The sequence below is a fragment of the Cupressus sempervirens genome, chromosome 3 (assembly GCF_028749045.1).
Source record: "Cupressus sempervirens isolate cs-2001-9-10 chromosome 3, ASM2874904v1, whole genome shotgun sequence".
NCBI lineage: Eukaryota > Viridiplantae > Streptophyta > Pinopsida > Cupressales > Cupressaceae > Cupressus > Cupressus sempervirens.
In genome coordinates, this window is record NC_143120.1 from 499645654 (window position 1) to 499717742 (window position 72089).

The 72089-nt window shown below is 33.3% G+C and overlaps 1 pseudogene; it reads left to right on the top strand.

Annotated features, from left to right (window-relative positions):
• The first annotated feature begins 10689 nt into the window (after positions 1–10689).
• Positions 10690–21436, top strand: LOC149567366 (uncharacterized; annotated as a pseudogene).
• The last annotated feature ends 50653 nt before the right edge of the window (positions 21437–72089 follow it).

Sequence of the window (72089 nt, forward strand, 5' to 3'; positions counted from 1 at the left end):
TAGAGAAAATTATATTTATTTGGGCACTAGGACCTTTACATGTGTGCACCTTCACATGTGCACACCTCTACAACCTTGCATTTTTTGAAGTATTTTATGAAGGCCCAAATTTTCACCTCCACATATGTACACGTGCACAACTCTACAGCTTCATAGGTGTGACAATTTAAGACAACTTATAGTTGTACTACTAAGTTTCTAAATTTGTCATTTTTCTGCACTAAAACCACATTTTTGAGCTCTATAGTGGTTTGTTGGTAGATATCAATGGAAGAGGTCAAGTTTTTATGTTGGAAGGCTCCTAATCTCTAGCTACCACTCAAAGATGTCTCCTTTCTATCTTCGTCTTCTCTTTATAGTCCCATGCACTATTTAATTAATAAAAATAAGAGTGTAGGCCTACTTCAAGCCATATTAGGGGTTAGTTTATATATGTTTAGCTTTATTTTATTATTTTTAGTATACTCTTTGCATGGGAAAAACCTTAGCTCCAAAAATTACATAAAGGAGAGGGTTCACTATATATATACGAATAAAACACATATTTAAGGCCAACATTTTATGCAATAAAGTATGTTATTGGTGCTCTCATTCTATTTGTAGTGATTTTTGGGAATGTGTGCTCTCTTTGTGAATTAATAGTTCATTAATAATGAAGGATCTAATAGTCTTATTTTTGTGGAGTGCATGTGCAATTTTAGTTTTTGGATTTTGTCACAATTAATTGCATATCACCTCTATAGTGATAAATTGAATAAAGGAATTTCTACACATATGTTCATATAAATTTTTCTCCTTTTTGTACACTTATGTGGATACATCAATTGATGATTTAAGGTAAATTATACTATCTTACAAATTATGTTGATGATTGCATTAGAGATATTATGATTATGTTGCTCCTTTTTTTGTTGGTTTCTACCATCCCCTTTGAAGATTTCATTTGCTAACACATTGTCCTTGTGGCTTATGTCCATTTAGATTTCATTTTCAATAGTTTTCTTATCTTCTTCTTATCTTATGTCTTTGTAATTTTATTTTCACAAGAATTTAGTTAAGTTAAAAATGCATATTATTTTAGACATTTGCATGCAATATAAAATTTAGAAAATATAAAAAATATTATTTTCTACTAAATATTTTCTAAGTGTCAGAGTTACAAATTAGAATTCAACAAAGGCCTATGTTGGCCAAATTTTCCCTCCCACCAAAATCACCACATTTGAAATTAAAGGATAAAGATTCACTCCCCATTTTATATTCAATGTCATGGAAATAAGATATTGTAAGGTTGAGAGCTGAAAATCAAGGGCCTACGATGCTACAAAAGTTTGTAAGATTGCACGAGGAAAGGTGAAGTGTTGCAATGTTATAGTGGTCGTAAGATCAAGGAGCCCAAATTGTAAAGGTGAGATGCTATGACCGGGATGCCCACCATTAGATCATAAGATTGTAATAGTAAAGGCCATCATAATATTGTAAGACACGGTTTTAAGTCCTAAGATGATATGTGATCAAGAGATTGTGGGGCAATTTTCAAAGGTTTATGATAATACGCCAGACTCATGGGATTAGGAGACCATAGCATTGAGAGAAAGGAAAAGGAGTGTTACGATGCTATGAAGTGGAGATGCTCTATAGGATCATGCAAGGAAAGAGATCAAGCTTTGATGTTATGCCAAAAATAACCAAAGAGGATTTTGTAAGATTGTAAGGCCAAAGATGAAGATGTAAGATCTTATGAAGTTATCAAATCTCATAAGGTCATAAAGGGAATTTTTATTGGTTTTGATCTTATGCTTGAGAAACATGTGGGGTTGGCTATTCTAAAAGGGTTTCATATCTTACCATTGATCTTCCATAGATCAACAGATGGCACTTCACCACATTGTGAAAGTATCTAAAAGTTAAGGAATGTGGTAATGCACATACTTGATGTATGGACAAGTGGAGCCACTAGGGTTTTAAAATGGTGCTAGTTATATACTAGGTCATGTTGAGTAGTCTATGGGACATGATGTGGTGGGTCAGTGTTAGATAGGTTGGCAAAGAACCATGTTTCTTTTGGTTGTTCCACTGGCAAGATTGATGATTTTTTTGGGACCATCAGATGGTGGGAGATCAACAACTCTCTCTATGTTTCTATAGGAAGTTTCTCAACCTTTAGTCATAGTAAAATAGTGAAGATTCACCATGCATCCCAATGGGCCCAGTTTGGAAGATGCAGTTAGGTTAACGTCATAGTTAAATCAACAATATTACAAGTCATCACAGATAAGTTGGAAAGTTGGTGCAGTTAGTAGGTTATGTGGTCAATCATGTGGATACTTTGTTAGGGTGGTAAAATGAAATAAGATTATTGGCCCATGTGGCCCATCTTGGTTGCAAAATTTAGTTGACCTATTGACTTTGCTGATTTGTCAAGCTAACTATAAAGAAGAAATGTTTTAAATCGAGGTAGTTAGGTATTGGTGGGCACTCTTAATCGAGGTAGTTAGAAATTCTAGTGGATTGGAGAAGTTGGTCAGCTGAATTACCACTGCTTTCTCCCTAGTTAAAGAAAATAACTATTGAAGCCTAATTAGATATAAACAAGTACAAAAAATTCAATATTATTCATAGTAAATGAATGCATCCCAACACCTATTGATGAAAAAAAAGAGGTTTGGAATCAAAGCACAAGGATACTAAAGAATTTAGGAAGGAGAGAAATGAATTATTTGAGGATATTTCAATACAACTCCCAATAGTTTAGAAAAGGGGGTGGTCTGTAGAATAAAATCCAAGTGCAAATAACTTTTCAAGTCTTTTTCTATCATAACACATTGTTTGGCATACACAAGTTACATATGGGACATTTTCATGACCCTAAAAAGATCAAGATTCACTAGTAGTGAACAATATGACACCATTTTATGTTATTTAGATATGGAAGAAATAATTAGATACACATGAAGGTACCATTTTACCCTTCATTGGGTCATACCACTTCTCAATTGAGTTAGTATTACGACCTACATATCCCTTAAAGGGGAGACCTTTCATCTTTGAAAACATGCTACTAGGGAATCCAAATTTTTATGATCAGATTCACACTTGGTAGAATGAGGTCATAATTAGTATTCATTCTTATTTATTTTTAATTAATAAGAAGTCACAACATATTAAGAAAAAACTCAATATTTTGAATTGGATATGTTTCAAAAGTGTACTCTAAGAAAAATAAATTGTAAAAAATTATCTTGCAGCCATAAATAAATGATTACTAGAGTAATGAGTCTATATAAATAACACACAGATAAAAAATAAGGATAGTGGAAATAAGGAAAAATGTAAAATATTTGACTCAATCCATGGATGAAGTAAACCAAGAGGCAGTACCATAATTTGACTAAATTATCAATAAGGATAGGCATGAGATCAAAGAAGAGATAGATAACATCTTGCTAAGCATTCTTCAATATGTAAAAAATGAAGATAATGGCATATTATATAAGGAGATTATAAAAGAATATCTCAAATAGGAAACTTTCAAACTCAACATAGATACAACATTAAGCCTAGATAGGTTCCCTACAAGTTTTTTTCCACATTTATAGGAAATACTTGGATACAACCTTCACAATGTAGTTGAAGATTCAAGATGAAAACTATATTTCTATGCTCAATTAACTATACATTCCTATCCTATTTCCCAAAAGAAAGAGGTGTAGAATATGATAAATTTTAGACTCATTTATCTTTGTTATATAGTATAATATCATAAGCAAGATATTATGTAGTAGATTGATAGATATCCTCTAAAAGGTCATATTAGAAAGGTAGAGTGGATTATCTCCAAGAAGATGTTTCATTAAAGGCATAATAATAGCTCATGAGGAAATTTAATACTTTAGTGAAGGTGAGGATGAAAATCATGATTGTGAAACTTAATATTCTTGAGGCTTATGATTTGGTAGATAGGGATTTCCTATCTAGTAGAATGGAAAGGTTTGGATTAAACAATAGGTGATTAGTATAGATCAAAGTTTGTATTTCTAGACCTAATTTCTTGATACTAGTTAATGATATATCACATGGTTTCTTCTATTTAACAAGTTGAATATGTCATATAGACCCACTCCCCCTTTTCTTTTTATAATCATGGTAGAAGCATAAATCATTTAAGGGAGGTACAAAGATGAAAAGGAATTTTTGTCAATCTAGAAACCAACTTTATCACTAATGAGAAATTTATTGATGAAATCATGCTCTTTAGAGAAGATAGAAATACAAAATTAGGACCATACACTCCCTCTAGGATAGTGATTACAAGGCATCAAGCAGAGCCATCAATTAGAGAACATCAAAGGTCTTTTCATAATCATCCACCTATTGTGAGGTTTTTGTACCATCACCCCATTGCAAATGGGACCCCCCTTTTTTGTTCTTAGTCTAAGGGATAGAGCAATTTTGGCAACAATTCAAAAAAAATTGTAAGCCTTCCAAGAGTTGAGTTGAAAAGAAAAATTAGGGAAACTCAAACTAAGTATCAAAAATGGGAAAATGGGCAAAATCTGACTATATACAAAAATTTTGAAATTTGATAAAATTTAGCTTAGAAATTTTTTATTTTAAAATTGAGCAAAAATACATGTACTTTCCTAAGTGCATGGTGATCTTCACTATACATGTACTTGTGCAAGTACATAGTGGTGTACACTTCACTTTACATGTACATGCCAAAGTGCATGATGACTACTGTACATTGCATGCACTGGCCTAAGTCACCCTTGATTTCCACCATGGTTTTGCCTAAGTCCCTAGTTGTTTCCATTTTTTGTTTGATAGTTTTGTCCAAGTCCCTAGTAGTTTCCACTTTTTGTTTGATGGTTTTGCCTAAGTGCCTAGTGGTTTTCACTTTTTGTTTAATGGTTTTTCCTAAGTTTGTAGTAGTTTCCACTCCATAATTAACAAGAGATCTCAATTTTAGAACCACCTACCTCTCCCTAAGTTTGATGAAATGCTTTGAAATTTTAAAATTTATTGAGAGATCATGAAACATGATCAAATCTCAAAGATTTGAATAACACCAAAAAGATAATACAAAAAAAATGAGGAGAGAGAAAGTGACAAAAATCAAAAGGAAAAAAATTACAAAAAATTGATTTTAAATTGAGATGAGATCAAAATTTGCCTTGACTTTGCAAATAGTGGGTTTTAAATTAAGATGAGACTTAAATTTGCATCGAATTTGCAAATTGTGGGTTTTGCATTATGTGGAGATTAAATTTACCTTGACTTTGTAAAATATGGATTGATTTTTTAAATGAATTAATTAATTCATCTATTTTTGTATTGTAATTTTCCAAATGGCATATGTTTTAACAAATGGGAAGGGAGGGAAAAATAATTTCCAATTGGCATATGTTTTAACAAATTAATTTCTTTACTGAGATGGCAAGCATTGGTAAGGAAGGGGGAAATGATTTTCAAAATTCAAACTCTAAACAAGGTAGGATTTCTCTGGAATATCAAAATTAGGCCCCTAGCTTGGGGCACGGGTCACCGAAGGAGGATGATTAGAGACCTTTAGGCACATGAGACCATGTGGAGAAAGATGATGGGGACCCAGATGCTCCACCCAAGGTGTCATACAAGATTCCATCAGTTCCCAAGGTGGGTCTAATTGGCTCCACTAAATGGTCATTTCTTTTTGGGGTCAAGCCTACAAGTAAGTTCTCCTTCCATCCATAAAGATTCTCCCCAAGGTTAATATTATGCCATTACCATTTTGAACAAGCTTTTGGATCATACCATTGCATCAATGGCTTTGACTTTGGTTGTAAATTCTTAGGGTTAAGGCCAAATATAGATATTGTGAGATCTTTCATTAAGAAGAAATGGGCCCTCAAAGGTCAAGTCTCTATCATGACAATGGCTAAGGGTTTTTTGTCTTTTGATTTCTCTTGTATGGAAGACCTCTCAAACATTCTATCTGAGGGACCATAGGTTGTAGGTTGTTCCACTCTATTTCTTTAAAAGTGATCCTCTAAGATGAATCTAAATGACTATTTATTTGTGCAAGCCCCTATTTGGGTAAGGCTTCCAAAGCTCCCCTTAGAATTTTGGAATGAAGATGTTTTTGTGGAAGTAGACAGTTCCTCTGAGGAGCTCCTTTCAATAGATCCAATTACATCCATGAAAAGACATCTTGCATACACTTGTATCTACATAGGGGTAAGGGAAGGTGTGGATATGCTAGAAATAGTGGCATTCTACTCAAAATTGGGAGTGCATATTCAAAAATTGATTGATGAGCTTGTTCCTTTTGCATGTTTCCTTTGCTTTAAATCAAGGCATAAGGAAAACCAATGTCCCAGAGCTAAGGTAGAAAGGAAAAAAAGTAAGACTACTGGTACTTCAGTAAAAGGGAAGAAAATGGTTTGGAAACATAAAATGACCAATACATCATAGAACCAGGATGGGACTGAGGAATAAAACAATGTCCTCAACCAGGAAAGAGATCAGAGCAATGAAGGAGGAAAATGATCAAAGGTGTCAAAAAATAAGGACCATGACATCAAGCCCCAAGCCATAGAAAAGGAAAGTAAGGATTCATTGAATGAGAAAGAGTAGGAGGTCAATACACTAGGGGACCCTTGAGAGGAGATCAAGTTGGTAGAAGAATCTTTGGCCCCTAGTAGAGAACCATGTGGATTACCAATGGACTTTGATCACAAACTTAGTGAAGGAAACAAAGGAGAAGAGGTAAGCCATGTAGGGAAGGAGAAGGAGAGTGAGGTTCAAAGTCAAAGGCTTCCTTTAGAACCCCCTTTGGCTTCTTAGATGAATCCTCTAGCTTCCAATGCCTTGAGGAAGACTTTTTGAGACCTAATCAATAACTCTTCCCTAGATCAGATCTCAAAATTAGAGGAATGGACTAATAGTTGCTCTGAAGACAACAAAGGTAAGGGGACTATGGTTAAAAAGAAGAAAAATCAAAATTGAGATCATCTTCCATTGTCTCCAATGATGACTAGAAGAAGATGTTGGGTTAAAACCTAAGTCTCCAAGAAGAAAAGTTTGAGTCAGGCATTGCAAAACAAGGCCAAAAAGAACTTGGCAGATGGGAGCCAAAGAACCATCAAGGAATACTCTGAAAAAAAGAAATAAAGATCATATCTTGGAATATAAGGGGCCTAAATGGTGCCCACAAATAGGAGATAGTCCAGAATATGATCAGAGATCAAAAAATTGATTTTTTACTAATTCAAGAAACAAAGATGAGAAAAGACATGGTAGGAAAATTATCTTTCAGTTGCAAATGAGTAGTGAAGCCACAGATTTGAAAGGAGCTGCATGGGGGTTCATACACTTTACAATAAAAAGGCTTTCCGAATCTCCACTATTCTTAATGAAGGTAATGCTCTCTTTTGTAAGGTTTCCCATGTACATAGTGGTGACTCCTCATTTATTCTAAATGTGTATGATCCTAATACTAAAAGGGAAAGAAGGATGTTTTGGGCCAAGATTCTTAATGCAATTCACAATAGTAACATAAATAAAGGTGTTATTATGGTGGATTTCAATAGCCCCCTTTTAGATGAAGAAAAATCAAGGGGGGCTAGCCTTGGATCAAGAAAGAAAATTAGACCTCTCTAATTTCATTAACAATCTAGCCTTCATGGATGTTGATCTTTTGGGGGGATGAGTCACTTGGTCAAATAGGAGAACTGGTTGGGATTGCATCTAGGTTCATCTAGACAAAGCCCTCATTTCCCCAAACTAGATGCAAACCCACATGTGTATACTTTCTCTTCTTCCCAAAGTTGGGTCAGACCACTCACCCATCTCACTTTCATTCAATCCTCTAATGGTTAAAAAGAATTTCCCTTTCTATTTTGAGAAGATGTGGACTTCCCATATGGATTTGGAAGCTAAGATCTCCTCTTGGTGGAGCATAGAAGTGGAAGGTACTGCAATGTTTAGGAAAGCTCAAAAATTGAAAAATGTGAAAAGAAACATCAAAGTCTAGAACAAGATGGATTTTGGGCATATCTTTTAGGAGAAGAATGAGAAGATAGACCAACTCTAAAAAGTCTAGGAAAGGGTACAATAGGAAGGATACAATGATCAGATTAGGAGTAAAGAAAGGTCTATCCTATCTGACCTCCATAATATCATTAGTAGGGAAGAGTACTTTTGGAAGAAAAGATCTAGAGTCAACTGGCTCAAAGAGAGGGATCGGAATGCTAGGTTTTTCCATCTCTCCACCTTAAAACACCATGTACACAATAGGATTTCAAGTATAAAGAGGGGGTAGGCATCTTTGACAAAGGAAAATGAGATTGCAGATGAAGTAGTGCATTTATTTATTTTACTTCTCTCTAAGGATTCTTCATTGTCACTTAAAGATCAAGAGGATATTTTGACTTCAATCCCCTTACTGCTATAGGATCATCATAATTCTATGCTAAAGGCTATTCTCTCTTCACATGAAATTTTCCAAGCTCTACTATCTCTCCCTACTAATAAAGCTCCAAGGTCAGATGGTTTCCCAACTTTCTTCTTCCAAAAATATTGGGAGGTGGTCAAAGAGGATGCGGTGATGGTAGTACAAGAATTTTTTGGGGCTAGGAACCTTTTGAAGGAGCTTAATGCTACTTTTTTTGGTGTTAATCCTAAAAACCTTGGGGGCTGATTTGATGGACAAGTTTAGACCCATAAGCCTATGCAATTATTTCCATAAAATCATTTCAAAAGTTTTGACCACTAGAATTCTCAATGTTCTCCATTTGATTATTTCTCCATAGCAAACTAGCTTTATCCCAAGGAGATAGATTCTAGACTCAATAATGATGGTTCATCAAGTGATTCACTCTTTGGAAGCTGGGAAGAGGGAAGGATTCTTGCTCAAGTTGGACCTATCTAAAGTCTATGATAGGGTGGACTAGGACTTCTTGAAAGCTATTATCCAAGCTTTTGGATTTGATGCACAAGTTTGTAAATTAATTTTTCATCTTGTTTCCACCCCCTCTCTAGCTATTTTAATCAATGGTGCTCCCTCAAATTTCTTTTTCCCCTCAAGAGGGCTTAGACAAGGTGATCCATTATCCTATGTTCTATTCATTATTATGATAGAGTGTATTATGAGGTTAATCCTGAGGAAAAGATAGGATGGGAGCTTGCATGGTATTAAGACATCATCTAGATAGATTAATTTCACCCATCAACAATTTTTGGATGACACAATTCTGGGTAGGGAAGCCATGGTTCAAGAGGATACGGTGTTAAAATGTCTATTGGATACTTACATGAGGGGTTTAGGATAGGCTATAAATTGGGAAAAAAACTCAGTCATTTTTGTAAACACCCCAATTGAGCAACAAAGAAAGATAGCTTGCATCCTGGGATGTGGTGTGGGGTCTCTTCTAGCTAGCTACCTTGGAATGCCATTAGGGTTAAAACTGCTGAAATCTTTCTAGAATGGAATTATTGATAGATTTATCAAGAAGCTAGCAGGATGGAAAGGAGCTACTCTTAGTCAAGTAGGTAAATTTACTTTGGTGAGATCAACTCTTCAAAACCTCCCAACTTATACCCTTAGCCTTTTTAGGATCCTGATTAAACATGTTGATAGAATGGAGAAAATCTAGAGGGACTTTTTGTGGACAAGGGTTGAAGAAAACAAGAGATATCATTTAGTGGCATGGGACAATGTTTTATTTCCTAAAAGCTATGGTGGTCTAGGCATTAGAAAAATCAAACACCTCAACAATGCTCTACTAGCAAAGCAGATATGGTGCATTTTTCAAAATTTTGAAGAGTGGCATGATATCATGGTGGAAAAATATTTGAGAAGGCATTCCCTCAGCTTCATATTTAGTGAAGCTAATCTTCCACATGGATCTTTTATCTAGAATGGGATCCTTAAGGAAAAACCTTTCGCTAAATCAAAGGTAAAGTGGAAAGTAGGCAATGGGAAAAGTACCTTATTCTAGCAGAATGACTAGTTAAGCTAGGGACCCCTCATAGATCACCCTAACTATAAGAGATGGGTTGATTATGTATAAGAAGATTTAGCCTAAGAGTTAGTGACTATAGAGCTTATCAAGGATGGAAAGACCTATCCCTCATTTCCTAGGATCTTAAACCACTGATGACTATCCTGAATGCCATGATCCTTAATAACAAGAGGGATGAAATTATACGGGGAGAAAATTCTAAAGGGTTATATTCAGTTGCATCAAGCTATTTCTCGCTATGGAATAGAATGGAGAAACCTATCTGGGCAAAGGCTTGGATGACTGGCCTCACTCCAAAAATCAATATATTCTTCTAGTTGCTTCTTCAAGAAAAAAAATCACCTTAGATAACCTAATTAAGAGGGGTCATATTATCCCAAATAGATGCAACCTATACAAGAATGATTTGGAGTCAACCAACCACCTTTTTATTCATTGCTCCTACTCCTTAGAGGTATGGGATCTTATGACCAAAGGCTATGGAGTTAGTTGGTGTAAACCGAGCAATATCCAAGAATTCTTTGGACAATGGACTAACATGTACAAAGGAATGAAGACATAGATGATATGCTCCTAGTCCCTTCCACATTTCTATTGGGGAATATGGAAAGAGAGGAACAATCATATTTTTAGAGATAGCGAAGCCCCTAATTTTGTTATCATAGATAAAATTACTACCACCATGAAGGAGAACTTTTTCATTACAAACAGGGGAGACATTGAAGAAGGAGGAAACAACATAGAAAATAAAAAGGACAGGGAGAGGAAAAGACAGGAAGCTATGTGGCTTATTCCCCCTAAAGAATGGCATAAAGCCAATTTTGATGGGGCAGCCAAAGGGAATCTTGGCCCTGTTAACTATGGAGGAATTATCAAAAATGGTCATGGAAAGGGAGTTGTGACTTTTTCTTATCCCTTAGGGGTTCAGATGAATCACTTTACAGAGGCTAGTACAGCTTGTCATATTGTTAAACTAGCTCTGGCTATTGGAATTGAGAGCCTTTGGTTGGAGGGAGACTCTTTAAATATAATAAATTATTTTAAAGGTTGCTCTAAGCCCTCCTAGACCATTGAAAATGTGATGGAGGAGATTTGATCAAACTTGGGAAAATTCAAAAGGGTCCACATCAGCCATATGTATAGAGAGGCCAACTCAGCTGTGGACTAGTTTACAAATGAGGCAATAGTCAAAAACAAGGTGACAACATGGCACAATGGAGATATCTTTTGAGTGGCCATGAAAGATATTATAATGTTGGAACATACCCATGGAAGTACAAAGGAAATCTTACATTAATTGTGGAAATATATGTAATAGTGCAAGTACGACAAGATGTTAATGAAATCATGGGAAGGTAATAACTCTCCATTATTTTGTGTACTTATGGCACATTTTATGGGTCACTTTGCCTATCCCCATTAAAATTTCCAAAGGTAATAAAGATTTAGGGATACAAAAATTGTAGGAAGTTGAAGTCTATGAGTGCATGATTTATGAACAAGACTTCAAGATGGTTGGGGAGAGGAGTAAGAAGGAGCTGACCGGGGAGGCAAAAAAATGGAGGAAAAGAATGAAGGTCTAGAACAAGTTAGAGAAGGGTGGTATAGTGAGGTACATTGAGAAACTCCATGACTTTTATAAGAAGATCACCAAGCTCATGGTGAATAACTAGAAGGATAGGCGTGTAAAAATTGATAGGGTTTCTCATCAAATCAATGTGGAAATGATAGCTCAGATCATGGAGATACCTATGGAGGGGATAAATTTTTATAGGGATAATAAAATGTCTACTAATGTAGTTAAATATTTTTTGAAGAATGAGGAAGAAGGGAAGCAACTAGTGAATGTTGAGACATACTACAAAATGGAGTTGATTAAAAAGTTGTGGAGGTATGTTTTAAGGGTAGTTATTGAATATTTTTCCTTGGACACTAGGTTTGATAGGGTCAAAACACACCACTTTGTTTTGTTAAATCATTTTAGGCATGGCACAAAAATTTCCTTTCCTTTTTACCTATTTACTTCGATGGGTAAGGGCATTGAGGGTTTTAAGAAGAAACCCAGTCCAAACCCAACCCTACATGAGGGTTTGCTCCTATTGGTCTATGAATATCTTAAGGCTCAAATGAGGGGGAAATATTTAGGCCACTCTAGGGATGATTCAAAGGCCACTAGGAGCTTGAACTATTCTAACTCTAAGGAAGTTCAAAGTCTAAGCTCAAAAGATGAGGATAACACCTCCTCAAAAGGTAAGAAGCCTAAGAGAGGGGAGAAAATTCCTCCTCCAACTAGAACTATTCCTAGTAGAAAGAGCCTTGGGGGTTTAACCCTCAATCTAGTGAAATAGGAGGAAGAGGAGTATAATGAAGAGGAAGAGGAAATGGATTCGAAGGAAGTGAAGAAGGGGGAAGATAGTGAGAAGACAAGGGAAGAAATTTCTATTTAGTCAGGAAACCCCAAAAAGAGAAAGGCCATGAAAGAGCTACAACTAGAAGAGAGAAAAGATTAGACCCCTAAGGCTTCAAACCCTTCCCTTCTCTCTCTCCATCTTTGGAGATTAAGGAAATTGTGGTGGAAGATAGTGGGGAGATAATTATGAAAGATAGAAGGAGGTGATGGAGAAACTTCAACACTCAAATGACAAAGATGGGGATTGTTAGGGAGAAATTGAACTTGCAAGTCATGGTAGACATAGAAGGAAAAGCCCATTTTGATAAACTCATAGATCCTTTTGTGGTTGCAATTTCAATTAATGCAAGAGAAATAGGGCTCAATTTTCTCAATAATGCCAAAAATAGTATGATAGATAATCTTTTCTCTATCAAGTGGTTGTTCCATGAGATTGAGGTGCTCAAGGAGAAAAGGAGACAAGAGGAAGGCCACAAGATGAGCAGTGACTAGGGTCATCTTTCTAGCCAGGAGGATCATCTCTCAAAGGTTGAGAAAAGGGTGCAAAAGATGCAGATATCAAACCAAAACTTGGCTAATCAGGTGATTGCTACCCTAAACATTCTAAATGAGAACATCCATAATCTAGGTGAATCATTGAAAAATGTAGGAATTGGTGGGGATAAGGAAGAAAAGGCCAGCTTGAACCTCAGGTGGACTGAGGGGGATATGAAAGAGACTAGGGGCCAGGTGGAACAAACTAATGATCTGAACTAGGAATGTGTGGGCGTGGAGATCCAGAGCACCAATGAGGAAGTAGAAAATTTTTAGGATCCAGATAGTGAGAAATAATTGCTAGTGGTCTTATTTTTTGCTTCATACTATCTTTAGTTTAGATTTTCTAGCTTTTGTCTCCTAGTTGTGGGCTTATCTTTTGTTATGGTTTTTGTCTCCTGGCCACAGGACTAACTTTTTTTATGGCTTTTTATAGGCAGTTGCATAGGGTCTAGGCTTTATTTAAAATTACTATTTCAAATATTATGTAAAAACTCTCAGGTTTTAAGATCCCTGTAAAACCTATTTTTCTTAATCAAAAAATAAATGGGAAATTAAAATAATGAAAAAATAAATCATAGATGCTAATATAATAAATATTTTTAAATCAAATTTGTGTTCCCCCATTAAATTATTTTCATTGGAAATTAAGTGGCAAGTTTGCAATGATTTTCTAAGTCTTACTACAATTATTATTTAAAATCCTACAACAATTTACAAGGGGTGGTTTCACTAGTAGATTTTTGGCAAATAAATGACTACGTGACTAGAACTTTTAGTCACAAGACTAAAAAAATTTAGTCACGTGACTAAAAGTGATCAAATTCTAGTAATATTTTGTTATTCATAAGTATAAATGATTAAATAAATGGCTAATTTGGTCATCAAGTAAAATCACAAGGTGAGACAAAGATAAGTGACTAAATAAATGATCAAATAAATGACTAAACAATTGATCACTTATAATTAGTTACTCAAAAAAATGACTAAATGAATGATAGATGATTTTTTTTACCATATTAATATATTCTTTAACTTTTTTTTATAACTTTTAATACATTCTTTAGCTCTTTTTTATAACTTTTATTGCCAAACTATGGAGTTTTTGACCTATCAATACATCAATATGAATTAACTTACTCAAATTTCCTTTCAACTAATATTGAACTACAAATAAACTCAAAATTATCCCAATTTGCACTCAAACTTTACAAAATCTAACTATGAACTCCTTAAAATTTAATTATACAATTAAAAATTTAGGTAAGAATTATTTAGTTATAATAGAACATTTCATCTTACTACAATAAAATGGTCTATATCTTATATTAAATAATCTATATCAGTATTAATTTAAAATATACATGGGAACATGAGCATATTATATTGGATCTAAAGATGAGGAAAGAAAATGTCGTCCTTGGTCTAAGAAAATTGCTCAAAATTTGAAAAACTCCCTCCATGCAAAATAAATGTTAAAAGAACTTAAAGTGCAAGAAACCTTCTAGTCACATATACAAAAATCACTCGTGATTATTTTTTTTGATAAATTTCAACAACTGATTATTGTTATTTACAAAATTATGACCATGCAAAATATCTCCTTTGCTTCTATTATATTATATTGTTATTATTATGTTTACAATATTTAATAGCTAGTGGATTTCAATATTTAATAAATATTGAATATGTAAAAGAATGATGCAATAATATTAATACAATAAGTTTCGCATTTAACTTACATTTATTAAATAATATAAACATTTTAAACTCATATATTGTCTCATCTTGCCTAGAATATATATTGAATATGCATTAAGTTATTATATAATATGACATTTATTAATTGAATTACAATCGTTGATATACTATATATGTTTTCATTGAATAATATTATGAAATTAAAAAAATATTTAGTATTAATTTGTGCATATGAGTTGTTTGACCAAATATCTTAGTAAAGGTTCAAAATTTAATATTATTTATTAATTTATTTATATTCTTGAAATATTTAATGCAAAACTAAAATTTCTAATAACAACACTTTCTAATTTCAAAATATAATTTGATTATAAATTATAAATTTAATTCTAATTAAAATTTTGTAATAACAACTTTTCTAATTGTAAAACAAATATTTTGATTATAATTCCTAATAATGTAATAAATTTTCTAATAGTGAATAAATATTTTAGGCAAGAGCCTACAATACAATAGTAACTTGTGAGCTTCTCATCTGGGAGGTCCTAGGTTCAAATTCGCTTCACATGTAAAAAAATAAAAATAAAAAAATAAAAAAATAAAAAATAAAAAAATAAAAATTAAAAAAATAAAAAAATAAAAATTGTAATAAATTTTTAAAATTAACATAAAATTTTATACTATTATGAAATGTTTGTGTTGTCTCTTAATAAAATTTTTTTGGGCAAGCTTGTTAATAAGATCAATATTAATAATATCAAAATATGCCAAGATTCATTATTATTATTTATTTAGTTTATGTTGAGTTGAACCCAAGACCTCTTGGATAAGAGGCGCACAATTTACCTTTGTATTGTAGACTCTTGCCTATATCAAAGTATAAAATTAAGTAATATCAGTAAGAATTTTTAATAAATTTACTATAATAAAATAAAACAATAATACCAATAGGTTATTTCTTGTGAGAACTTCTCCAATCACACCCCCTTCTCCTTCCCCTTCAACACAAATTCTATGAAAAAGGAAGAATGTCACTAGTTTAATCCCATTTTATATGCTTCATTTTGTAAAATTTGTGACAAGCCCTAATTTCCATCTGATCGCAAGAGGTACCTAGTCAGGAGAACCACACCAGCAAATGATTCAAACCCTTGGTGCAAAATCTATGGAGCTTTATAAGATTTACATGGTTTAGGATATCGATTGTCATCATTTTCGGGTAAAATTCCTTCATGCCTTTCCTTAAGATGCTTTGGCTCTTCTTCATAGTCACTTTGGTGTCATCTGTTAGGGTACCTAATAAACCATGTCAATGCCTTCATATTCGACCTTGTGCCTAAAATCATCGATGGCCTTTCAGAGTTTTGCGCAGGTGAAGTTCTATTCTTAGGGAACCAGAAAATGAGGTATTTTATTCTCAGAGGAAATGATAATTTGACCTCAAGATTTTACTTTCTTATGTGTTGCTACATTTGGTCTAAACTTTGAATGCCATTTTATGCAGTTTATCAACTCAATTGGTCAGGAGCCCAGGAATCGAAAGAAGGACCTCCTCATCTACAAATTTGTAATTTGGAGTTGGTGCCTTCATTGATGGTAGACAATAGATCCTTTTCCTGTACCAAAGTACAATGGTGTAATAAACATGAAGGAGATGAATATTTCCCCTACTTATCCCAAAATAATGGTAAGCATCTAACTTTTATTCTATTTTCTTTGCCTAGATATTTATGTATTCCCATTTCCTAAATTACTCTTCCTGTATAATAATTGATACCCTATGTCAAAATGGAGAACACAATAAGAAAAATTAGGAATGGAAAATACTAGAGAGTCTGAGAAAGAGAAAGCATAATTTTTTTATAATATAGTTTTAGACAAAAATAAAGAATTTCCTAGAATTTTTTATTTAAACCCAAATTTATCATCACTTGAGATTTACAAAGAACATAGAAAACCCCATAGAGTTGCATAACCTATTTCCCCTGCATTTTTAGTGACATCAACATAGGGGACGATTGTGTCCATATTAATTAAACATTTTCTCTATGCTGAACAATTTTGGTCATCATGGGGTCAGGGAAGAGAAAAGTCAAGAAATGATGCAAAACCTATTTGGGGAATCAGATAAAGAAGTAAACTCTGATCAAGAAGATGTTCAGCAATTTGCATGCCTATCTAATGAAGAAGGAGAATGGGAATTTGAGAGTGAAGGCCAAGCATAAATTGAAGGAGAAGGTGAACCTGAATCTAAAAGTGAAGGAGAAAGAGAAGATAGTGAGCCTGAAAAAAAGAAGTGAAGGAGAAAGGAATAGAAACTCACCAGAAAGAGATATTAGTGGCCAAAGAATGGAGAGTGATGGAAAATAAGTAGAAAGTGATGTAGAAGAATGTGAAAGAAGGGAAGCAACAAGTTGGAGACATATAGTTAGTGCAAGTGTAGTAAAGGGTCTGGAGAGCATATGGTCTTAGAGGATTAGGATAAAGAAGTTGAACAAGTCATAGAACCAAGTTAGGAAGGTGACAAACACAATATTTTACCTTCGACAACAAATATGCATGATGTTATTGGTGATTTCAATAAGGAAGAGCCATAGGAATATACCGGTTAGAATAGCTTGAAGCAAAGTGTAGGTAGGGATGTTCTAGAAGAGGAAGGAAGAGTGCAAAGGGAAATGCAATCAAATATAAAATATGTGATGAATAGGAGCAATATGAATCTGAAGAAGAGCAACCATTTGATCAAAGATAAAGGAGAAGCCAGTAGGTCAAATTTTGGATTTGGAGATTCCACTTGTAGCACCACCAAGTCTTCCAGAGAAGATGAATATCATGCGAGTGGCAAACATAATTAATGGGTATTGAACCAACACCATTTTATCCGAAGACATTTGTTGAAGACAAAGTCTTCTTTACAAATGAATATGGAGCTTAGAAATCTCTTAGATTGGAAGATAATCTAGTGTAATGGAGGGAGGTCTAAAATTGTAATGGTACCATCTCTTTTGAAAGAAATGCCCACTTTCTCAGGTGGTCAGATGGAGGTATGCAATTGCTTATTGGAAATGAAGTTGTTAGACATATCTATTCAAACTGAAAGACATGATAAGTTTTCCATTTGTGCTAGAACAAAATGCATAGATTTCATTTTCTTTAGTCTTGCTAATGTTCCTTCCTTTATAGTTTCCTTATTGTTTTCCATCTTTAACCTTTTGAGTTGTGTCAACCTTCCCAAATCATTTAGTCAAAGCCTATTTCTTACAATGTTATTTGTATTTAGTCTCATCCATGTATCTATTGAGCCAACTGCACTAAAGTATTCATGATAGTTTAGCTTAGAGATAGTACAAGGTAAAGACAATAATTAGTTACAATATAAAATATCTAAAATTTTGAACTCTATCTTATCCTTGCATTTTCTAAGATAACTGCAGTAAATAATTTCTAAGACTTCAACTTTAATATTGTATAAGGTAAACAAAAATTATTTAAAATGTCGAATATCCAAATTTTCCTTCATTGGTTCTCTTTGTAAAAAACCACATGGATTTACTGGATTATCACACCAATAGCAGATCATTATTCCTGCATAGTTATCTCCTCGGTAGGGATGGATAGATGGAAGAGGTAGAGGAGTTCATTAAAATCTATTAGCTCCTTCTTTTAGAGAAATTTTGTATTTTTTTCAGTTCTGAGTCCCTCAAGATCTATGGATACTTAAAGACTTTCAATACTTTTTTTCCAAATCTTGTTTATTTCCTATTAGGTTCAAGTTTTTTCATGTGGTTGGCCTCAATTTATAGCTGGTAGCTAATGCTTGTTCTCTAGGCAATAATATCTTGCTGCTTCTATGTGAATGATTGAGGTTTATAAGTTGGTGAATGTCATGCTTTATCCATTAAGAGAAACTTAAAAAATAATTTAGCCATGTTCTTTCACTATTGCTAATTTATAGCCTCAATGTGGCATATATTGTCATTTTTATTAAGTGTAGGCTACTATATATTCAAGGCATATTGATAGGATGATTCTATGCATTATGTTTATTGACATATTACTAGTCTGCAGTCACTTTTTCTTAGAACATGAAATTGATGAATATGGTAGTCCCACATGAGTACTAAGATGGTCATGAATCAATTTTCTACAGATAAATAGTTTCATTTATATTTGGCAAGTTTCACCTATAACTTAATTAAAGCTATTAGTCACCATATGGTGCTCCAAATTTTGCAATAACTGGCTGGTAGAGATCTAATTGGAATATGGATCACACTCCATGGTGCCCATTCGGTCAAATGATGGGTCATCTGAATGGTCATATGCTCTCATTTTGGCTATGACTTGTACCACTTCTAGATTCCCCCAAGTAACAACGAGCAGATATAGGGGCCTCTAAATGTGTTGGGCACATTTGTCAAGTTGTTGGCTATCAATGATATTTTGATGTATCTAGAGAAATCATTAGCTTGAAATTTTTGTAGATCTCTTCTTTCTCGAGTCAAGAAACTCTCCTCTTCTAGAAAATTATCACTCTAAATTGTGTAGCACATCATGTACCTTAAAGCATGCCACAAACCACATGCCTATTCAAATCTATCCAAATTGGTTCACTGAGACAACAGTTGACTAACAGATTTACATATATATATATATATGTAATTTGGAGTGGATTATTCCCTACCACCAGCCCTTCTCAAGTCCATAACATGATCATATATTGAGTGTACAAGATTTAGACTTGCATGAAGTTAGCTAGGTAGATAAAGTACTATTGCAAGGAAATGTAAATGTAAGTCTTTCCAAATAAAAACCAAGGTCTGACAAAACTAGAACTCTGGGAGTATTTCATATGATCATATCTAGTAGAACCTGAGATTTCCTTGTTGAAGAGAAAATATAATATACCTAGTATATTATATTTTGTGTTTGTGGAATACTAACCCCTCATGAACAACTAGTTTTCTAATATTTGAATTGCTTGAGTTGGAAAATAGTTGACATTAGGAAGGACTTTAATGCATGCCTTCTTTCAAGAGGTTAAAATTTTTAATGCTATTTCTTTGGTCATCCAAGTTATGGTTTTGTAGGGATGTTAATGTGTTCATCAAGTTTAGAGCTGTTTAATAAAGGCAATGCTTCTCGAGCTTTAAATGGGTCACTTTACTTTTGGTATCATTTAATTACACATTTATACAAAGATTTCTCTTGTAGAGTCTTTTTATGCTACCACATGTTGTTATTTATTATTCTTGTTGAAGCACCTAGTTTTGAGCTATGTTTATTAGGTTCATTGTAAAAACTTGACAATTCAAAGGGCCATCAATTCTGAATGTTCTAACATGGCTTTGATGAACAAAAATGAAGGAAGCACACCCAAAATCAGCCACACCAGAGCACCTCTAAATATTTATTTCCTCCCACACTAAAAATCCCAAATGAGTATGGTAGTTGGGATTAGTATCTAATAGAGTTGAAACTTTCTCGCAGTCACTGTGATTTCTAACAAAGTTTGCCATTTCTTTATTAGATCTAAAATGGAACATGTAAGTGGAGACATTGGATATTTTTCCTAGATTTACCAAATGAGTATATGTAGTGCTCTTGTCCTATCCATTTTACCTATAATATAATCTTTAACTACTGTTTACCTCATATTCTAAACATCTTCTCTTGTACTATCTAGACTTTTTAGACCAAGAGATACATTGTATTAATCTGATTCACACCTCAAAGAATCTTGCTTCACCTCAAATATTAAACATGCTCGACTATAATTTTTGTCCATTTGTCCAAATGTGAGAAGAAGAAAAAATTTAAAAGGGCATAAAATGATATATGTAAATCACTATTTTATTAATGGATTCATAGCCATATATTGACCCTGTTGTATCTTTTTGTAAATAGGTGCAGTCATATCTACCATTTTAATTATTCATTTAATTAATAGGGGTGTACTTTTGCATGATTCCATGCTATTTTTAGACCTCTATTGTGCCAACTTAAATATGTCTTGAGGTTGATTGTGAAAAGAGGTCGGGTAAGCTTTATGCATTCATAATAGATATAGGAAAGTATACGATTACTGATTTGAGATGTTTTCCATATGAAATGATTAATGTTATGATAAGTAGGTCCAATTCATTATAACAAATATTTCATTGGCATGATGTGAAATTGATTTCTTTTAAATTTATATGGCTTGCATTATATTCTGTTGATACTAAAAAACATCCAAGCATCTAGTACTCCAAAATCATTTGAGTTTATCAAAGTGGGTGATGAGGGAAAGAAAAGACCCCCATCATAGGGCTATACTTTGATATTGATAGCCACTCTCTTATAACCTCCACGTTTTCTATACAGAAATGGGATATTATGATTAGTTGGCAACACCAATTTTAGGAGATGGGGAGTGAGGAAACAAAAATAATAATTATCTTGAATTAAAGGCAAAGGAAGAATGGTAATACAAAGAGAATCTTCCTCAATGATAATCAGTCACAAAAATAAAGTATTCAACATAAGACTAGCAACAGAAGTTGAATCTCGTATAAGACAGTTCATGCATTATGTTGGAGTTCAAAATTGTTGCTAAAAGATGATTGTAGCCTTGAAATGTTTGCCCAAACTATTTCCTACACCTTGGAAGCCATATTCACAAAGTTATTGATGATTTTTTAACACTAGCAGGCTGAAAAACAGCTCAGATTTGCTAATTACGGGCTGCATTTTTTCAGTTTTAAATGAAAGGCCAATGCAATTACCAGAGAGGTATTATTAGTCATCTAAATTGTGAGCTAAGAAATTTATTTCACATAGTTATTAAATTAAATTCAATCTTATTTGAAATATTAGCAAGCCTTTTATTTTTCAAATCAACATTTGTCGAATTGGTTTTCAGCAATTATAATTTAAGAGAATGAACAAACAAAAAGCCACAACTATAATATTGTAGATGCACAATTTAAGGCATGCACAAGAAGAAAATGCATGTAGTCTGTGATTTTTCTTGACCAAAGACTTATGCTTGCTGCTAAAAACTACACTCAATCTTATGACTAAGAATTATGATTAGTGGATTTTCATAAAAATCCAATCTATAAAGTCTTCTTTATGGCTACAAGGTTTGACCCTTGGGGTATTGATTAGTTTTCAATCACTCTTGAGATACAACGAAGGAAATGATGATTAATGTCAATAATAGAAACCTCTAATATAGCACACAATATCTTGTAGGGTTTCACTTGGCTAGATGCTCATTGATGTTGATGAAGTTTTTTAGTCCCAGGCTTCAATTTTGATAAGATTCATTTGAATTAGATTTTATCAGAAGAGTTCAACAGGAATTTGAAGAAGTTGTCAAAAATGCAAAGATAGAAATGCAGAGATTGAAGTCACCACTTCATCATTCAAAGTTTTGGTTGTTTCTTTAATATGGAGAAAAAATAATAAAGCTCTAAGTCTAATTAGAATTGATTACAAATTAACGATTGGTATTAATATTTCACTAACTTTCAATTTTTGGTTGTAAAGTTCTAATTCTTTCCAATCTTCTCTATTAATAAATATTGGAAGTATGATCAAGTAATTGGAAATCCCATGTGTTCACTCCAAAGTAATTCATAATGTGGAAATAATTGGCAAATGGTGATGTATATATTTTCCTAAATTAATTATCATATCATTAAAAACCATTAAAAAAGTAATATTCGAGAGAAACATTTTTTGAAAGTTAAATACACAGAGGGAATTATGAGTACATTAAGCTATTTCACTTTGAAGAAAATATTTGATTATACTAATTATTGGTTTAATTTGAAGGTTGAAATATAGTAAATATTTTTGAAAATAGGAATTAATTATTGAAGAAGGGAAAACATTTTCATTCTACCAATAAAGACATGGATAATTTTTAATAAGGAATATCTCTTACCCTAACTCCCCCAAAGTTATATTTTAATTTATCATATGATTTTTGTGAGATATTATTTTATTTTCAAATTAATCTATGAATCTCATTATTTTATTTTGATTTTGCAGCTCTATTTACCAAATGATTAATATGATGATGCATTTTGAAATTTATTGTTTTGAAAGAATGCATCGATTTTCAATTATGAATTAGGTTTTTAATATGAAGGTTTCTGTTGGTTAGAATCTTGTTTGCATCCCTTCATGCTTTATAAAAGGGATATTATGACCATATAACAAAATAAAAAATATAAATGGAATCATATATAAAATCATATTCATAGCAAATAAGTGCATGCTCAAAGCAATATATAAACTTTCAAAGAGATATATAATATTTTTGGAGGGGATTAATGAGGAAATGTAATTGGAGCAACAATAAATTAAACTAGGTTTTTATTTTATTAATATAAAGACTTTTTTTTTGTTTAGATTGGAGATTGTAATTTTAAGTTTACTTATTTTTGATAAAACTATTCCTCTATTTCCTTGTAGAAAAGATCGTAATCTAGCACATGCTACTAGTTTACTCAAAATGGAAATAATGTCCAACTTGAGGCCTACAACTTGTATTTGGAAAAATAATACCAAGGCCTTACTAGCAAGTCCATTCTTAATATGCCCATCAAAAATTGTGTTTCATGAAACTTCATTTGATTACACCATTCTTTAAAATAATTGACATGCATTATCTATGTTCTCAAATTTAGACCACATATTTAGGAGTGGGGCTCCAAAATTTTGGTTATCTTCATCCATGATCCAATTCCTTATTGATACTTCAATCAAGTTTCAAATATTTTTTTTTTTTCTCCTCTCTTCTATCCTTCAAACACACCTCTTAATCTCTTCTTATGCTTCAACATATCTTGAGAATGGTGACATTATGGAGGGAGATGTTTATTTAAGGAGTGGTGCCTTATAATAACTAATTTCCTAAATAAAGATCACAACTTATGGTAGCTTGATTATTGTTGTGCCTTCTAAACCACACTTAGTTATCATAATACCAATATTTATTTGTCCTTTCCTAATAATCACTTTCATGTTCCATAACTATTAAAGCTTAGTTAATAATTGTATCAAAAAGGTGTTTTACCTCTTTCTTATTATTTCAAGTTCTTCAATCTTTCACTTCAGCTTATCTCTAAATGCTTTACACCAGTGACATGAACTTTGGCACATTGTCTCTCTTATTGAGATAATGTTCTTTGAACCCAACTAATGATTTTTTTAGGTTAATAATTTCTCTCAAATAAATTAGGACTTTACTCTATCCTTTGGCTACAACACCTCTTATGTTCTTCACTTGCATCTTATTTGTCTCCATTAGAAGGTTGGAGGGGTGACATAGGATACATGATATGTTTATTAGTTAAATGGCACTAGCTCAATGGAAGAGCACTTGCTTTACAAGTAGGAGGTTGGTGGTTCGATTCCATCATGCCCTAATATGATTAAATTAATGATTAAACAGACTTCCAAATAAACTACCAAATCCACTACCAAATATACTACCAAATAAACTACCAAATACACTACCAAATATACTACCAAATAAACTACCCAATATACTACCAAATAAATTACCAAATAAACTCTCCAATATACTGCCAAATAAACTACTAAATCAAATACCAAATATACTATCAAAATTACCAAATAAACTATCAAATAAACTACCACGTAACAATAATAAATGACCAAATCAATTATTAAAATAGTTTAGTCATAAATTTGGTTGTGAGATAAATGTCTGGCAATAAACTACCATTGGTCATGTGATCAAAATTAGTCATAGATCTCCAATTTTTAGTAGTTTATTTAATCATATATTGTTGTTTTTGTACTAGTGTTTGTCTTGTAGGTTAAGATTATGAAGTGGCATAATGGATATTTTTCTAATTGGTCCATGGTTTCCTTCACATTTTCCTATTGGTATGCGAGGAGGTGGCTTCTTCTACAAGTGTTATTTTCTCATTGGTCCAAATGTCATCAATACTTATCAAGTTTTTTTGGCTTGGAATCTTCCTATTTTTCCATGAAGGAAATGTATTTTTTATTGGCACACAAATATTGCTAAATTATAATTGGGTGATAATTTAATGCTTTTAGTAGGTAGTTATGAAACCTTATAGGGCTTGTGTGTATTAATCTTGGCCCTTGATTTCAAATCAATCTTGGTCATTCATTGTATTTTAGATCCTTCTATAAACCCATCACCTCTTTAATTTTTAAGGGGGGGTTGTTGGATAATTTTTGCTATTATAATAGCAAATGTTCTCTATTTTTCATTGTTGTGCCTTGCATGGTGAATTGTTGTGATAAAGTTTTTATTAGTGCATGGTGATCCATATTTCCTCACTTAGTTTATTAGGATTTTGTTTCATTTTTTAAGAAGTAGTTTATTTGGATGGAAGTATCATAGATGTTCACTTGCGTGACTCAAAAATATCCAAGCCACTAGCCTCTTATGGATTGCAAGGGTACCTTGCGTGGTGAGCTGATTAAAACACTTAACTTCAATTGGTGTTCAATATTTGGTTTGCATCCAAATGATGGGATTGGAGAAAGGATTTTAACATGAAAAGCATTTGTGTATTTAGTAGAAGCTTGCACTAGATGGGTGTAGTCATTGGTAAGATTACATCTAGTAGAGTCCAAGTCATCTACGATTCCTTGCATGCAAATTAGAAGTAGAAGTAGAGGTAGAGGTTAGAAGTTTAAGTTGAAGTGGAGAATTGGGAAGTCAAAACTTATATTTTCATTGGACATTGTAGATCCAAATCTTTAGAAGTGCAAGAGTTGATATCCATTAAATGAATAGTATAATTCACATTATGATAACCGAGATATCAAATTGTAAAACTAAGTGATGTTCATGATTAAGAAGGAACCTTGAAGTCATTCCATGATCTTACTTTGGAAGGTTAGAATGAGAGATGACCTTATATAAAGAGAGGATTGAATGTTTTTTGTTTCTTCTTGAAATACTAAGTATTTGATTTTGCATGTTGTAGTGCAACAAAACTCACATTAACACCACCCTAGTCTATAAAAAGACATAGCCAAAAGGACCTCAAGATTATAAATTTTATAGGGAGATTCATTGGAATGTTTTGTGCTAAAAAATAAATATGAACAATTAATGGGGAGGTTGAATCAATAAATTAAAAATAATATTTAACTATAGAAAGGAAAAATATGGCTCACATTTGTAGGTAGAATCTTAATGCTAAAATTAGTGCTATAAACTCTCTTAAAATATTCTATATCTTGTTTGATAATTATAAATAGATAGACATGTGTGTGTGTGTGTGTAATAGTTTAACACATTTGTTTTTATCTCATGTGGTACATATGTTACGACCAAGTTTCTTCTCATTTTTGTAATCACCTAAAAATGGTCATCTAGACTATTAGCCCCCTTTTCAACATTTTGGCTAAATTAATTTAATCATTTACCTAGACCAAATTGCTAATAATCAATTTATTTGATTATAACCTATAGTTTGACTATGCTATCATAAGTTCATTATTTGATTAAAAGAACATGTCCCCTTTTAATTAAATAAAAGACCCCATTCTTCTAACCCAATTAAAGTGCACAAATAAAGTCCTTTTTCTATTTTGCAATTAAAAGAAAAGGCTTTGTGACTTTTTTCTTATATGACAAGTCAACTTATATTCTATTGGTTGACTTGTGTGTGCACATGGATCACTCCTCTTTTCAAATTCCACCGTTGATCATCCACCATCTTCATCTTGATCTCTACCATTCGTACGACTTTAAAAGGGAGAGAGCTTTCCCCCTCAAAGGATCCATCCTCATTTTGAATATTGTTATGCTGCAAGTTTTCTAATAGGTTTCTTTGGAGCTTTGTGGAAAACTTCAATTTCTTGTCTACATTCTCTCATACCATAGCATTTTAGCTTAGATTCATGTTGCATGTTAGTTTAGCTTTTATTTTGCAATAATCTATCTCACATAGCTTAATATTTGGATTGTAACACTCTCATCTATGCTTAGAATAGCTGCACTTTTCATATTCATTCTAGTTTAATCTTTAATTGCATTGCATTCTTGAGGAACTCCTTGAGACATTTGCATTCTTGCATCTTATCTTTGGAACCTCCCATTACATGGTTTACTAGCAAGAAGAGTATCTCTAAGGCTCATCTGAGAGCCTTCTTATTCTTGAAATATACTCTCTTGCACTCCATGGATAGGGAGCTCTAAGCCGGCATCCCATCATTTCGAACTCATGGAATCATTTGGATAGAAGGGTTTAGAGTGGGACACTTTTGAGTCTACATTTTTGGCACCCACCGTGGGGATTGAATCAAGTTTCTAGCTCCATTTTCTTTCATTTCTTATCTCTAGTTTTTTACAGCAGCATATTGGATCTAATCAAGTGCTTTTCTAGAATTGTCACTTTGGTTTTAAGGCCAACCCATAAGTAGATTGGTTTGAAGGCCAAAAACTAGGTTTAAATATTTGATCATATCTTTTAAATTGCCTAGAGTTTAGTTTTGAATTATTTTTTGCAGGTTGGGTATATGTTCAAAATGTCTGAATCTGATTTTTAGAGCATTTTGACGTGATTTGAGGGAGTTATGAGTTTTTCTTTTTATTTCATAAAAATCTATTTCTGATCACAAATCAGCCTATTTTTTGGAAAAACTTACATTTCCAAAAATATTTTTGAATTCTAAGAGGGGTACTCTCTTTGTGTTTTGACTCTTGAGGTCGTATTAGGGATCAGAAACTCAATTTGATAAATTTGGCTTGTTTTGAAAAAATTGATCTCTAGGGTGCAAATGAAGAGAATTTTTTAAATTTCTTGCATTTTTGAAAATATCTCTAATTTTTAGTAGGGGTCTCTTCTTTTCATTTCTATTTTTGGATCCAAAATCATAGCAAAAAAAGTCTAATCTTGTTGACTAGGTCAAATTCAAAGAGTAAAAATGAGAGCATTTGTGATTAACTTGCACTTTCTTTGCATGCACTTGGTTGGAAGATAAATTGGCTTTTTGAGGCAACTAACCACTTTTTATTGCAGTATTTTATGTTATTTCACACTAACTTGTGGTGCTAACAAGTAGTGATTGCAGGTTTTTCATCATTGTGAAAAAAATTGAAACATTGCATAAAAAGAACGCATGTCAAAGCTTCAAATGCACAAGGGCTACTAATGATTTTTTGTAGGGCTGCCCAACACATAAAAACTCAATTTTTCTTGTTCTTTACTTTTACATGTGTGACATATACTAGTTGTTTATTTTTAGGCACATTAAAACTTACAATTGGGATCTTTTGGTGATAGGAGAGTATGCTCTTCACCCTTGTGGTGAATCAGAAATCTTGACTTACCATTTGGTTTCAAGAGTAAGAGGCAACTAAATCTTCTTGGTGTGTTTGGGAGAAAATGATTGGAATAGGAGAGTATGCTCTTCACCCTTGTGGTGAACTAGAAATCTTGACTTCCAAAAGTTGATTCACTTTGTGTAGTTAGAATCCTTTAGAGGGCCTACTCTCGGACAACCTAAGAGGAATGACCCAAGTGGGGACAAGATGATTACCTGGCTCTTCCAACCCACTATACACTCAAGGCTACCAAGGACACAAAAATTTGGTAGACGTAGTGTTTTTCTTTGCCTAGTGTGATTGCCTATGGGATTTCAACCATAGGGAGATCACTAGGCAAGAATGCTTAAGGTACTCTTGTGATCGCGAGATCGGTTACTCATTGCAAGGTGAGGTGTCCCATAATTGGGAGCAAGAGGAACACTATGAAGCCCTATCTAAACACCCTAAGTTAGTAACTACCCTTTTTAGCCACTCAACTTCTTAGTGCAAGGATCGATCCTAGTGGACTATCTGGATCACCCCAAGATTTTACACTCACCATATGTGTTCCATTGGTTATGCTTATGGTACTTCCATGAAAAAGTCAATATCTCTTGTGGGAAACCACTTGGTGTGAGGAAAAGGAGCATCAAGCGTGGGCCAAGTTGTTGAGTAATGAACCATGACTTCTAGGTAGATATTGTTTGATGTGTTCTCAAATGTGCTAAACCTGTGAAAATGTTTTGAACATACACATGATGATAGTTCTAGGGATTTCTTTTAAGACCTCACATATGCTTGTATCATGCAAAGTTTCTTTTTCCCTTTCTTGATTGTTTGAAGACTACTCCATGTGTCACTATCTTGCTTGGAAATAAATTTCTTTTTGAACATCAAACTTGCTATGCTATCAACTATTGTCAAACTTTGTCAACCAAGTCAAAGCATCAAGTCTTAACATTTTTCTTGTGTTGCTTGCTAAGGGGAGTCTCATTATTTGACTTTGATTTGCTATGTCTCTAGTTTTTGAACATGCTTAAAGTGGCTCTTTGGTCTTAGTGCTCTTGGTATTTCTATCTTCATGGTCTATGTCCACTTGCTAGTTATCTTTTTACTAAAATGGTTGCCTTGATTTCTTGACAACATGCTTGGGTTGGAGAGTTTTTCACTTGTCACCTTGCTTGCTCTATCTATTTGGCTATTTGGGCATATTTCCTAGCTATTGACTTGAGTCGTTCATGTCGTAAGTTTCTTGGACATATTGTTTGACAAGTCACTTTAATCTCTCTCTACTATCTTGGCAAGTAAACACTCTACCTCCTATAGTTTCAACATCAAGTTATCTTCTAGGCTCTTTTATGCTTGGCTTTGCATCTAAAACTATGTGATCTAAACCTTGTGCTACCAAACTTCAACTAAATCTAGATGATCATGATATCCTCCATGTCACTAAAGAGTTTCAAGATCTATATGTACAATACAAAGAACTAGAAGAGACAAATGATCTTTCTTACCTTCATCTCTCTAAGCGCATGATAGAAATGAAGTCTAAACTTGAGAAAAGGTTAGAGGAGAATATTTCATCATTACATGAATCTTCCTTAAGGTCTTTACATGCATGTGAGTCACCTTCTTTGAGGTCATCCTCTTCTTCTAGGTCTACATGCTCTACTTCAAGACATCAATTGTCTTTGCCTACTAGATCTAAAGGCCTTTTTAGAGAGCTAGAAAATGATACATCCTTGGAGCATGCATCAAAATTTCATGATAAACCTATCTTTGACCAAGAAAATGATGAAGACATGTATGCATGCTATTCACTTGTGAAGCAACCAAAGGACTCTAGACATACTTTTGAAAGAAATTTTACTCCCTTGGAGAATTCTTATGATGACATTTTGAGAACACTTCTTGGCACCAAGCTCATCATGTTGCCTAAGTCTAGCTCCTATGGAAATCCATTCTTGGATACCTATTTTTCCTATCATCAATCTAATGACCATGCTACTTCTAATTGTATAGAGCTGAAACATAAAATCCAAGATCTCATTGATGATGAGATTGTTGATCTTGGAACCTCTAGTGACTCATGTGTTGAGGATACTTCTCTTGAGCAAGATTACATTGATGAACCTATGTCTAGTATTGGCTCCATTACATCTTCCACTTCTTCCAACACTCATGCATCTCCCAACACTTCAAAGCTTTCCAACATGCCTCCATCAAATAAAGAACCTAACGCTTTCCACATTGACTACGTGTATCCTCAAGGGCTACCTCTAAAAGAAACTCAAGCTAACCTTCACTTGGCAGAAAACCTTTTCCATGCTACTAATCCTAAACATCCTCAACCTTCATGCACTACAATGCCTAATCTAAGCACCACTCTATTCACTCTTCATTCTCCCTTGTCCTTAGAAGTGGCTCCATGTCAAGAGGACTCTCAAAAAGAAAAAGCTATAAATTTCAAGAAAGATCAAGATCAAGCACCCTTTCATCTCTTTCAAGATTTTTCCCCTCCATATCCTATATCTTGTCCACCTCCTAAGTATGATGAAGATACCACTTTCGTTATCTCTCTTGAGCTTACTGAAAATTATGAGAAAAGTTCTCTTCATATGCTATCCAAAGCTACTTTTCAAGATCAAAGTATCCCATCATGTTCTACTTCTCCATATCCACTTCAAAATTGTGCTCAAGCTTGAAGTGCTCCTATTAAAAATGTTTTTCTTATCAAAGCTACTCATGAGTCTATTGATGGCTTTGACTATGTTGCTCAGTCTAAAGATGTTGATATCCCTTCCCACTATCCCTTTGCATCTTCTAAATCTATCCTTGGTCCTTATCCATCTAAGCTAAAGCATTCAAACCTTCCATCCATATTGGGGCCTTATGTTCCTCCATCTCCTACATTCACTCATAGTTCATTTCCTAGCTCTCCTATATTACCTCAAGATCAACAAAGACACTCATCCTTGATGACTTTTCACCCATCTATACATCTAAACCAGTCATCATCCTTATTCATCCACAAATCCAAAGTCCTTTGGAAGTGAGAATAAACATAAGAATCCATTGAAAAATGAAGATCACTATGTCCCATCTAATTGACATGTGACTGCTAAGAAGGAGAATGCAAAGGTCCACTATTAAAAAAGCTAAATCAAAGAAAATATGGGTTCCTAAAACCATTATTGAAGAAATGTGTTTTGAAGTATCCAAAGAAAAATCTAAAGCTATATGGATTCCCAAGTCTCTTTTAAAAGACTTGAATATTGAAAATACTTCAAAGTTGACATTCAAGCTTCCAAAGGCTTCCACTCCACTTTTTTCCAAATCTCTTCTACCACCTCATACATCTAAATCTCAAGCTATTTCATCCATGATTCCTCCATTGTTCCAATACCCATCAAGGTGTGTGTCAATGTTGATCTTGTCCAATATTTCTGCCCCCATGAAATCCTCATGAAATCCTCTAAAGCTTACACTTACTTTCTATACATGAACTATTATCCTCCATATACTCTTCCTACTACCATTTCTCTTTCATCACCTTATCAACATCTTTGAGCATACTTATCTATTGTCTTGGCTTATCATGACTTATCTTTCCTATAGGAGAACTATCTAAATTCAAAAAGCTTGAGCTCTTTCTAAAAATAGAAAAAATCCAAAAAAGAAAAAAAGAAAAAATTGAAAAAATCAAAAAATTGAAAATGTGCCTTGGTGAAAACCACTTCTTGTGGCACCTTGGTAGCAAAAGCAAAGAGAAATAAATCCATCCTATGGTGAAAACTACTTCTTGTGATACCTTGGATAAGTAGCATGATGAAAACTTGGCAAACAGGCATCATGCATAGTTCTTCCACCATCCATCTATCCCCTCTTCTCTCTTTGATCTTGACAATGTTGAGCTATCTTTGCATATTGGCTATGTTATCCATGAGATTCTCTATTTTTGCTTTCTCATTCCCTCATAGCCTCCATCTTGAGCTTTATTTTTATTTCTCTATCCCATCGCTATCCTATCTTGTTGACCCCCTGGTCTTGATCATAATAAATTAAACATGGTTCTCATAGGTCTCTTGACATGGCTACTCTTTTGGACTGCATGCTTTCATGCTATCTTACTCATTGGCTTCCATCACTTATCTTATATTCTATCGCACTTGTTGGCTTCATCGCTTATCCTACATGCTATCTTTCTCATTACTTCCATTGCTTATCCAAAACATGCTTCATATGACTATTTCAGCTCTTTCCCTAGCTTGGGTACTCTTGAGGAGTCAGTCCTTGAGGATCACTTTCACTTGCTTCATACTCCTTTTTCATCCATCTTTGCTTATCCATTGGATTTTTTCTCCATTGTTTCCTATACCTTGCTAAACATTGGGAGAAAATGATGTGATCTTGCTTGAGAACTAGTGATCTCTAAATTATTCTAAAAAATCTAGAAAAAATCATATATGATCTTGAAAAAAATCCTAAAAATCAAAAAATGTCTTGAAAAAAGATCATCTTAGTGAAAACCTAGCAATAGGAACTTTGATGTATCACCAAAAAAATCAAAAACTTTTAAAAAATAAAAAAAATGAAAAAAGTATTGAAAAAATCTGTCAAGTGGTGAAAACCTGGAAATAGGCGCTACTTGAAATCCTCGCACCTATGTCTATCAGTCTCAATCATCCACTTCGCTACACATTTCCTGACTTGGAATTATTTCTTGTCCTCATCTTGAGGGCATAGCTACTTAGCCTATTGAGGTATTCTTGTGCATTAGGGTTTCTTTGACAACTCACAAAATAGTGTTTCTCAACACTACCCCCACCCACTTTGACATCAAGTGTTTTTCAACATTTTACAAATAGTTTACCTACGGTCTCCGATGTTGCGATATTTCTCACTATCAGAATCAAGTCTTGAAGAAATGGCCAAGTGACTTGCACACACACACTTTAACACTTAAATGACTAAGCTATGCTGATCTTTATCTACTTTGTGTGCTGTCTATGATGATTTATTTACTATATGTTCCATCCCTAATAGTCTTTCAAGGATGTCATTGACTAGAAGACTGGTGGCATGGGGCATGTTTTCTTGATTTCTGCTTGTGGGTATACTTTGTTTGTTTATAGTGTTGTAAGCATTCATGCTTGTCCTATTCAACACTTTGACTTATAAATGTATCATCCTTGACTATTTCACAAGATCGCACTTGGGGTTTATCCTAGCGCTTATGCCTTGATACAGGTGTAATCTTGCTAAATTAAACTTAGGGAATCTAATCGCGTAGTTATCTTGACTTACATGCCTCTAATGCTTAGATTGAATCTCCACATACCTATCTAATATTGATCATATTCATATCCTCATAGTTATACTAGTGATGGTTGTATGATCTCATGATGTCCCTAATAAATGCTCAATGATGAAATTAAGAGTCTAAGTGTTATGCACTTCTTGCTGGTAAACCACTTTTCATATTAGCTTGAATTTTAGGTTCATTTTCTAGCTTAGTCTTGCATTCTTGCATATGGGGAGAGCTCTCTCTTCATCTTTTCATAGACATATCGGCTAACTCCTTTCATATATTTCTTTACTTTCTTCTTGTTCATGTCTTTTCACCTTCTTAATCTTTCACTTCATCTCTTTTCTATCTTATCATCACATTATATAAAGTTTTGACCTCTTAAATAATTTTGACATCCTAGATTCATTTTCAAGATCAAAATTCAAATTCGAGTTCATCTTGATGGTCAAAATTGTCTTTTAAAAATTCTACTTTCTTTTAAGCAGTTAGCTGACCTTTTGAGGTCTAATCTTTGAATTATCGCTGGGGCATCTTCATTTCTTCATGTCTTCATTATTTATATGCTTCATATCTACTTCTAGTCACCTTTTCACATCTAAATCATCTTTCTACTAGATTTGACCTAATTTTAATGCTATATCCTTCAAGGTCAACTCTAGTCAAATTGGGGCATTTCATCAATTTCTTATAGTCATTCTTGGGTTCTAATCATTTATTTGTCATATCAAACATTGCTATATCTAAATTTTCTCATGTCTAGCTATTTTTTGCTTCCTCTTACCTCATTTCAATTTTGATCTTGAGGGGGAAAAAATACTCTATTGCTGATTGTTACAGCTATCTATTTCTTAGGAGCATTTGTTTGACCTTATCACTTGCTCTCGATCTATTCACTTTGCTAGATGTTAGAATTCTTTTTGGATCCTAACATCATCTTCCTAATGTTCAGTACTACCACTATCAGGCTGTGCATTTAGGACTTGCTATCTATTTATGCATTTCATTCTTTTTAATTAGATATCTATATCTATCATCGCCTACTTGGCTTCAGTTTTCTTTGATGTAATGTGTTCCCAGATCCATTAGTCAAAGAGGGGCAAATTTAATCACCTAAAAATGGTCATCTAGACTATTAGCCTCCTTCTCAGCATTTTTCCTAAATTAATTTAATCATTTACCTAGACCAAATTGCTAATAATCAATTTATTTGATTATAACCTATAGTTTGACTATGCTATCCTAAGTTCATTATTTGATTAAAAGAACATATCCCCTTTTAATTAAATAAAATACCCCATTCTTCTAACCCACTTAAAGTGCACACATAAAGTCCTTTTTCTATTTTGTAATTAAAAGAAAAGGCTTTGGGACTTTTGTCTTATATGACAAGTCAACTTATATTCTATTGGTTGACTTGTGTGTGCACATGGATCACACCTATTTTTGAATTTCACCGTTGATCATCCACCATCTTCATCTCGATCTCTACCATCCATATGACTTTAAAAGGGAGAGAGCTTTCTCCCTCAAAGGATCCATCCTCATTTTGAATATTGTTATGCTGCAAGTTTTCTAACAGGTTTCTTTGGAGCTTTGTGGAGAACTGCTATTTCTTGTCTACATTCTCTCATACCATAGAATTTTAGCTTAGATTCATGTTGCATGTTAGTTTAGCTTTTATTTTGCAATAATCTATCTCACATAGCTTAATATTTGGATTGCAACACTCTCATCTATGCTTAGAATAGCTGCACTTTTCATATTCATTCTAGTTTAATCTTTAGTTGCATTGCATTCTTGAGGAACTCCTTGAGACATTTGCATTCTTGCATCTTGTCTTTGGAACCTCCCATTGCAATGTTTACTAGCAAGAAGAGTATCTCTAAGGCTCATCTAAGAGCCTTCTTATTCTTGAAATATACTCTCTTGCACTCCGTGGATAGGGAGCTCTAAGCTAGCATCCCATCATTCCGAACTCATGGAATCATTTGGATAGAAGGGTTTAGAGTGGGACACTTTCGAGTGTACAATTTCAAGGTTGATAATGTTTAATTTTTTAATGACTTCTCCTTGACCCCTATAGTATACACAATTTTTCACATGTCATGAGTGGTAATTTATGGTGATCATTTGTTCCTCTCAAGAATAATTTCCTTATATATATAGAAATAGATACATATGTATATATGTACACACACACACATACATATATGTATATAAATAGATCAAGTGATGGAAAATATGGAGAAAGAGGGTGGGGGGGGTTTATATGATCTTTCTATTGTGGGAGATTATGTGCTTAAATATTAAAATAGATAAAAGACAAATACTAACCTTGAATCTAGAAAATGTTGTTTTCTTATGTTTGTATGTAGTTTCTAGAAAATCTACAACTTGTTTTGGACTAGAAATGTTGAGGTAGAGAAAACCTAGATATATTTTATCTTTTTGAAGGGAGGTCAACCTTGACCTTATTGACGGGGCACAATCTTACCCTAGAGCACAATTGTACCCTAAAAAGTTAACCTCGACTTGCACTACTCTGATGAAATTTTTGTTCATAGATCTCACAAGTTCAATGAAAAGGGTGTCTAAATCTGCTCTCTAATTCATTGTTCCACACTTTTATCTACAATAAAAATGGTCTATTTGTTGGATGGAGGGTTTTCCTCAGTCAAACCCCAGTTTGGAATTGACTTTGAAATATAATTGAAATAATATAGATGCATAAACAAAGTTAATGGAACTGTTCAACTTGCTTATGTGGAAATCCTTGTGGAGGATTTGAATCCTTGAATCCATGAGTATGGATGTTCCAAATGTATGTAGGATGTCTCAAATCAATGTCATTAGATCTTCAATGCAAATCTTGAATGTATCTTTGCATAGAAGAAGGCTTAGATGAATGTAGATAGAGAAATCTTCAACAAGAGGGCTCCATAGGGATTGAATCCTTCAATGGCTAACAATGGTTCTCCTTGACGAATTGGATGCTTGAACACTTGAATGCTTGATAGTTCTTCACTTCATGTAATAATGGATGTAGAAAGGTAATAGTTTTCCCAGTATCACAATGCATCTTCTTAGAGAAAAATGAGAGGAGGCTTCCTTATATAGAGATCTAGGGCACTAATTCCTAGAGAAGGCTAGCATAAGTGCATTAAATCCCATTTAACCTTAACCCATAGGAGTAGACCCAAAAGGTCATCCTTGACCTAGAGGTAGAAATCATCTATTTCATAGAGCAATTTATTAGAAATAGGCTAGAAATAGAGAGAGAAAAGTTGAACAGGGGGAAAATAATTAGATCCATGAAAAAACCCATTCAAGGCACTTAACATGACCCTAAACCACTTACTAGAAGGGCTAAATGCTCTTAACATGGAAGTTCTTCCATTTTAAGAATATAAAATATATAATACATATATGTATTATGTGTGTGTGTGTGTGTGTGTGTGTGTGTCTACATATACATATATATGTGTGTACATGTGTGTGTGTGTGTGTAAAAAGAGGATTGAATGTTTGTTGATTCTCCTTGAAACATTAAGTATTTGATTATGCATGTTTTAGTAGAACAAAACTTAGAACAATTCCACCCTAGTCTATAAAAAAACATAGCCAAATTTTTGGACCTCAAGATTGTAAATTTTATAGGGAGATTCATGGGAATTCTTTAGTTATGAATAATAAATATGAAGAGTTACTAGGAGGGTTGAATCAATAGTTTATAAATAAAATTTAATTATGGAAAGAGAAAATATGGCTCACATTTCTAGGAAGAATCTTAATGCTAAAGTTATATATCATAATAGTTTAACACATTCATTTTTGTCTCATGTGGTACAATGTTACGACCAAGCTTGTTCCCATTTCTAGGTTGATAATGTTTAATTGTGTAATGACTTCTAATTGACCCCTACATTGTACACAATTTTTCACATGTGATGAGTGGTATTTAATGGTGATCATTTGTTCCTCTCAAGAATAATTTCCTTATATATATATATATATATATATATATATATATATATATATATATATATATATATAAACAGATACATATGTATATATGTATGTGTATTATATGTATGTATTATACAAATATACATATATGTATGATATGTATATATATATATATATATATATATATGTATATATATATATATATAATACATATATTTATATGTAAATGTATATATATGTATATGTACATTTACATACACACACATATATATCTCTTTTTGTGTGTGTGTGTGTGTGTGTGTGTAAAGAGAGGATTGAATGTTTTTTGTTTCTCCTTGAAACATTAAGTATTTGATTGTGCATGTTTGTAGTGGAACAAAACTCACATCAACACCACCCTAGTCTATAAAAGGACAACCAAAATTTTGGACCTCAAGATTGTAAATTTTATAGGGAGATTCATGGGAATGCTTTAGTTCTCAATAATAAATATGAAGAGTTAATAGGGAGGTTGAATAAATAGTTTGTAAATAAAATTTAATTATGGAAAGGAAAAATATGCCTCACATTTGTAGGAAAAATCTTAATGCTAAAGTTAGTTCTATTAATTCTCCTAAAATATTCTATATCTTGTATGAATATTATAAAGAGGTACACACACACACACACACATCTAATGTGACAACCAGTCTTGCACACAAACCCTAAGATCTCTAGGGTATTCTTAGGTCTTCCATCTAATCAAATATAGTTTATTTCACACCTTATGCCTCTAAGGATTCTATCAAAGAGATCCGAACTCTTCAACTAGTGCAAATCAATAGGTCAGTACAAGTTTACTCATAACTTCCACAATCACACAAACAACCCCAATGATGATTCAACTTCCAACATGATGAAATGAATACCTAGGCATGCCTTAGGTCATTTATAAACACACCAAACCTAAAAAAAAGTGCAAAACCCTATTTGAGTTGCAATCCACAAGCCAATTTGTACTTAGTTGCTTGGAAAAAGGCTACAAGAATTAGCCCTCCAAATTTACTAAACTTGATATATTTGAAAAATCCATTAAAAATGACCAAAAGAAAACTCTTTTGGATACCATTTTTAGAGTACTTTAATATTTTGGCAATCATAAGCCCTCAACTTGTTCATACAACATAAGCACATTTTTAGGCTTGAAATGAGGGTTTCAAGGGTTTTGGGTGTTATTTGGATTAAAAACCATTTAAAACTCCTTATCAAAACTTATCCTTTGGATTGGAGTTAGTCTATACCTTCCTCATACTTACTGCATTCCTAGATTGATGTCTTTTTACTCTCAATCCCCTCCTAATGCTCTTCTTCAAAATTATGATCCCTAACAAAATATGGATAGCTTGCCTAGGGCATCACACTAACTATGCTTGATGAGATTCCGATGGGCTCTCCATATTTTTACATAATGTGAAAGAATTCCAGGTCCAAATCCAAAGAGGCCATAACAAGGATACAATGGGAAGTGGCCCTAGCACTCCATTTTCCACATACTACTCTATTCAGAACAACAAGTTGTTGATTCACAAAACAATTTATTCAAACACCACAAACCCTACAAAATGAAAAAAAAAAACTACTTCAAAAAATAAGAAAAAAAATCCACTTCTACTTCCAATACAAAACCTACTACATTTAATCCATACAAAGCATAGAACACACAAAACAAGAAAATGTTGTATTAAGAATGTTGAACACAGATCTATACACTGCCAGTTCTTCTTTCTCCAACCCTTGGAACAAGTTGCATTTTTTCTTAAATAGAATTGGTATATACAGTTCCAACTAACTAAGGTGTTTGAAGAACTCCCACAAAGAAGTTTCTCCTTTTTATAAAAAGTTGCAAAAGTTGTCAATGACAACTTTGCAAGAAATGTGCAATTTTTGTAATTTTGCAAATTATCTCCTCAAACTTTCTCTACTTCTACCAAACTTTCCAAAAGGCCTAATATGGATCCAAAAAACCTAATAAGGACCCTAAAACACTTTTTTTTCCCATTTGGCCCTCAAAACCCAAAAATGCCCTATTGAGCTAAATGAGCAATTAGGAGCAATAGTGCATTATGGGGATCCTCTAACCTATCTAACCTCAACTTAGGACCAAGTTGATCATATTATTGGTCTATTTATGTGGCTAGAATCACTACAAAAAAAAAGCACCAAAGAATCCCTAGGTCTACCCTTAGCCTACCTAGGTGCTCCTGCACCTATATCATAATAGTTTAACACTTTTTTTTTTATCTCATTTGGTACATATGTTACAACTAAGTTTGTTCCCATTTATAGGTTAATAATTTTTAATTTTATAATGACCTCTCTTTGGCCCCTACAGTAGAATCAATTTTTCACTTGCAATGAGTGGTAATTTATAGTGATCATTTGTTCCCCTAGAGAAGAATTTCCTTATATATACATAGATACATGTGTATATATGTATACACACACAAACACACACACACACATACACACATATATGTGTATATGTATATGTATATATATAGATATGTATATATATGTACATATACATATATGTATATATATGTACATACATATATGTATATATATGTACATATACATATATGTATATATATGTACATATACATATATGTATATATATGTACATATGTATATATAAAGAGGGGATTGAATGTTTTTTGTTTTTTCTTGAAATATTAAGTAGTTGAATCTACATGTTGTAGTGGAGCAAAACACAGCCAAAATTTTGGACCTCAAGATTGTAAATTTTATAGGGAGATTCATGGGAATGTTTTAGTTCTCAATAATAAATATGAGGAGTTACTGGCAGGGTTGAATCAATATTTTAAAAATAAAATTTAACTATGGAAAGCAAAATTATGGCTCACATTGGTAGGTAGAATCTTAATGCTAAAATATTATATATCTTGTATGATAATTATAAAGAGGTAGACATATATATATATATATATATATATATATATATATAAGGGGGGATGAAGGAAGATCTAAGAGTGAGTAAAACATAATGAATAAGAAAGAACAAAGGTTTGAACAAGAAAACGTAGTTTTTATTCTTAACAAATCAATTTATACTATTATTGTTTAATCATTGTAGCTGAAAATATTGGAAGTACCAAGTGGACCTAACATGTTCATGAAATATTATATGGTAAAATTCATTAGTGGTGTTTGTATGTCCTTTAAATTAAGCTTCTCTTTTTAGTCAAAGACAGGGAGTGATAAGGTCTAGATGATCTCTTGGTGTAATCCTCTAACAAGGTCACTTTAACAAAATATATGTAACCCTTAACAAGGTTATATCCTAACAGAGATTACTTTAGAAGAGTGGAAATTTTTAGTTGTTAGGCCTAGATGGTTTTTCACTTAACAGGGTTTCCATGTTAAAAATCTTGGTGTTAATCGGGTGAATGTTATTTGTGTTGCAAGTTTATTTGAATATTTTTTACATTTTACTACAACTTGGTAATAACTAGAAATTTACTGATAGAAGGTAATGCAACAAACAATTTGATATCAAATTGTAGAAGTGGGTGAGTCAATTAAGTTTTGAATTGGATGTATACCAAGTAATTGAATTTATTATTGTTGATGTTTGTCATGTATTGATGATGTGGAAATGTTTGAAGGGACTATGAGATAACTAGACATAACTAATTCACCACCCCCCCATTTATCTAACAATTTGGTATCAATCTAAGTGCTCGAATAAGGAAGTGTAAAGGAACTTGAGATAAAGATCAAAATGTATAAGAGAGATCCACCAAATCTGAACAAGGAGAACATGTCCTCATGGAAAGGCTAGATGAAGCTACATATTTCTAATATTAGAGATAATGTCACACATTTTTTGGAGAATGAATACATCACACATGTTGATCCCCTAACTATGGAATGAACGAATGAAAAGAGGAGTCATAGTAATGTGATTATTGGTATGGTATCTACTCTTAATGGTGTTAAATTTAATGATATCAAGAACTATGCCAATGCTAAGATATTGTGGGATAAACTAAATCTTATTTATCAAGGAGATGGAAATGTAAGGAGAGCCAAAGTTGAAAGCTTTAGAGGTAAGTATGATGATATGAGAATAAAAGAAGCTGAAAATGTTGTACAATATGCGAACCAAATTAAAGATTTTATGAGTGAAATCAAAGTTTTTGGAGGAGCCATCTTGGATTCTATAAGTTTATAAGTAAATTCTTGATAACTCTTTTTCCTTCTTATGCTATTAAATTATCTTCTATTCAAGAAGTAAGATCTATGTCTAGAAATAGTCTGACACTTGAAGGTGAAGTTGGTCAGTTGACTATATTTGAGTTGATAAATTATGATAACTATATAGTTATAATGGGAAATGCTATTAAGTCTTCACTAACCATCTATGATTCAAAGAAAGAGAAGAAAACCATAGAAGAAAGTGAATATGAAACTGAAGAAGATTTGGATGAGATTGAAGCATTGCTTGTAACAATGTTATCAAAAGGTAAAGGTAAAGACAAAGGTAAACTACCCTTGGTCTATTTCAAATATAATGAATTTGGTCACTTTAAACTAAATATCCTAATAGAAGCAAGTTTTATAGAAATGACAAGAAAGATTTCAAGTACAAGAAAATAGGGATTACAAAGTCAAAGGCAAGAAGTCACGCTACATTGCTAAAGAAAAGAATACCGAGTCAAGTTTTGATGATGACAAGGAAGTAATTAAAAAGGTCTATGTTGCAATCAAGGAAGATCCAAATGGTGAAAGATATGATCATGAAACTACAATTATTTCAAATGTTACCAAGAATGACTCATGAATTATTGATAGTGGTTTTTGACATCGTATGACTAGTGATCTAAGTAAGTTTCAATCTTTTGACGAAACTAACGATGGTGGAGCTATTAAGTTTGGTAGTGATGTTCCATATTTGGTGAAAGGTAAAGGATCACTAATGTTGAATGATAAGATCAGATTTGATGATTCTTTTTAGGTTCAAGGACATAAATATAATCTTTTGAGTGTTTCCTAGTTGAATAACTCAAGTCACAAGCTAGAATTTGAGAAAAGGAAGGTTAGGACTTTTGATGATAAAGGTAATCTGATTGGAACAAGATTGCACCAATAACACTACAAAAAAATGACATTCCTAAAAGGAGAAATAGAGCTATCATAGATTGTGAAAGGACATGAATGATTGAGAAGGAAGTCTCTCCAATATTATAGAGAGAAGTAATTGGTATTGATGTCTACACATTCAACCAAGGAACAAACAAGACACCCTATGAGTTGTGCTATGGCCATACCCTAAATGTAAGTTATCTCAAAATCTTTGGAAGTAGGTATTACATTCACAAATATGATAAGATTGGTAAACTTGATGTTAAAGGTGATGAAGGTATAATCCTAGGATATTCATCTAAGAGAAAAGCTCACAAATGTTTGAATAGGGATACTAACAAGATAATTAAAAGTGAAAATGTAAGATTTGATGAGTTTGCAAAGAGAGACAATGTAGAAAGCAAGAAAGAGCTTGAAGATTAAAAGAAAAATATTTATATCTATCAAGAGGCACCTTATACTCTACCTAAGCTACATCACATTCTTACTAAACATTAGACAATCTATCGAGTCTCAGATAGTTCTACATGAGCACCAGATAACACAACTTAAGAAAGAAGTTGAACTTATACTAACTGAAGAAAATGTTAAGAATCAAAGAATTGAACCTATATTGGCCAAATATGTAAGGAAGAACCATTCACATGAAAAAATAATTGGAAATAGAAATGTCAAAGTACAAACAAGAAGCAAGATAAAAGAAGGTACTGTTTAATAGCTGATTTAGACCCTAGATTAGTAAAAGCTACATTGGATGATTAATGTTGGATTAATGATATGAATGAGTAGACTAGTCAATTTGAGAAAAGCAATACCTGGTATTTGTACTAAGATCTATTGATAAGAATGTGATTGGGACAAAGTGAATTTTTAGAAACAAGTTAAATGAGGCTAGAGAAGTGATAAGAAATAGGGCTAGATTGGTTTGCAAAGGTTATGAACAAGAAGAATAAATTGACTATGGTGAGACTTTTACACCTATGGCATGATTGAAAAGTGTAAGAACACTATTGTCCTATACTAAATTCAAGAAGTTAAAGGTATATCAAATGTATGTAAAATCTACATTTCTACATGGAATACTCGAGGAGGAAGTCTACATTGAATAGCCTAAAGGATTTGTTGAACCTAGAAATAAGGATATGGTTAGCATGTTGAACAAAGCACTATATGGACTGAAACAAGCCCCAAGAGCATGTAGGTACGAAACGTTACTTTTTTATTTGATTAAGATTGGATTTTCTAAAATAAGTGAAAACATTAATCTATATTTGAATGATGAATCACATGATATGCTATTAATTTTTGAAATATTTTTTGATGATATAATATTTGGAGGAAATAGTATGTTGAGTAAGACATTTGTTGAACAAATGAGTACTAAATTTGAAATGCCAATTTTTGGAGAGATTAAAAAAAAGTCATTAGATTACAAGTCTATCAAATGCTAAAAGGTATTTAGGTTACTCAATCCAAGTATGTGAAGGAAATCTTGAAAATATTTGGGATGGATGAGTTCAAACTAGTCAGTACACCTATGGTGTTTGGAGTGAAATTATCAAAAGAAGATACTATTGGTGAGGTTGATCAAACACAATATATATCAATGATTGGAAAGATACACTTGTTGTACATATAAGTAAACCAAATATTTCTCTAGTTGTTGGATTTAGTAGTCATCACCCCCTTAGAATTTGCTAATCCTTGAACTATAGATGGAAAAAATCAAATATACATTTAACAATAATTATTAACAGATGCAATGTGATTTTTTTAAAGAGTATTAGCTTAATGGAAGAGCACCTACTTTACAAGGAGGATGGTGGTTTGTTTCCATCATGTCATCATATGACTAAATTAATAATTAAATAAATAATCAAATAAACTACCAAATCAACACTAAATAAAGTACTAAATCAATTATCAAATAAACTATCAAATTGACTACCAAATAAATGATCAAATACACTACCAATAAATGACTAAATGAACTACCAAATAAATGATTAAATGAACTACCAAATAAATGATCAAATACATCACCAAATAAATGATCAAATACACCACCAAATAAATGATTAAATGAAATACCAAAAAATGATTATATGAACTATCAAATAAACTACCAAATAAATGATTAAAGTTGTTTAGTCATAAATTTGGTCATGAGATAAATGTCTAGAAATAAACTATTAATGGTCACCTAATCAAAATTAGTCATATATCTACAATTTCTAGTAGTTTATTTAGCCATATATTGTTATTTTGTACTAGTGATAGTAGATTGGATATTTCCCTAGTTGTTGGAATTGTTGCGAGGTTTTCATCTAATCCAAGGAAAATACATATGATTTCTATAAAAAGCATATTCAAATATCTCAAATGAACTAAATATTATGGCCTATGTTCTAAACAATAGGATGAATTTAATCTTAAAGTCTACAATGATGTTGATTGGGCTTGTAATGTTGATGATAGAAAAAGCGCAAGTGGTGGATCTTTGTTTAAAGGAGAAAGGTTGATTACATGGATAAGAAAGAAACAAAGTTTTATTTTACAATCTATTTTTGAAGCCAAATATTTTGTTGCTAAAATAATTTGTTCAAATATTGTATGGATCAAACAATTATTGAAAGGAATACAAGAAGAGGTAAACTGTTGAAATGAAGAAGATTGTTGAAGTATAGAAGTGAGGGAGATTATTAAAAACTATCACGTAACAATCATTATTTTGTCACTAATGTCAAACATGCTACTTTCTAGTGAGACAATTACTAATCTGGTCTAAATGCCATCATTTGATTTATTGATGAAGAGGATTTGAAAAGAAAGGATAACAAGAGTACCTAGAGAAAGGTTGCATTATATGGTGTACAAAAGGAGCACTAAGACCAAGTAAGACATTGATGATATAGTGTATTATTTATCTACTTAAGGCTACACTAACAAGATACTCAAAAAAAGACAAAAAGGAGACTAAGAAAAGAAATGTGTTTCCCAAGCCTGATCAAGAAAATAATGCAATCTAAGAAATTTAGTTTAGGCCAAGTGGAAAGTGAGTATGTGTCAAGAAAAGAAAGTTTAGTATGTTTTGAGCACTAGCAAGACTTAGTGAATGCCAAGCAACCTAGTGTTGACCAAGCATTAGAAGGTAGTTATTTCTAAGTGATAGTAAAATGAGTTTGATCAAATATTTGGTGAATCTGAGCTAACAAAGTTGGTTTCTTGAATTGTGTGAAGCATGTTGAAGATAAGTGTGATGAGCTAGTGGCACAAAATTCAAGATAAATCATTTTGAGAAAATTTTGAAGAGGATTGTAAAGGATTTTTTTAGAAGAGAACAAAATGGAAAAGAGGGTAGATTCTATGAATTTGACCTAACCTTAAGATGGAAAATTATGATGAAGTAGGAAAAGATAAAAATTCTCTATATAAGGAGATACCATTCTAGAAGAAAAAATTTAGAGTGCAAACTAGAGATAGATAAGGAGTCTGGATGTGTTGCTTCATATGGTGGCTAAAGGAATGGATCTGGAGTTGGCATACTAAGCATGAAGGCTTAAGGAGGTGAAGGCTTGAATGGTGAATAAGCTATTAAAGATGAAGAGAAATGAATTCCAAGTAGTATGGAGGACTGAATGAGAGATTTTTAATCTAAAGTAAGTTTTTTTGTTATCAGATCAAGTCCTATTATTACTTTTTGACAATTGTATCAGTCTAGATAAATCCTTTGGATTAAGATTAACCTTTAGTCATGAGTAAATCTCTTAATAGGATGACATTCTAATGGAATGTTCTAAAGTCCTCTAACAAGGCTCACCCCTAATATGGTGATTGAAATCCTTTAATCAAGGTTCACATTTAATAGTGTGCATTGTAACCTTTTACAAGGTTGGCTCCTCATAGAGCTCACTTTAAAAGAATGAAAATTGGTAGCATGTTACTGGTGGTTTTTTCCAAATTGAGTTTTCATGTAAAATCCTTATGTCAAATTATGTGATTGAATTTGTAGTATTTCATTTTTACATTTTTGCAAAGTCCATTTGACCTAGGACAATAATACACTAAGGTTTGAAATATTAGACAATCAATGCATGCACATGTATGTCTTAAGTACTAAAAAAAATTATTTGTACATTTGGACCTTGGATAACTGATTGACCCCATGTCATTCTAAATTATTCCAACAATTGGTACCAGAGAGTTTAGTTCTTGTGAAGGAAAATTTTTGAAGGTACTTGAAGCTAAAGATGAAGATGTATAGAAAGGAGGTGCCCCAGTTAAACAAGGAAAACTTTCCTACATGAAAAATTTTGATGAAGCTACATCTAGGAGGACTTGGAGATTATGTATAGACAACTATCACCAGTGAATAAGTTAAAGGATTTAGAGCCCTAACTGTTGAACAAAAAAAAAAAAAAAAAAAGAACACAATTAGGAAATGTTAGAGATTGTATCTACCCTAAGCTATTTAGAGTTTGAAGACATCAAAACATGTACAACTTCTAAAGGAATGTGAGATACCCTATAGAAGATCTATGGAGGATACAAGAATGTGGTAAGAGCAAAAGCAAAAAGTCTAAGAGGAAAGTTTGATGAAATGAGAATGCAAGAAGGTGAGAATATAGTCCAATATTGTGCAAGAATCAAAGATGTTGTAAATGCAACTAGAGGATAAAATGGAATTATTGAAGATGAGAATATAATCAAAAAAGTTTTGGGAACCCTATTTCCCATCTATCCTATTAGAGTCTCTATTGCACAAGAACTGAGGTGTACTCCTAGTACTGATCTAACCCTTGAAGGAATGATTGGTAGACTCACTGCTTTTGAACTTTTAAATTTTAATAATTTCAAGTCTAAGAATATTGATTCTTCTTTGAAAGATAAATTGACACTCAAAGGATATAAAGGAAATAAAAAGGTCAAGCATGATGGTAGTGATAGTGAAACAGATGATGAAGATCTAGAAGAACTTGAAGAACTATTGGCTAGGAAATTTCATAGAGGCAAATGAAAATATAAATGTAATTTACCCATCATATGTTTTAATTGTAATAAATTTTATCATATTTAAACAAGATGTCCTAAGAAGAAAACAACAAAAATGAAGACAAATCCACAGGTATAAAATATGGGAGTAATAAAGGCTATAAAGACAAGGGAAAGAAAGCTTATTACATTGATGAACAAGAATCTAATGATGAATCAAATGATCATGATGATGAATTTTTCTATGTTTTTATGAAAGATGAATTAGATAAATATGAGGCAACTACATTAGTATCTTATGTAACCAAAAGTGAAAGATGGATCATTGATAGTGGATGTTCTGACAAACAAGATCATGTGTTAAAATGCTTACTATGTGGAAGGACTTAACTATAATCTGTTGTGTGTCACATTTGAATAGTTTAGGATGCAAAGTTGAATTTGAACATAAGAAAGCTAAGATCTATGATGTTGATGGATAACTCATTGGAAGTGGAGATTGGATAAGAGGTAATCTATTTTATATTTACATGAATGAAGCTACTTGTCTTGTTGTACAATTTGATGATCTATGGCTATGTAAGAAAAGATTATCTCATGTAAATTTTGACAACTTGGTTAGTATTAGTAAGATGAAAAGAGTTAGAGGTTTGCCAAAACTGAAGGAAGCTGATAATGTGATTTTCAAATAGTATCAGTTGGGCAAGATGCAAAAGTCTAGTTTTAAGAGTAAGAGTCGTACTTCAAAAGAAATTTTAATTAGTTCATATTGATATATGTGGACCAGTTGATGTGAAAATCTACAAAGGTGACAAGTACTTTATTCTATTTTTTGATGATTACTCTAGAATGATGACAATGATGTTTTTGAGAGGAAAATGATGCTTTTCAAATGTTTAAGTGGTATCTAGAAAAATTTGAAAAGAAAATAGGTAAAATCTTGAAATGTCTAAGATCTAATAGAGGTTGAAAGTTTACATTGAATGAATTCAATAACTTTTGCAATGATAGAGGAATCAAAAGAAAAACTTCTACACCTAGGACCCCTCCACAAAATGGGATAGCTAAAAGGAGAAATAGATATGTGATGGATTGTGCTAGAACACTGATGATAGAGAAGAATGTTTCTTTTAAATAGTGGAGAGAAGCTATCATTATAGCTGTCTATACCTTGAACTAGGTACAAGTCAAGAAAGGTATAAATTTCACACCTTATGAATTATGGTATGGATACCCACCCAATGTCAAGTATTTTAAGGTATTTGGAAGAAAGTGTTACATTCTTAAGGATAGAATAAATAGAAAAATAGAATAAATGGGAAAATGGATGCTAAAAGTGAAGAAGGTATATCTGTAGGTTATTCCATGAGAAGTAAATCTTATAAGTGTTTAAATACTAACTCTAAAAAAGTTATGGAAAGTGCAAATGTAAAGTTTGATGAATATATAGAAATACATGAAAATGAAAAAAAGAAGGAACCTAAGAATTACATAACCTTTATGTGCTACTATGAATGCATATCTGCTGATGTTGATGATACTATGAACCAAGATACTAATCAACAAGAATCAGTGACTATCTGGTCACATACAATGGATGCCAAGTCACATTCAGGAGCTAAGTTACAATCAAAAGTTGAGGTACATTTTGATGCCAATATTAGTTTACAAGAAAGGAATGCTTAGTTACTTGATGGGGAAGTAAATAGTGAGCCTAAGATTAAAATTCATTAGCAACCTATTTTTGAAAGAAGAATAGAGCAAAGATTATCAACATATGTCAGAAGACATCATTATACTGAACAAATCATTGGAAAAAAAGAGGATGGACTAATGACAAGGAATAGATTAAGAAATGAAATGTTTTTTTAAGTATACATGAACCTAAATTAGTGAAGGATGTATTAGAGAGTGAAGACTAGAATCAAGCCATGAAAGAATAAATTGATTAGATTTAGAAGAAAAAGATTTGGACACTAGCACCAAGACTAGAGAACAAGAATGTTATTGGAACCAAGTGGGTGTACAGAAACAAATTGGATAAGAATGGAGAAGTAACAAGGAATAAGGAAAGGTTAGTCTGCAAAGGTTATGCATAAGAAGAGGGAATTGACTATGGAGAGACATTTTCCCTAGTTGCAAGATTGGAAGGAGTAAGAACTTTTCTTGCTTATTCTACCTACAAAGGATTCAAAGTTTATCAAATGGATGTTAAGCCAACATTTACGAATGGTATACTAGAAGAGGAGGTTTACATTAAACAACCTAAAGGATTTTTTGATCCAAAAAACAAAGACATGGTGTGTGCACAAAGATTTATATGGTTTTAAGCAAGCTCCCTAAGCATGGTATGAAAGGTTGGACAACTATCTTGTGAAGATTGGGTTTTTAATACCCTACCTAAAGATCCTTGGAACAACGACAAATAAAAACCAAGGTATTTTTTTCTAAACAAGTATGGATTTACACAACAATCAACATACAAGAATCACAATGATCACAATGGAAGACTTAACCAATGATTTTGACAACCAAAAAATCTCTAATTGCCTCAACCAACTAACACGCTCAAACTAAAAGACAAGAACTAAAGATGACAATAGAACATAAAATATCTAATCTATCAAAGTCTAGGAATACAGGCAATCCTAAAGGGTACTCGAAACACCAAAATGTGCTCTCCAAAAAATAGTTGAGATACCCTCTATTTTTCACATGAGGAGAGAAAACCACAGTCTCACACATGAAAGTACACCATGTCATGAGAGAAACCACCCTCTTGATTGAGGAAATGTTAGGGACTAGTCAGCAATTATCTCCACTCTACTGCTAAGGTTTACATGAGAGAATGCCAACCTGTGTATGAGTAAGTTCCACGTCTCACACAGGAGAGAGTATAATATTACATGAGAATCTTATGCACTTTATGTGAGAGAATGGCTTCTAGCATGAGAGAACATATTCTTGTGTGATAAAACACTTCTTTGACATGAGGAAGTATAACAACAAATAGGGAAAATGAAGGATGAACAAGAAGGAAAAGTAATTCCTCCACACTAGGTAGTACTAGATCCATGAATTGAGGCATGGACACTTGAACACAACAACAACAAGCAAAAATAAGCATAAAACCAGCTAAACTATAGCACTAAAGAAAATGTGCAAAAAATAGCATCACAATGTACAAAAATAACTAAACTCTTGCATGGTTCATCCCAACCATAATATCATCATGAGACCTTGAAGGTCCTAGCCTTCCCCATACGTAACATCCCAAACTACCAACTAGATAGCCAGAGTTTTTCTTATGAGGGCATCACCACTAAAATGTAACAACATCATAAGGACAAGGAAATCTAACATGCTAATCTAGGAAAGCAATAGATAATCTAACTAAGTAAATCATGTCACCTAATCATATGCTAAACATCATAATATAAGAATCCATCAAAAAACTAACATCATCTAAACATGATATCCAATCATTCCAATGAAAGCATAAATCACAAGGAAGCATACTCTAGAATCTTGAATATACCAAGTGAACATCAAGCACTAGTCATAATTGAAATTAGACTGTCTCTATACACCAGTCCCTAGCAGTGGTATGGCTATTCCTCCCAATCACATGTAACCCATAGGTCTAGTCCCACAATGATAATGTAGATAATGATCCAACCAAAAATACACATAAAGAAAATTTATGTGGCTAACAATTACACTAGATAGTAAAGATGACTGAAACTAAGGTCATGAGATAATGCAAGTATAGTAGGTCCTAGTCAGATAGTCGATGGCTAACTATGTAGGGATTCATTGGAGGGTAAATTGCTTGACATTGGATAGCCCAAGCTAAATATCATGTAGATTCAATTCCCCAATAGAAGGCTCTCATACTGTGCCTTTTTATTATCTTAATTTTATTACCCTATAATTTATTGAGTTATCACTTGTTAGAACTACTTCATGCAAACCCTCAAGGTACAATAGTCACTAGGCTTTAAGAGAGAATCCCCCTCCATACTACCCTACCCTCCCCATACTCATCCAATGATGAGTGCCCAAAGGCATACATATTCCCAACCCAACCCTAATTGACCATAACTCCACTAAAATACAATTAGGAGTTTGCACCTTGCATGTCACCCGACAAATGTGTACACACATGCTTGTGTGTGGTGCACCACCATCATGAAGGTCATAACACAAGGGTTGGATGAGAACATGAGAAAAATAACATCAATTGAAAACAATCTTAGGAGGACAAATGTGGCATGCATCCCAATGTAGTATAAAAGTGAAACAATGATCTAACTAACATCCTACAGATGTTCCAAGTCCATGACCAATATCATGCCAAGAAAGACCTAAGAAAACTGGATGGCACACAAATTAAGGTAAAAACTTCAAAACATGAAAACTTTGAAATTAAAACCCATTTGGTCTTAGGGAAAAAAAGCCACAAAAAATAATTATGAAAATATTCATACCCATCCAATTGAGCAAAACTAACAATAAAAAATGGAGGAGAACACTAGTTCTTAGCCTCCTAACATATAGCTACTAGAAATACAAGAAAAACTAGGGCTGAAACGCAAAAATGGGAGAGCCCTGACAACAAAAAGTGCTAAAAAGGGAATCAACCAAATAAAATAAATATGCCATAAAAGTTGTCGAAACTCATAGAAAACCAAGGTTTGCCTAAGTTGGATCCACCTAGACTGATCTCACAAAGATCCCACACCTGTAGCTCCCACAGTGAATATAAATGTAATCCTCTAGAAGAGGATTTTGGAAAAACCTCTCAATTTTCTAATTTCCAAAAGTGAGAATTGGGGAATAAATTTCCTCTTTAGATACTTATTCACTTTTCAAGTGAATAATCGATTAGGGTAAATAACCAAGTAACCTAGTTAAACCCTAAATCAACCCAAATGAAAATAGGCTATTCCAAGTAGTTGGAATTCATCTATGGAAAAGCTACCAGAAATTAAAATTAATTAAAATAGAGGCCAAAAACCTTTCAACCAAAATCACATAAAACCTTACAAACTTTGGCAACAAATGTGAATTTCTAAATGCATGGATATGCTCACAAGCCTAGTCACATAATGCAAATGATTTTGGATTTAATCAAATCACCAAAAGGTTTAGTTTAAATAATAAAATATGATATGTTGACCATACAGAAATGACATTGGTTAAAATGAAGAGCTGAATCACTAACTCCATGTGCCACTGCTAGGGATATAAAGCATGTAAAATAAAACACATAATCAAGTACAATTGCATATAATAACATAGCCAAATCAATAAATGCATTAAATAAACTAATTTAATCATATTTTAATTATACTAAGATAATCCATTTACATCACTCATGTTTGCATAGAGCATAAAAAAGAAAGAATGAAGTAACTAACCATAACATTAAATCCTACATATAGCATAATCAGAGATATGTCCAAATACCAGATAACCAAATATCATCATAAAACATATTGTCATCTCAAAATGGCATCATCATGCAAATATGATCAATTGAACAACATAGTAATCTAGCATCTATGATACTGGTAATCAAAGTATAACATCTAACCCTCAGGTCATCTCAAATGTAAAAATAACATGAGTAACAAGTATCTCTTGGATCAAAATATGACAAGATATAGACTACAAACATGAGAGGCACTATATCCTCCCCCACTAGGCATAATATTACTCCTAGAAGCATTCAAAAAGATAGGGGTATGATGCTCTTAATCATGTAGTATCCTCTTAATTAACAGATGTCTCATCACTTAGGTCCAATTGGACCCTTACCTACTCTATGTCTTGACCTCTCAAAGTTAGTCACTAACGTTGAAGGATATGAATGGGATCCAAGGAAAGTTGTTCATAATCCACCTAAAAATCATCCCAATCAAGAAGATGGGTCACATCAAGAATATACTATCTCAAAACAAAAACATGAAAAAAATCATGGATGTATGATAGGCTAGGTGGCAATGCTAGTTGATAAGAAATAGGACCAATCCTCTCAAGGATCTCAAATGGTCTGAAAAAATGTAGTGCCAACTTAGAGCCTTTCCCATAATGGATGGGGCTCTTCCTTGGATGTAGTCTCAAAAATAGCCTGTTACCAATAGAAAAGTGATGATCCAACCTATGGGCATCTACATGTAGTAACCAAATGCTCTCTAATATGAAGAATTTGTTGTTCCATATTATGAAGCATCTCTAGACCTAGAAGAACTTAGTCCTCCAAATAATCCCTACTCAAAGGGGTACGACATGGTCTACCATACAAGGCTGGAAAAGGTGACATGATTAGAGAACTATGATACCCATTTGATGTAACACCCCAACCTTGCTTCCAAACCCCAAGCTTTCTCAGGGCTTCCTTAGGTCATTAACCTAACCCACTAGGGCTTCTACACACCCTATGTTTCCTAGGATCTTGCTCAAGAGATCCTATTCCTTTAGTTGGAGGCACACCAACAAAGTAACATCATTGCTCACTAGCCTTCCCTAGTCCACCATCAACCCTCAAGTCCACCTAGACCTCCAAGGGTGATAACTAGTCATCTATGGTTTCTTTGGACTCCTTCTAACGTCCAAGATCCCAAAAAATTCTGATTTAATGGGCACATTCAACCCACAAGGCTTCAAACACCAAAATGCTCCAAAAAGGCTACTAGGAATTAGCCCTCCTAAATAGCTGGCAACAAGATTTCCTGGAAAACTTCTTAACAACCCTACAAAAAATTATATTTATGGATACCCTTTTTGGAGTACCTCAAGATTCTGTAATTTTCTAACACTCAAACTATCTATACAACCAAAGTACAAAATTTGGCTAAAATGAGGGGTTCAAAGGCTTTATCGCTGTTGTGATAGAAAACCACCTTAGACACCTTTCCAAGGCCTATAATTTGGACTAGAGCAAGGTTAGACCTTCTCCTTAATCATTGTGTGGCCAAATTCAGGCATTTAAACTCTGAATCCCCTCCATAGCTTGTTTTTCCAACTGTGATCCCTAGCCAAGTTGCATTTGGCTTGCCTAGGGCATCACTTTAAAAGTGCTTGCTGCTGTTTTCAAGGGCCCTCCTTCCTATTACATAATGTACATGGACCTTAGTTCCAATTCCCAAAAGACTAGAGGTTTCCAATGGTGGGAAGAGGCGCTAAGATCCCATTTTCTAAGTGCAACCTTGTTCAGATCAACAACTTGGCAAGAACAAAAGAGATTTTCTAAACTAATACAAACAAATTGAAATTATCAAACCAAAACTAGAAAAATATGAAAAAAAAAATTTCAAAACTTTCCCAACACAAAAATCAGGTCATTCAATCTTTCTCTATTAAAAATGCCTTCAAATGCATAAAATCGGCAACAAAATACTTGCACAATTTGTACAAAATGCAAAACCAACTTGCCCCAACCCATAAAAATGGTTGTCCTCACCTTTTTAAAGGCTCCTCAATCAGTTTCATAACTGTTCTAAACAGTTAGGACGTTGCAAACTCAAAAAAATGCAAAAAGTTTCTTTTTGCAAGAAAATGTTGTCATGACAACATGACAACATTTTAGCAACTTTTGTTCTACATGGAGTTAGACCTCCAAATTTGGAACAAAGACCAAGTAGAGATATAATATGAATTAAATGACTTCAAATAAACTATTCTAAGCCATTGGAACCTTTCTAGACCATTTTAGCCTTTACTGGACCAAAGTCACCTAGTTGACAATAGTCGGCAACTTCTAGCAACTTGGTCACTTTAGGTCTTGCCAAGTCTCCTAAACAAACCTAAGGACCACATAGGACCTATTATTAGACTAGTGATGTGGCTAGCATCACTAAAAGCCAAAAATAAGGAAATACCTAGGTTTCACACTTAGCATGCCTAGGTGCTCCTGCACCACCATTGTTATATAAATACTCAACAACGTGTAAATAATACTCCCACTTCACTTGTCTATCCATCACATACATGTAAAGCATGCCTTCCAGAACCTAGTTCACTCTATGTCTGACCATTGGTCTTTGGGTGTAAGCTAAACTAAAATTGAGTTATGTGCCCAAAGCATACTAGAGAGACATACATAGTACTAAAGTAAATACTAGATCTTTATCTAAAAATAATTTGATGAGCAATCCCATGTAATAAAACAATATTGTCCATGAAAACATGCACTATAGAAGAAGTTGTGTAGGATTTCCACTATCACCATAATACAATTATGTCCTTATGATGACATAGGCAGCCCAGTGATGAAATAAATAGTTATCATATCCCATTTCCACTCTGGAGTAGCACATAGCTACAAAAGACTCTCTAGATACTAATGCTCTACCTTCACTCTCTAGCACTCAAGACATCAAGCAACAAAATCAGCAACTCATGCCTCATCCCTGCCCAAAAGTACAACTATTTAAGATCAACGTGCATCTTCTTGACATCAAAATGTGTGGAATATAGTGCATGATGTGCTTCTAATAAAATAAAAGTATGAATATTTTTGGACACTGGTACATAGATATGCCCTAAGTGTCTCAATAGTCCATCAAACTCAAGAAAATAACCTAAAAACCTCCCCTAAAGGGTACATCTAGACTTGATCTTTGCCCTCACCTCCTAATACCAATTGTCACTAGTAAAGGCCCCTAAGATATGGCCTTATAAATCCATTACCAATGATAGAACTAATATCTCATGTTGCCTCCTACTGAAGGCATCCATGACAAAATTTTCTTTCCCTTTGATGTAGTAAAAATCAAAGTTATACTCACCTAGGAACTCCATCCAATAATGTTGTTGTGCATTCAAGTTTGGTTGAGTAAAGATATACTGCAATCTCCTATGATTAGTATCCAACTCAAACTTGTATCCCAAAAGGAAATGCCTCCAATGCACAAGGGCATGCACAATGGCCATAAGTTCCAAATCATGAGTGGGGTATTTAAGCTCATGGTCCTTGATCTTTCTAGACCCATATGTGATAACACAACCATCCTACATCAAAATTGCACCCATACCTTCCAATGAAGCATCCATGAAAACCATAAAATCACATACAAGATTAGGTATTGCAAGGATTGGTGCACTAATCAAACACTCCTTAAGAGTAATAAATATTGCCTCACACTAGTCTGACCTAACATACATCTTCCCTTTCCACTAAAGAGAAGTCATGGGGTGAGCTACACATGAAAAATCCTTCACAAAGCAATGGTGATAACCTAATAATCCTAGGAAACTATGAACCTCAAAAGCATTAGTGGGTACTGACCAATCCTTGATAGCTCATATTTCCTCCAAATCTATTGCAATACCATCCCTAGTGATGATATGCCCCAAATATTTCACCTCCCACTAGAAGAACCTAAATTTACCCAATTTTCCATACAATTGATGGTATTGCAAGCATTGCAACACATGGCATAAATGGACCTCATGTTCCTCAATAGTCTTCAAATATATCAATGTCATCCAAGAATATAATGACACACTAATTGAGGCATGTGCAAAATAATCTATTCATCAGACTCGTGAACATTGATAGGGTATTAGTTAACCCAAAGGGTACAATTGTGAACTCATAATTCCCATATCATATACAAAAAGTTTTTTGATGAATGTCATCCTCCTATATATGAAGCTGATGGTATCCTAACTTAAAATCAATCTTTGAGAACACTCATGCTCCCTTAATATGGTTGAACAAGTCATCTATCCTCAATAAAGGATATTGATTCTTCACTGTCACCTTAATCAACTATCAATAGTCAATGTATAAATACAATGATCTATCTTTAGTCTTCACAAAGATGACTAGTGCAGGCCACAAGGATACACTAGGATGAATATGGCACTTGGCCAATAATTCCTCCAACTATAATTTGAGCTTACTCAACTCTAGAGTAGTCATGTAGTATGGAGCTCATGAAATTGGCTCCACTCCTAGTATTAGATCAATCAAAAAATCAATTCCATGATGTGGTGACATACCTAGTATCTCATCAAGAAATACATCTACATACTCACAAAGGAGTGGGTGATCATTAAGTGTCACCATATAGCTTTCGATTTCCTCAAGATCACTAATAGGAACTATGAACATTTGAACTCTACTTCATTTGATTAGTTAAGATCATCTAAAGTGAGACTAATCTCTGGATCCCTAAAAGCTCAATGCCCCCACCTATGTCATTAACACATTATACTATCTTATGCCAATAATCTATATTTTCCTAATGGGTAGCTAACCAATCCATGCCCAATACAATGTCATATGATCCTAGAGGTAGGATGTGAAGATCCACTATGGTGTTAAGGTAACCAAGTTCAATCGACAACCACTAACCAAGGAGTCCATAGCCACTTTGGATCTTGTGGCCAATTCAACCTACCACCTATCAACCTGAAATGTTACTACTAGCCCACATCATTGAACAAGAGATGGTGAAATAAAAGAATCAAAAGCACCTAAGTCAAATAATATTGAAGAGGAAATACAATGCAATGTACATGTAGCCTTGACTATGGTACCTTGATGCTCAACTTGATAGTTATCAATAGCTATGAAGACTCAATAGCTTCTACCTACATCTCCCATGGTAGCCTCCAATCTAGTTGTACCTCTACCAAGTCCTGAACAAGGTTTTGAAGGATATTTCATTACTCTATGGCCAAGCTAGCCACAAGAATAATATTCTCCTACAAAGTTGGAAATATTTCCATGCCTACCCTAAGTAGCACTAGAGTATGTTGTGCTTCCCTTGCTAGAGTTTTGCTAACTACTCTAAAGAGGGTGATCCTATTAAGACTTTTGTCCATAGATTTGGTCATCCCCTTTCTTCCCTAAGGTACCTAAATTTTTTCCACCCTTTGACCAAAACCCCTTATTAATTTTCCAATAAAATCCACCCTAAGAGGGTGTTGACTAGGTTTGGCCCTTTCCTATGGACCGAGGATCCTATACATTCTATCCTAGAGTTTGTGTATTCTAGCTCTAAGAGCCTAATTTTCCACTGAACTCCCTAGTCATATTGCTCTCAATTATTGTTCCTCCTTCATGACAAGTGTAAGAATTATCGGGTGGTGAATATGGACATCCTCAATGATAAAGTCCCTAAGACCCCTAAAAAAATGTTGTGTGAGGAGTGCTTCATCATGACAGTAACTTGAATACTACCTCAACCCAAGAAACTACTTCTCATATTGATAAAATGACATACTCCCCTTCTTGAGCTCATGAGATTCATCAATACAAACCTCATAGTACTATGGAGAAAGGAATTTCTCTTTGAACCTCTCCTCATAGATCTCCCAAGTGAGATTTGACACATTGATATGGAGCTTCTCGCTCTCCCTATCCCACCATATAGATCCATGGTCTCTCAACTATGTGATAGCATAATGAGCCTTCATGTTGCTTCTATAGGGTAATAGGGAAAAGCAACATCCAATATCCAGTAACTAGGTCTTAGCCTTGAGCCTTGTCCCTTGGCCATCAAACAATGGTGGTTTAGAACTTTGAAGTTTTTGCATCATCTCCACCTGGGTAAAGTTGTCATCATCCTAACCATAACCCCTCCATCAATGCCCTCTACCACTAGGTGGTGTGCAAGAATGTTCATGATCATGGTCATGTTCCTCTTCTTCCCTATGATTTGACCTATGGGAATCTCCATGATGAGATCCCTCTTCCTAGCCATAGTTACATTGGATTTCCTCTACACGAGGTCCCAACTAAGCTATGATCTCTTGAAGAAAAGGCATTAGTACCCCAATGCCACCTTGATCATTGTTACCTTGATCTTCTACGCCAACCTAACATTCTTCCTCTTGGCATTCTTCTTCATGTTTATTTTGTTAGTTACTACCCTAACCACCACGTCTATGTATAGGAGGCATCACTATGGAAGAAACAAGATAAGGTTAGAACCCTTTGTCACAATCATAAAGTCACAAGCATGAACCACAATGAGATATCAAAATAACAAACATAAGATAAAAAAATACATTCTAAAACTAATAACATAGTGGAAGCATAACATAGAGAACCCAATGTTGCAACATGGGCTTTGATACCATATGTAATGCTTTGCTTGAAGATCCTTGGAACAAGGGTAAATAAAAGACGAGATTTTTTTAAAAACAAGTATGGATGCATAATACAATCAACATACAAGGATCACAATGATCACAAAATAAGACTTAACCAATAATCCCAAGAACCAATGAATCTCCAAACACCACTACCAACTAACATCCTCAAACTAAAAGATGAGAACCAAAGATGATAATAGAACATAAAATGTCTGATTTGTCAAAGCCTAGGAATACAAGAAATCCTAAAGGGTACTCAAAACACCAAAATGTGTTATCCAAAAAATAGCAAAGATACCCTCTGTTTTATGCACAAAGAAAGACAACCATAGTCTTGCATGAGAAAGTGTGTCGTACCACAAGAGAAACTACCCTCTCATGTGAGGAAATGCTAGGGACCAGTAAATAATTCTCTCTACTCTTCTATCAAGGTTTGTGCGAGAGAATACCAACATGTGTGCAAGGAAGTGCCATGTCTCATGTAGGACAGAGTAAATCTCATGGGAGTTTCCTTTGCACTTCATGTGAGAGAATTCTTTCTAGTATGAGAGAACATATTCTCACACAAGAAAACACTTCTCTAACATGAGAAGTATAACAACAAATAGGGAAAATGAAAGATGAACAAGAAGTAAAGTAAATTCCTCCACACTAGGGAGTACCAAATCCACAAAATCAAGGCTTGGACACTCAAACACAACAAAAAAAAGATGGAATAAGCATAAATCCAACTAAACTATAGTAGTAAAGAAAATGTGTGAAAGGTAACATTGCAATGTACAAAAACAACCAAACTAATGTGGGGTTCCTCCCAACCATAATATCATCATGAGACCTCAAAGGTCCTAGCCAGCCCCTGTGTGTAACATCCCAAACTAACAACTAGATAGTCAAAGTCATCTTATGAGGTGTCACTACTAAAATGTAACAATATCATAAGAACAAGAAAATCTAACATGCTAATCTAGTAAAGCAATAGGTACTCCAAGTAAATCACATCATCTAATCATATCCTAAACATCATGATATAGGAATGCATTAAATAAACTAACATCATCTAAACATGATATCCAAGCATTCTAATGAAAGTATAAATCACAAAGAAGCGTGCTCTAGAATCTCAAATATACCAAGTGAACATCAAGCACTGGTCGTAACTAGAAATAGACTGTCTCTGTACACCGGTCCCTTGTAGTGGTATAGGTAGCTATGCCTCCCAACCATGTGGAACCCATAGGTCCACTCCTATCATGTTGATGTAGATAATGATCCAACCACAAATGCACATAAATAAAATATCCATGGCTAACACTCATGCCAGACATTAAAGATGATTGAAACCAAGATCATGAGATAATGCAAGTACAACAAGTCCCAGTCAGAAACTCAATGGTTAACTCTGTAGGGACTTTATAGAGGGTAAATCATTTGGCATTGGATAGCCCAAGCTAAATATCATTCAAATTCAACTCCCCAATAGAAGGTTCTCACATTGTGTCATTTTATTATCTTAATGGTATCACCCAGTAATTTATTTAGCTATCACTTGTTAGAACTTCTCCACACCAACCCTCTAAGCACAATAGTCACCAAGTTGTGAGAGAGAAGCCCCCTTCTTGCTACCTTACCCTACCCATACTCATCCAATGATGAGTTCCCAAAGGTGTACATATTCCCAACCCAACCCCAAATGAACATAACTCCACTAAAATATAACTATGAGTTTGGGCCTCCCAAGTCACCTAATAAATGCATGTACACATGCTCATGTATGGCACACTACCATCACGAAGGTCATATCACAAGGGTTGGATGAGAACACAAGCAAAACAAAACTCAACTAAAAATAAGATCAGGAGGAAAAATGTGGAACACATCCTAATCCAACATAAAAGTACAATAATGGTAAAACTGAAATCCTATGGATAATCCAAATCCATGACCAACATCATGCCAAGAAAAACCCAAGAAAATTGAGTGACATGCAAATAGAGGTAGAAACCTCAAAAAATTAAAACCCATTTGGTCTTAGGGCACAAAATCCACAAAATTCAAAAAAAAAAGTTTCGAACATCATATGAAAAAATGGCCAGCATAATGGTGTGAAACCCCAAACCCTCATCCTAAAAATTAGAAAAATGTTCATACCTATCCAACCAGGGAGAACTAACAATCAAAAATGGAGGGGAACACTACTTATCAGCCTCCTAACATACAACTACTAGAAATGGAAGTAGAAATAAAGGTGAAACACAAAAATGGGAGAGCCCTACCTAATAGCAAAAATGGCTAAATCAAGAATTAGCCTAATAAAATAAATCTCATGGAAGCTATTGAAACTAGTGATAAACCAAGGTCTCCTCGAGCTGGATCCAACTAGACTACTTTTCCAAACATCCCATACTTGTAGCTCCCACAAAAAACATAAGTGTAATCCTCTAGAAGAGGATTTTGGAAAAAACTCTCAATTTTCTAATTTCCAAAAGTTAGAAGTGAGGAATAAATTTCCTCTTTAAATACTTATCCACTTTTTTATTGGATAATCAATTAGGGTAAATAAGCAGGTAACCTAGTTAAACCCTAAATCAACCAAAATGAAAAAAGCTATTCCAAGTAATTAGAATTCATCTATGGAAAATCTGCCAGAAATTAAAATTAATTAAAATAAAGCCTAAAAACCCTTAAACCAAAATCAAATAAAACCTTACAAACTTGTGCAACAAATATGAACCTTTAAATGCATAGATACATTTACAGGTCTAGTCACATAATGTAAATGAGTCTAGATTTAATCAAATCACCAAAAGGTTTAATTTAAACAATCAAATATGATGCATCAACCATATAGGGATGACATTGGTTAAAATGAACAACTGAATCACTAACTCCATGAGCCACTACCAAGGATATAAATCCTACACACTAAAATACATGATTAAGTGTAATTTCATATAATAACATAGCCAAAGCAATAAATGCATTAAATACACTAATTTAATCATTTATTTTAATTATGTTAAGATAATCCATTTACATCATCACATTCACATAAAGTATAACAAAGCAAGAATGACCATAAAATTAAATCCAACATATAACATAATTAGAGATATTTCCAAATATTGGATAACTAGATATCATCATAAAACATACTATCATCTCAAAATGGAATCATCATGCAAATATGATCAATTGAACAACATAGTAATCTAGCAACTATGATATTGGAAACCAAAGTATAACATCTGACCCTCGGGTCATCTCAATTGTAAAAATAACATTAGTAACAAGTATCTCTTAGATCAAATTATGACAAGGTACAAACTGCAAACACAAGAGGCACTACACGTTTTGAGAAGACTAATGAAAATAGAAATCTATACTTGAAGATAGAAGGAGGTGAATGAATTTTAATAGCTGAAATATTTGTTGATGCTATCATATTTGGAGGACAAAATGCATTGTGTAAGATACTTACAAAGGAAATGATGAAAGAATTTGATATTTCTATGTTTGGAGAAATAAAGTTCTTTGTTGGATTACAAGTTTACCAGATGAAATATGGTATTTATATTACTTAGTCAAAATATGAAAAGGAAATCTTAAAGACTTTTGGTATGGAGGATTCAAGACTAGTTAGTACTCCCATGGTGGTAGGACATAAACTCAAAATTAATGATTCTACTGAAGTAGATCAAACACTATATAGTTCTATGATTAGAAAATTTGAAATATGTAGTTTATAGCAGACTTGACATTGCACTAGCTATTGGGCTTGTTGCATGATTTTCTGAAAATACTAAGGAGAATCACTGAATGGCTATTAAAAGGATTATGAGATACTTAAAATGTCTATAATATCATGGTCTATACTACAAGAAGAATGAAAATTTTGAATTGTGAGCCTATACAGATGTTGATCGGGTGGAGCATTTTTCTTGCAAAAAGATTGGTTACCTGGACTAGCAAGAAACATAATTGTATTTCACAATCTATTGTTGAAGCTAAATATGTGGTTGTTGTAATGAATTGTTAAAATTTAGTATGGATAAAACATCTACTCAAAGGAATGAAGGAATAAATCACTAAACCTATGGTAATCTACTATGACAATACAAGTGTTATAAAGATATCTAAGAACCCTTTGATGCATACAAAGACAAAATACATTGCAATCAAGTATTGTTACTTGAGAGAGTTGGTTGTAAATAAAGAAGTGAGAATGGAATATGTAAATACAAAGGAATAGATAGTTAATATATTCACAAAATATTTACCTAAGTATGCACATGAATATATTAGAGGTAAGATAGAGGTGATGCCCCTATCCAAAGCTACTTAAAAAGAAAGAGTAATGCCCTGCATCAACTAAGTTGAATGACATACTTTACAACTTGATGTAGTGGATCTTACTTTAAGAACTACCTAAAGTAAGGAAGAAGTTGAAATAGAAGATTTACAATTACATGCAAGATGACAGACAAAGAACTTAAATTGCTGATATCTACATGAGAAGATGACAATTCTTTAAAATTATTGTCAAAGAGGGACAATTTACTACAAGTATGAGGGTGAGTTTTATTAGAAAAGAGAGATTAGAAAGAGGAAAATTTTACACTAGATATCTGAAGAAGAAGAGAGATTGTAACCTATATAGAAGTAGGATAGATACTAATAGAGGGAGATATTTCAATACAAGGTATTAAGTTTCTTTTTGGTATTTTTGTTGGTATTGGTTTTCCATCAATATAAAAGAGGAAGATTATTGAAATAAAGAATATTGTTGAAGTATAGAAGTGAGGGAGATTGTTGAAACCTATTATGGAACAATCATTATGTTATCACTGATGTCAAACCTACTACTTGCCGGTGAGATAATTGTTAATTTTGCCCAAATGTTATCATTTTATTGATTGATGAAGAGGGTCTAAAAAGAAAGGATGACAAGAGTACCTAGAGAAAGGTTGAGTTATATGGTGTATAAAAGGAGCACTCAAACCAAGTAAGACATTGATGATATAGTGTATTGTTTATCTACTTAAGGCTACGATGAAGAAAATTTAAGCAAAGACAACAAGAAGACTAAGAAAAGAAATGTGTTTGCCAAGCTTGACCAAGAAAATAGTGCAAGATAAGCAATTTATTTTAGGCTAAGGAGAAATTTAGTATGTTTTGAGCAAAAAAAATTAATATGTGTCAAGCACTCGTAATACTTAGTGTATGCCAAACAACCTAGTGTTGATTAAGCATCAAAAGGTAGTTATTGCCAAGAAAATAACATGTTATTGTGTGTGACAATAAAATGAGTTGGATCAAAGTTTTGATGAATCTAAGTTGAAAAAGTTTATTTCTTGAATTGTGTGAAGTGTATTGAAGATAAATGTGATGAGCTAGTGGTATAGAATTCAAGAAAAATCATTTTGAGACAAATTTAAAGAGTATTGTAAGGAAGTTTCTAGAAGGGGACAAAATGGAAAAGAGGGTAGATTTGATGAATCTAACCTAACCCTAAGATGGATGATTGTGATGAAGCAGAAAAAGATTAAAATTCTCTATATAAGGGTGAACAAGATATAGACAAGGAGTCTAGAGGTTTTACTTCATATGGTGGCCAAAGGAATGAACCTATAGTTGGTATAATAAGCATGAAATTTTAAGGAGGTGAAGGTTTGAAGGGTTAACAAGCTATCAGAGATGAAGAGAAATGAATTCCAAGCAATATAGAGGACTAAATGAGAGATCTATAATCTATAAGTGAGTTGTTTTGTTATTAGATCAAGTCCTACTATTACTTTCTGACAACTATATTAGTTTGGATAAATCCTTTAGATTAAGGTTGACCTAATAGTCATGAGTAAATCCTTTAATAGGGTGACATTATAATGGAATGTTCTAAAGTCCTCTAACAAGTGTCACTCCTAATAGGGTGATTAAAATCATTTAATCAAGGTCACATTTAACAATATGCATTATAACCTTTAAAAGGGTTGGCTCCTCACAAAGCTCACTTCATAAGAGTGAGAATTGGTAGCATGTTACTGGTGGTTTTTCCCAAATTAGATTTCCATGTAAATTCCTTGTGTCAAATTGTGTGATTCAATTTGTGGTATTTCATTTTTACATTTCTACAAAGTTCATTTGACCTAGGATAGTAATATACTAAGGTTTGAGATATTGGATGATCAATGCATGTAAATGTATTTGATAAGTACTAAAAAGTTTTATCTGCACATTGGGACCTTGGATAATTTTTTCACACCCCTCTTAGTTATTATAAAGTATTCCAATAGTAACCAAACCTATTACTATTTACTATGATAACACAAGTGTTATAAATATTTCAAAAAATTTGGTGATGCATGCAAAGACAAAGCACATACCAATCAATTATTATTACTTGAGGGAGAAAGTTAAAGAGAAATAAGGCTTGAGTATGTGAGATCTAAGTAAAAAATAGTTTATATTTACTAAGCCACTACCTAAGTATGCTTTTGATTATCTAAGAGGTAAAGTGGGGGTCATGTCCCTATCCAAAAGTCACTAGGTGAAGTTGCATGTTGCATCAATTCATGGATGAATTGAAATATCTTTATGGAGTTGATATAGAAGTGTTCATATTTTATGAGTAATTCTAAAGTTGTGAAGTTAACTATAATGAAACTGGTGTAATCTATACATGCATAGTACAAGGATAATGTTGTCATGTGGAGCCTAATTAGACTCAGAGATTTATTTGGCATGATTTTCTCCTCATATTATTTCTATGAGAGTTTGGGGGAAGTGCCTCCAAGATAGGGTCAAGGGGCAACACCCCCAAGATGGAGTCCCAAGGCAGTGCCCCAGGTGCACTCCTTGTCATAGTATAGGGTGGGGTCGAGGGGGGTTTGGGGGGGCACTATCCTTGAAGTCAAAAATGACCTTATTGTAAAAGACATCAACTACTATTTTCCTATTAGACGACATATTCTAGCCCTAATTTTGTAAGAAAAAAAAGCTTGTATAAAAAGGCTTAGGGTTAGGGATTTCATAATGAAATTGTGATGTTGTAGCTTCTTGTGGCAGTATTGAGTTGTAAGGAATTACAGATTGTAATCACTAGCTAATAATAATAATGGACTCACTATTGGTGGATGTAGCGTAAGAATTAGGTGAACCACATTAAATCTTGGTGTCTTGTGTTCTCTTTCATGTGATCTACCTTTTTCTAGTATTGGTTATATTTGCAGGTAACTATTCTTTTTATCTAAGGTTAATCCTAACAAGTGGTATCAGAGCCAAATAGTCATCATGTTTTTCCTTTTTTTTTAGCCAGACCATCATTATTTTTTTTGTCATCCTATGTAGGAAGGTCTCACAGCTGAGTGGGAGTCTCACGGTTGAGTGGGAGTGATGGTAGATGAGGGTAAGCTGAGAGTTGACAAGTTTAATGGGAAAAACTTTTAGTTATGGAAAATGAAAATGGAGAACTATCTTTATCAAAAGGATTAAAGGAAGTCATTGGAAGGAAAAACCAAGAATCAGGGATCTATGATAAATGATGATTGGGATATTTTAAAAAAAAGGTAGTTAGAAGCATTTGATTATGCCTAGCACTATCAGTGGCATTTAATATTACAAAAGCAAAGATGATAGAAGAGTTGATGCAAACCCTAGTGAAATTGTATGAAAAGCCCTCCATTTCAAACAAGGTATTTCTTATGAAGAATTTATTGAATATGAAAATGATATAAGGTGGATCAATAGTAGATTATTTAAATGAGTTTAATACTATTACAAGTCAGTTATCTTCTATAGGTATCAATTTTGATGAAGAAATTAGGGCTCTCTTGATTTTGTGTTATTCGCCTGAAAGTTGGAATTTTTTGGTAATGGTTGTGAGTAATTTTTTTTCTAAACCTAATACCCTAAAATATGGTGATCTAATCAGTGTTATTTTGAGTGAGAAAACTCGTAGGAAAACCTTAGGTAGATATACATTAGGAATTACTTTGAATGTACAAAGTAGAGGGGGGTGAATCAGTTATTCAAGGTTTAGATGTACAAATAAAACTTTTCATAATTTAGTGAACCCATAAAAGATTCTCAACTATGCATGCATTCATTGTGTGTTAACCAAAACTGATATGTTATTGTCAAATCAACATGCAGAAATGTAAAGCATAAAATATAACATATCCATCAACACATTTGACACAATGATTTAATGTGGAAGCTCAATTTGGAAAAAAACACCAGTAACATGCTACTCCTTTTTCACTCTTCTAAAGTGATGCCTTGTTAAAGGTTACAATACACACTATTAAATGTGACTCAGTTAAGGAATTTAAATCACCCTATTAAAAGTGATCCTTGTTATAGGACTTTAGGCCATTCATTTGGAATGCCACCTTGTTAAAGGATTTTCCAATGACTACTAAGTCAACCTTACTTCAAAGGATTTATCTGAGGCTGATACAATTGTTAAAAAGTAACAGTAGAGCTTTGATCTGATACAACTTACAACCTTACTTGCAGATTATAGATCACTATTCAATCCTCAACTCTACTTGGCTTCCAATCTTTGCAACTCTGATAGCTTATTCACCCTTCAAGCATTCATCCTCTTTAAGCCTTCTTGCTTAGTACACCATTGCAAATTTCTTCACTTGGGTCACTTGATGAAGCAAACCACCTTCCTTCTCCTTGTTAAATCTTTGCATCAAAACTCTCTAACCTCTAACCTCTAACTTCTTTGCTTCATGACCAAACATCCCTAAATATAGGAAATGAGAACACTTTTCCCGCTCATTATCCATTACCAAAATTAGGTTTTTTGATGGATTTGGTAGGATATAATGTATCTACCCTATATCTTGTCTTCTTTAGAAACTTCTCCTAGAATCCATTGGAATTCTGATCATCTGATCATTTGAAACTTCTTACCAAACTGATCATCTGATGGTGTACTCTCCATTGTTCCTTTTGCACTTGATCAATTTAATAAATATCTCCTTCTTTAATAGCAATGCCAAAGACATATACTCAACACTTGGCATATTTTATATATATAGACATAGGCTTTTATTGGCTCTTCAATTTTCTCCCTCTATTACCTTGCTTGTGACTAATTTGTAATTCTAGCTCTATAATTACTTTAGGCAATTTCCTAAAGTAAGATCCATTGTATTAATTTGTATGAAATGAATGTTAGCATGTTTGATATAGGGTACTCCCCTGTCTTTTACATAGCCTTTGATAGGGGTATCACCCCTAATTTACATTTCAAATACTCATAAGCATCCTTAGGTAATGGTTTGGTGAAGATATCAGTAATTTTCTCCTTTGTGTTAGTATATTCCATCTTCACCTCTTTGTCTTGAACCAATTCCCTTACATAATGATACTTTATTGCAAAGTGCTTTGTCTTTGTATGCATTATAGGATTCTTTGATATATTTATAGCACTTGTATTATTATAATAAAGTGTCACTAGTTCTATGATTTCTTCCTTCATTTCCTTAAGTAGTTTCTTGATCCATACAATGTTTGTGCAATTAATAATAGTAGCAACATACTCTGCTTTAGCAGTAGATTGGGAAGTACAACTCTACTTCTTGCTGGTTCATGTAACAAGTATTCTACCTAGGAAGAATGCTTCTCTACTAGTGCTCTTTCTATCATCAATATTTCCAACCCAATCAACATCAATGTAGGCTTTTAGTTCAAACTTTTCTTCTTCTTATAGTATAAACCATGCTCTTCTATTCCTTTCAAGTATCTCATTATCCTTTTCACAGCCATCAAGTGATTCTCTCTAGGATTAGCAGAGAATCTTGAAACTATCCCCATAGCTAATGCAATATTAGGTCTATTATATACTACATATTGCAATTTACCAATCATGGATCTGTGTAATGTTTTATTGACCTCAATAGAATCATCATTCTTTGATAGCTTGAGTGTTGTCACCATAGATGTACTTACTAGTTTTGAATCCTCTAGTCCAAATGTATTTAATATCTCTTTAACATATTTTGACCAAGTGATATATACACCATATTTCATTTGATAAACTTGTAATCCCACAAAGAATTGATCTCCCCAAACATTGACATTTCAAACTCTTGCTTCATCTGATTTACAAAATCTCTACACAAAGCATCTTTTCCTCCAAATATTATGTCATCAACAAATATTTTAGATAATAGTATACCTTTTCATTATCTATCTTCATGTACAAATTGTTGTTATCATATGTCCTTTCAAATCCAATCTTAACAAGATAAGTATGAAGTCTCTCATACCTTGCTCTTGGTGCTTGTTTCAATCCATATAGGGTTTTATGTAGTCTACATACCATGTGCTTATTATTTTTATCAAAAAAACCATTTGATTCTTCTATGTAGACTTGTTCTTCTAATATGCCATTCAGAAATGTAGACTTAACATCCATCTAATAAACTTTGAAACCTTTATATGTAGCATAAGCAAGTAGAATTCTTACTCCTTCCATTCTTGCAATAGGGGCAAATTTTTCACCATAGTCAATTCCTTCTTCTTGTGCATAGCCTTTGCAAACTAGTCTTTCTTTTTTTATTGTCACTTCACCATTCTCATCTAACTTGTTTCTGAATACCCATTTTGTGTCAATCACATTCTTGTCTTCTGGTCTAGGAACTAGACTCCAAGTCTTGTTCTTCCAATGCATCTCTCACTGTCTTAGGTTCTTTCATGCTTAACAAACATGATTTAGTTCTCAACCTATTTCTTGTTAATGGCCTTACATATTTATCTCCAATGATTTGGTCTATAGGGTGGTGTCTTTTGACATATTTGGATAGTCTAGGCTCAGTTCTTATAGTTGCATTTTGTCTCTCAGCTTCAGTATCATTGTGTACATCTCTATCAAGTGTTTCAACATCTCTTTCATGTGTGCTAATCTCAAAGTTAGATTGTGCATTTTCCTCATTCTACAACTTGACATCTAAATTCAACTTGGCATTCATAGGATGTGACTCAGTAGTTGTTGAGACTTGCTATTGGTTTGCTACATGATTTATAGCAACTTCTTTAGTAGGCATTCCTTCATAATAGTATACAAATGACTTGTATTCTTTGGGTTCTTTAGTAGATTCAGCCTCATATGCTTCTGTAAATTCATAAAAATTCACATTTGCACTTTCCACAATTTTTTTAGTGTTATTAGTTAAACACTTATAAGCTTTATATCTTGTGGAGTAACCAATATACCTTCTTTCCTCTTTGCATCAAACTTTCCACTCCTAACATCTTTGAGAATATAGCATTTGCTTCCAAATACCTTAAAGTATTTCACATTGGGTGGATGACCATAACATAGTTCAAAAGGTGTTGAGTGAGTACCTTTCTTGACTTGCACACGGTTCAAGGTGTATACAGTAATACTTATAGCTTCTCTTCAGTATTTTAGAGCAACATTCTTCTCCATCATGAATGTTCTAGCATAGTCCATTATAGATTTGTTTCTTCTTTCAGCAATTCCATTTTGTTGAGGGGTCCTAGGTGTAGATGTTTGTCTCTTGATTCCTCTATCATTGCAAAACATCTCAAACTCATGTGAAGTGAATTCACCTCCTCTATCTGATCTTAAGCATTTCAAACTCTTACCTGTTTCTTTTTTAGCTCTTGCCAAGTACCATTGAAACATTTGAAAAGAATTTTTTTTTTTTTTTAGAAACATGGCTTTCATCATCCTAGAGTAATCATCAACAAACATAATTATATACTTATTTCCTTTGTAGCTTTTCACTTCAATAGGTCCACACAAGTCAATATGAACAATTTCAAGTATTTCCTTAAACATATAAGCTTCAATAGGTCCACACAAGTCAGTATGAACAATTTCAAGTATTTCCTTAAATGTATAAGCTTTACTTTTAAAGCTTGACTTTGTCATCTTGCCTAGATGACATTGTTTGCACATTACATTTTCTGGTTTCTTCAACTTATGTAAACCTCTAACTCTCATGTTACTGATACTGATCAGATTATTAAAATTAACATAACATAATCTCTTTTTCCAAAGCCACACATCATCAAATTTTGCAATAATACAAGTAGCATCTTCTAAATCCAAATAGAATAGATTGCTCCTAGTTTGATCACCTTTACCAATCAAGTTTCCATTTGTATCATATATCTTGGCTGATTTATTTTCAAACTCAACTTTGCACCCCAAATTATTCAATTGTGATAGACTTAACAAGTTATAATTCAATCCTTCAACATAATAAGCATTTTCACATGAAATCTTGTCTATGATTTTGATAGACCCTTTTCTTTTTATTAAACATGGTGCATTATTACCAAATCTTACACTATTTCTATCATAACAGGTTAAGGAAATGAACTTACTTTTGTCTCTAGTCATGTGATGTGAGCATCCACTGTCAATGATCCTTTTGTCATTCTTGTTCACACAAGTCATAAGTGCAATTGTCTCATCCTCATCAATTTTTTCCTTTATTGCAACATATACCACTACATCATCATTTTCATCAGAGTCATGTTCATCAGCAATGTAGCATGACTTTTTGCCTTTGTCTTTGTAGTCTCTTCCATCAT